General features: G+C 39.2%; 2 protein-coding genes across 3 annotated transcripts in view; both read left to right on the top strand.

Moving 5' to 3' along the window:
* PARP11 (poly(ADP-ribose) polymerase family member 11) overlaps nt 1–11,782 on the top strand; it is an 11,872-nt gene extending 90 nt beyond the window's left edge. Inside the window, exons 1-8 of one of the 2 annotated variants that reach the window (XM_088531320.1) lie at nt 1,020–1,214; nt 3,890–4,018; nt 4,112–4,232; nt 5,453–5,528; nt 7,341–7,413; nt 7,501–7,631; nt 10,695–10,846; nt 11,264–11,782. In XM_088531320.1, coding sequence (XP_088387446.1) covers nt 1,134–1,214; nt 3,890–4,018; nt 4,112–4,232; nt 5,453–5,528; nt 7,341–7,413; nt 7,501–7,631; nt 10,695–10,846; nt 11,264–11,577 — 1,077 coding nt within the window. In that variant the 5' untranslated portion in view covers nt 1,020–1,133 and the 3' untranslated portion in view covers nt 11,578–11,782. Of the gene's footprint in view, nt 1–1,019; nt 1,215–3,889; nt 4,019–4,111; nt 4,233–5,452; nt 5,529–7,340; nt 7,414–7,500; nt 7,632–10,694; nt 10,847–11,263 lie in introns of those variants that run through there. The other variant, XM_088531321.1, reaches the window with a different exon arrangement.
* Nucleotides 11,783–32,763: 20,981 nt separating this feature from the next.
* On the top strand, nt 32,764–71,602 carry CRACR2A (calcium release activated channel regulator 2A). Its single transcript, XM_010214029.2, has 17 exons — nt 32,764–32,944; nt 40,759–40,870; nt 42,188–42,353; nt 43,893–44,039; nt 47,771–47,861; nt 48,803–48,898; nt 52,327–52,514; nt 55,201–55,272; nt 56,622–56,667; nt 57,401–57,492; nt 58,385–58,715; nt 62,647–62,779; nt 64,977–65,058; nt 65,993–66,107; nt 67,385–67,486; nt 70,508–70,584; nt 71,495–71,602. The coding sequence occupies exons 1-17, from the start codon at nt 32,777–32,779 to the stop codon at nt 71,583–71,585; spliced, it is 2,109 nt and encodes a 702-aa protein (XP_010212331.2). The 5' UTR covers nt 32,764–32,776; the 3' UTR covers nt 71,586–71,602.
* Nucleotides 71,603–72,089: the final 487 nt, after the last annotated feature.

Genomic DNA, 72,089 nt, shown 5'->3' with positions numbered 1-72,089 from the left:
GGAAACGGCCGCTGCTGTCGCCTCGCTCCCCGCCGCCCGCCTCCTCCTCCTCGCCCGGCGCGCCGCGGGCCGCGGGCCGCTCTGCTGCACCCCCTGCAGGCGGGCGAGCGAGCGCGCCCACCGGCCGCCTCGCCGGCTGGGCCGGGGGGCGGTGGAGGCGGAGGCCGCCGCTGCTCCCTGAGAGGGAGGCCGAGGAGCCACCAGAGGGAGGACATGTCGCTACATGTAGCGCTCTTCCCCCCCCGCGCCCCGTCCCCGAGCTCTGACGGGCTCGGCTGTGGAAGCGGGTAGGGGAAGGGGCGAGGGCAGCAGAAGTGCAGAGGTAGTGGCCAGGGCATCGTCCTTGTGCGATCCGGCTCCTCAGGTCGCAGCTCGAGGCCTGTACCTGCGCTATGCTGTTACTATTTTTTTTTCTGTGCTACCCCTTTCTAGCTCTGTGTTTCTCATCTTGGAAAAGTCTCCACAGATGCTTTGCTACCTAAGGAAGAGCAGGAGTCTCGCTTAGGGCTGCTAGCAGACCAGCTGGGGACTATGCAGACTTGATTGTTGGCAAAAGATTCCTTTTTTACTTAAGTGTAATGGAACAAATGTCTGTGTGGACAACACAAGAAAGCAGAATAGCCCATCTGGAGGCACTGTAAAGCATATTTATTATGCAGACTTAAAACTCCCCAAGAAAGGAGCAAATGTGTTAGCACTACAGCCCGTCAGTCACAGCACCCTCACAACACACCAGGCGCTCCTTAGAAGAAACTTGCTGCTGTCAGAGTAATAGTTGTGGTTATTACTAAGTTCCTGATAACTTCTGGGCCAGAAGTAGCAGTGCTAGTAATGGAAACTGAAAGCAACTCTGTTAGCAGTAACATTGCAAATGAAATTCTCATTGCTGCATATTTCATTGTTGATATTCTGTTTATATAGAGAAAAAAAGGCAAAACTTTTCTTCTCACAGTGCATGTTGGACAAAAAATTATCTACTCATTATAAATGAGGTGGATTTAAAAAATCTATCAGTTTAATGATTTTTAAACCATTGGTTTTTAAATTCATCAGTAAATTGAGGAATTTTGTTTTAAACTTGTGGGATTTGGATTACCTTTCAGTGCAGCTCTCCTGTTTTCTTTTTAGTGTTTATGGTTTGCATCCTTCTTCCATACTTAGAAGTATCCAGGCATCTATGCGAGGTTTTGACTGGGATAATGTGTGGACTGGAGGTAACATTTTTGAAAGTTATGGGAATGGGCTTTTTTTTTTTTTTTTTCGTCCTTTCCCCCCAGAGCCTATGTTACTCCCCAAGGAGTGCAAGTGTGTACATAGGTGCAGATGAGCAGTTTCACTGCTTGTAGCTGTACTAAAACCATTAGTAATTGGAATGATCAGATTCAAGGCCTTGAACTAATATTAGATGGATCTGAGGTCTGGTTATTGTAGGGGGCAAATGAGAAAACTAAACTGTACCCCAGAAAAGTTTTCTTCTTTCCTCTTGGCTTTGTAGAAGTGTAGACAACAGTGACTCGGCATGTAGGTGAAAGCATCAATTCTCAATTTTAAAATTGAGGCAGCTATTCTAGTAGGTTTAAATAATAAAAGTAAGCTGCCAAGAGTGTAATGGACTGTAATGTTCCAGTGTGTAATGGAACTCTCATTAAACCAGGCTGTCCAGGAAGATATGGATGTGCTTCCATTTCGCCTAAAGTAGATGTGCCCTGAGGCTCTGCAATGTAGGGGTTTCCATGGAGGTCTATGACCGATTTCCCTGTTTTCTAAGCATGTAGATTTGTAGGAACTTTTCCTCTTTTGAAATAGTGCTTTATTTGAAATCTAGGTATTTCCTGAAGTAGTTTCTGTGATTTTTGAAAACACCATTAAAGTTTTGCTTGAGAAAAATATGGAGGAAGATAATGCTAGAAGAACATCAACTGCCCTTAATTCCTGCCTCAGTGGCACTGGCCCATTGCCTCATACTCCTTCATTTCCAAGGTGCCTTCTAAGGAAGTGACTAAAACATCGAGGCTGCTAGCTGGAGAATGTTTTGACTTATTTGTGCTGGAGTGTGGTGTTCCACTTTTTGAAAGCAAAAGATAATAAGTTGAGGAAAAAGGTTGAGAAGACTGCCAATATGGTTAGTCAGTTAGATGGGATAAACTAACTCTTTAAGGGATTAAGTAAACCTGCTTTCCTGAAATCTCCCTCCCCTCTTTTTTTTTTTTAAAAAAAAAAACTGATTTTGACAAGTTGGAAGATGTATGGAAGTAGAGTCAAATTCAGAATTTTCAGTGATTTATTGTTAAGTTGAAATCTTGTGAGGCTGTTGTGATTTTTTTGTTTCCATGGAACACAGCATACCATGTAAAAGGATTCCATAGTTTAGGCATCTATTATGAAGATGTTTCCTTTCATTTTTTTTGAACTTACCACTTAGAGCTTTTGTTAGATGACCTTTTCTTAGTTTGGAAGAATATGTAATCAGTTGTTCTCTGTTCAACTCTGTTCAATTCTCTGCTTACAAAGGCAAGCACAGAATCCTGCACTTGGGGAGGAATAACCCAGGCACCAGGACAGACTAGGGGTTGACCTGCTGGAAAACAGCTCTGTGGAGTGAGATTTCGGTGTCCAGGTTGACAAGTTAACCATGAGGCAGCAGTGTGCCCTTGTGGCCAAGAAGGCCAATGGGGTCCTGGCCTGCATTGGGAGGTGCGTCCTCAGCAGGTGGAGGGAGGGGATCCTGCCCCTCTGCTCATTTCTGGTGAGGCTGCACCTGGAGTATTGGGTGCAGTTCTGGACTACCCAGTACAAGAGGGATGAGTTGCTTCTAGATAGTAGAAGGTAGGTCCAGCGTGGAGTGACAAATATGATTAAGGGACTGGAGCATCTATTGTATGAGGAAAGACTAAGCGAACTGGGCTTGTTCAGCCTGGAGAAGAGAAGACTTGAGAGGGGAGCTTAACATGTACAAATATCTGAGAGGAGAATGTAAAGAGGATGGGGCCAAACTCTCCTCAGTGATGGCCAGTGACAGAACAACGGGTAATGGGTATAAATTGAAACACAGGAAGTTCCATCTCCATATGAGGAAGACCTTCTCTATTGTGAGGGTGCCAGAGTCCTGGAACAGGCTTCCCAGAGAGATTGTGGAGTCTTCTCTGTAGATTTTCCAAACATGCCTGGATGCCACCCTGTGCCATGTGCTCTAGGTGTCCCTGCTAGAGTAGGGGGAGGGAGGTTGGGCTAGATGATCTGTAGAGGTTCCTTCCAACCTCAGCTATTCTGTGATTCTGTAACTCTGCCATGATTTTTTTTTAACCTTCTCGTACATCCTTTCTTCAGTTCTCTTTCTTCCATCCTGGAGAATCTTATCTTTGGTAGTCATTCCTTGTGTGAAAGCCATTGAGCTTATATTTTTTCCTTTTTTTCTGGGCAGCCTTCTCTGTACCTTTCATAATTTCATTGTATTCTTGTGCAGTGTTGAGGAAAAATGCACTGTAGCCTTACACAGTGCCATAATGATGTTACTTGTTTCAGATTCTAATTTATTTTCTAGTAACTCCTGCCATCTCATCTGATTTGTTTACATCTGGTGAGTATGTAGTAGATGTTTTTGTCAAGCTATTGGATCTAATCCCAATATCTTATTCCTAAGTGGTATGTAATTCATACCCTATCGTATTTATGTCTGGGTTTGCTTATATGTCCATCATTGTCAATTTAGCACCTCTTTTTGATATGACAAGATCTATAGTTCTTAACCCAATGATATGTTTATTAACATTTGAGAAAGAGTTATCTTTGAAAATGTTTAACTAACTTTACAGTTAATTTTTTTTAAACCAGATAAAGAAAGTTTATTGATTTCCTACTTAAGAGAAAAAAATATACCCGTACATTGCAGGAAATGCTTCAAAGAGCATCAGAAGATTTCTTTCCAAAGATGGAAAGTGCAGTTGAAGAGATGGATACCTCAGACACCCAGTGGGGCTGGTTTTATTTGGCTGAGTGTGGTAAATGGCATATGTTTCAGGTAACTATATATGAAGTTATTTTAGTTGTGGTGATTTCAGTATGTAAAACCGCTGTTGAATTTGCCTAAATACGCTTTCGATTTGTTTTAAAGAGTGATTCAAACAATCATTGCTCAGTTAGCAGTGAAGATATTGAAAGGAGCTTCAGAACAAACCCACAAGGATCCGTTTCTTTTACTACTGCAAAATTTAACTACACGCTAGACTTTTCAGGTATGTCTCTTGTTATAAATTATTGGAAAGTGACGATGCATTAGTTTATTTGTTCATTCAGCAAGTCATTTTACTCATGTCTGGTGTAAAAGCTCATGATTGTATAGGTAATTCCGGTTCCATGATTGGAAGGTATTTGTGAGATTTTGGAGGCAGATGAATTGTTAATTTTTTATTTATATATATATATATATATATATATAATATATATAAATATATATAAAAATATATATATATTTTTACTAACGGGGTAGCATGTCTTGCATAGTAGCTTCTAGCATTTTACCTTGGCTTACCCGAGCTCCAGCTAGTATCTAGCATACATTCCTGGGACTGGGAAGTTTGAGCTTTAATATATAACAGCTTGTAGGCTTGAAAAAATACTCCATTCAAGGTCTCTGTAGGAAATAGTGATGTAGTAGAATCTTTCTGCAAAATGCTAGCATTAAAGCAATTTTGTCGTTCAGCAGGTGCTTTAAGCCAATTTTGTTATTGGAACAAAAAGAGATACTCAAAAGGCTTTTCTGGTAAAGTGTAAAGAGCTCACTCATGCGATAATTGTAAATTATAGACTGTTTTTGGATTCTAATGGCATTTATCATCTAACTTTATTTTATACAGAAATCTCTTCCGGGTCAATGAAAATAACAGTATTTCAAATAGAAAGGGGAGTGAGTAGAACTGTAATATACAGGGAGTAAGGTACTCCTAGAACAATAGGAAAAGTTTGGTGTTTGCTTTTGTTGAAATGTCTACTAAAAGACGTTTGTTTCGCATCTGTGATTAAAAACAAACCAAATATAAATGCTAAATAACAACTTTACAAATCTCATAGGTCATGACTTCTTGCATTAAGCATAGTAGATATGTATGTATAAGTGATGCAGTATTGTATTTTGGCATATTAGTTGCATTATAATCATTGGAATTTTGCCGTTGGTGGTGGGGATGAATGGTTCACCAGTAGTATTATAATAATCATCATCATATTTGTTTTATGTAGTATTTGCATTTTTTTTCCAACTGTTAGAAACAATGATGATACTGAGACCAGTATTTCAAAATGCTTATCCAATATATTGATTTGTTAATTGATGAAACAGCAATTCTTGTCAGGCAACTTTTGAAGTAGCAATCCTATGAAGAAAAATTATTTATATGTTTCATATACTGTAGATGAATTCCAGAAACTTTCATTCTAACTCTTGTTTTATGTTCAGCGATGAAGCAAACCAATCTAACTACACTTAAGCAACGTCCAATAAAGCGAGCTCCCTTTTCTATCAATGCTTTCAGGTAAGGAAGTAAAATGAATGATTTGAATTATCCTTATTTGAATTTTTATTCTTGATAATTTTCTCTGTTTTGATAATTTTCTCTAAAAAGATAGTAAATGCCAAAAATATCCATCATAAGGAGCAGCTGGTCTTGCTAGTCTAGTTGCTTTAGATTATAGTTTCTTGTGTTTTGATCAGTCATTAGATAGAGGTGTATGTTCAAACAATGGATTGGTCTATGCATTCGTAGTAGTGCAGATAACATTGTGTGGATTGTGAGATTTTTCTCAATTTATTCTGAATTGTGGTCTGGTTTTAATTTCAAAGCAAAATTTGGCATTTATAGTCATAGAATCATAGAATGCTTAAGGTTGGAAGGGACCTCTAGTCCAACCCCCCTGCACACGCAGGGTCACCTAGAGCACGTGGCACAAGGTGGCATCTAAGCGGGTTTGAAGATCTCCAGAGAAGGAGACCCCACAACCTCTCTGGGCAGCCTGTTCCAGTGCTCCGTCACCCTCACTGTTAAAACAATTTTTCTGTAAGTTCCTGTGAAGCTTTTGGTGTTTCAGTTTTTGGCCATTACCTCTAGCAGTGTTGGTAGCCATCACTGAAAAGAGGCTGGCCCCATCCTCTTAGCCCCCCTCCCCTGAGGTACTTATATACACTGCTCAGGTCCCTTCTCAGCCTTCTCTTCTCCAGGCTGAACAGGCCCAGCTCCCGCAGCCTCTCCTCATAGGGCAGATGTTCCAGGCCCCTGATCATCCTTGTGGCCCTGCACTGGACTCTCTCCAGTAGCTCCACATCCCTTTTGTACTGTGGAGCCCAGAACTGGACACAGTACTCCAGATGTGGCCTCATCGGGGCTGAGTAGAGGGGCAGGATCACCTCCCTCAACCTGCTGGAGACGCTCTTCTTAATGCGCCCCAGGATTCCATTGGCCTTCTTGGCCATGAGGGCACACTGCTGCCTCATGGTCAACTTGTCATCCACCATGACACCCAGGTCTCTCTCTGCAGAGCTGCTCTCCAGAAGGTCAGTCCTCAGCCTGTACTGGTGTCTGGGGTTATTCCTCCCCAGGTACAGAACCTAATGGATGTTGTAATGGATGTTGTAGCAATCTTTATGCTGATGTTCTGAAAACCTTTGGCTTCTGAAGTGTCAACTGTAACTTTTTCAAGGGTGCTTGCTGAAGAAGGCATATAATGTTGAAATTCCAGTTTTGTTATTTTGTTTATTGAAGAATTTCATTTGGTACAGTATCTGCCGCTTACATGCGATGGCATTGTTCTTCAGTTTCAAGAGATTGGTTTAGTCTCTTTTTTTTTACAACCTAAACCCTACTATGTATGCACATTTATGTATATGCTTAAAATATACGTTTTTGAGTAGAAAAACAAATATAACCGTAACTTTTAAGTATGCGCTTAAAATGAAGACTTACTTTCTAGAGTCTTAGGCCAGCTGTAATTCCTGTTACTTTGGAAAATTCAAGCTATATTTACATCCAGTGTTTCTAAATCAGTGTTGCTCTCAATACCTTTTTGACTACCATTTCTGATTTACCTTCCTATTTTTTATTCAATAGATGGTGTAATGAAACTGTTTGTTACCACTGTTTGTTTGCAATAAGCAAAGCCGAATTTGAATACAAAATAAGACATCTGGCCTTGCATGTTGTCTCTGTGAAAATTAAAACTCTATGTGGTTTTATTTTAGCTTTTTTTTTTCATAGCTCGTTGTACAGAACAGGCATTCCAAGGGCACGAGAAAATGCCTCATATTGTTGCAATTATTATTATCTTTATTTTATTTATTATTTTTTTTTAAGTTTCATCTGTGAAAATGAGGCTATCCCTATACCGTCACACTGGGAGAATGTAAATACTGAGGAGGCATATCAGGTAAGAGTTCGTATGTCAGCTGTCCAAAGTCATGTGGTAATGAAATAATGCATCTCAGTGAAATTATACTAACCTTTTTCTTTTCAGCTTATTCCTTTGCAAAAGAAAACAAATGAATATAATGAAGTTTCTAGTCTCTTTGGAAAAACAATGGATAGCCACCGAATTAAAAGAATTAAGAGAATACAAAATCTAGACTTGTGGGAGTTTTTTTGCAGGTGAGATTATTTTGAAAACCAATATTATTTTAGGACTGTTAACAGAACAAATATTGAAAGCATGCAGCAGAAATATGTCTAATTACTTACAAAAGATTAAAATACTTGTGTTACTTTTTTAAACAGTTTTGTCTTCATTTGCTTACTTGTCATTCCTCCGTATTCAAAACTGTATTTCAAATTATAATTTAAAGTCTCTGAAGCTTTTGCTTGTGCAGAACTAACACGTGCATTAATGCATTAGATGTGAATGTAGCACAGAGCAGACTGATGCGTTGAAATGTGCTGACCTTTATCATGTTCAAGTATTATTCTAATCCAACAAATTGCATAAAAATCAGTATTTAATATCATGCTAAATTAATTTGTGAAATATGCAATTGCTACCTGTAAAGGTGAATAAAATGACAGCAAAAGCTGACATACTGGCTACAGTATGTTAGCTCTAGGATTTCAGGGTAGAACCAAAATGAACTGGAATATATAATGAATGGAATGTATTCTGACTTTGCAGCCATTTTAGCTGTTCCAGTAATTTTTTAATTATTGTGCTGTATTTGGCACTGCTATCGTTCTCTTGTAGTAATGTCAATCTCCTGGAGAATTTGTCAAAGTTATTTTTAATTTTAACATTTTAATAAATATTTTTATTTGAACTAAAGCTTTTTATATTTTCGTGAAAAGGCTGAGAAGTCACTATTTTTTTTTTAGGTACAACATTACACTCTCCTGAATGAGAATGAGGTGGTAGACCTTTGTTTGTTTGTTTTCTACCCTTTTAAAAAATAGAAAGTCTTTGAGCATGAAGCTGACCAGCTAGTAAAGAATGTGTGAAAATGCAAGGAGATTGACTTATTAGCCTGGGATATCGGTTGATTGTGTTTAAAAAGAAGTCATTTTTTTCAGAATGCTCCCTGTCTGAATTTTCTGTTCTCACATGTGGTCAGTGTTCAGAATGTCTGTGTGATAGAGGCCCATGATATTTACAGTCAAGTAAAGAGGAAGAAAATAAGCTTCTTTTAATGAAACAATGTTAGGCTTGTATTAGTTAAATGCTAGTTTAAAAAGAAAAAAAAAAAGTCAGCAATATTTGAGGCTTGACAAATTTCTTAGCTTTATCAACTTTATGAAACACATAGTAGGACTGTGTCTAATTAGCACATAATCGTGCCATTTCTCCAAGCTTATTGTGCTGCCACAATAGCTTTTCTGCTTTCTAGTTTTTCTGCTTTTCCCGTTTTGTGCTGGGCTTAAACTGAAAGTGCGAAGGTTTCTGCTTCTTTCCAGTATCAATCTGTAGTAGTTGTAGATCATAAGCTCTGTCTCATGTCCAAAAAGAGAGCATAAGATACAATTTTAAAGATGTACTGTGTTATTAAAAATAATATGTTTTGATATAAGTCTCCTTAGTATTTCTTTATTATTTAAACTTATGGCAGTTGTTTACTTTGTTCTTTGGAAAGCTATGAAATTCATTATATATCCATATATGTTCATTATATACATCATGAATATGCTTGAAGAAGAGAGTTTCAGAGACTTAGCCTTCTGCTAATTCTAAATCTTATAGATATTTTTACATTTAAATATAAAGTCTTATTTGCTTGGCCGAATGTTTTAATGTCTATTGTTCTGTTGTATATCAGCTTTTAGTTCAAATTAAGTTTCTCTAGAGCTCTATTTTTCCCTTTTTAATGTATAACTTTTTTGAAACTAAGAATAGCAAGCAGACTTTAAACTAGATGATGTTTCCTGTTCTGAGTCCCCAGTATAGATTTATAATGAAAGCAAAAAAAAAAAAAACCCACACCTCACCATACAGAAAAAAAAACCCAAAAAACTCCCTGCTTCCCTGTATGGATCAAAAAAGCAACTTATTGGTTAGAAAAGCAACTGATCATTTGGAGAGCCTACCAGTTTTCCAGGTTCAACAGCAGATAGAAATCATGGTTTAAGAATCTTTGAGTGTATAAATTTTGTGCTATAACATTTTAAAAGTATGAAGTAAGGATGCAAATTAGTTTCACACATCATAAATACTAAAGTATAGCAATATGACTGCACCTACAAAACTGTTCTGAGTAGCTGTATCTGAATAAAGGTATGTGAAGAAAAATCTTTTTTTTTATTATTTCCTCTTCTGGAAATGTATTAATAAGCAAATTATGAGTAATAGCAAGTAAAAACATTGTTTTATAGACAATCAAGGGTTCCTGAGCATGTATAGCCAGTGGTTTAGACATATTTCAGAGTCCACTTCTTCATGGATCTTAGTAGAAGATGTAGCTGATGATAGAAACTCTCTTGAACAAAGATTGATGGAAATTATATCTATCCTTTATAGTAGGAGTGCCATGGTCTTCTGCCAGTGTGAGTGTAATATAGGCTCATGCGTGCATAATATATACATATATATGTATATATTACACAGCCTATATTATGCATCATATATATATGTGTATTTGTGCATATTCGTATATATGTATATACATATATATATTTTTGATCGTTGTTCAAAATGCTTGAATGATGTAATCCTCCCAAAGTGAGACCTATCTCATTTCAGAAGCATGTGAACCATTAATTCATAAAATGGTTATAAAATGATCTTGTAGACATAATTTTAGGAGAAATTTTAGGTTATTTTATTTTAATGCATTTTGTTATTTTACTTGAGTAATTATACGTTATAAGCTACTAACTGATTTTGTCCCACTGTAGGCTATCTAAGCAGATGCAGGAAACAAAAACAAAGCACACTGTGGAAAAAAAAATCTTATAAAAAATCTGTAGAAAATGACCATTCTGCAAATAATGTCACATGAACAAAGTTGGGAAGATCAATAAACTTAGGTTATGAGAATAGTCTACAGCATCCAGAAACTTGTGATGTCTAAACACTTATCTTAAGAATTCTGGTCCCTTTGAGAACTCTAATCTAGTCACTTGGGAAGGTGGAATTTATACTGTTTCAGGACTGCCCTCTCTCTAGTGTTTTTAGAATAGAAACTTAATTTGATTGTACAGATGTTTGTAATTCTATATATTCTTTCTTCCCTGTAGGAAAAAAGCACAACTAAAGAAGAAAAGAGGTGTCCCCACTATTAATGAGCAGATGTTATTTCACGGAACCAGTAATGAATTTGTAGAAGCAATATGTATTCATAACTTTGACTGGAGAATAAATGGTATGCATGCTGCTGTATATGGAAAAGGTAAATATTTTTCTTACATGCAATAATTCAGTAATCTTAACAGGTCAGCATTAAGTGTCCCCTGTAACAGTTATTCTCTCTGTGTATGTGGCGAGCTCTTTAATATAGCTCTGATTTTGAGGGCAAGTGTAATTAAGAAAGCTAGGATATTGTAAGCAATTTAATTTTAAAGCTAACTAGTAGGGCAGAATGGGGGAAAGCAGTAAGCAGTGATGGCTCACAAGACACCCTCCCTACAAAAATATTGGTCACACTGAAAATATATGGCTCATGTTTCTGTATTGATTTAGAAAATAATCATCGGATTGTTAATGAATATTTAATAATTGACCTCTTTGTTTTCATACCTCTATCAGTACACTGGTAGTAAAGCTATCATGCTAAGAATGTCATCAGATTTTTTTTTTTTCTTGAAAGGGACCTACTTTGCAAGAGATGCGTTATATTCTAGTCGTTTCTGCAAAGAAGACATAAAGCATGGAGATACTTTTCAAATTCATGGTGTGAATCTGCAACCTCATCTGCATAGACCAGATAAAGTAATGTTTCTTGCTCGTGTACTAACTGGTGACTATATCAATGGTGATTCAAAATACATGAGGCCTCCTTCAAGAGATGGAAGTTTTGTGAACTTGTATGACAGCTGTGTGGATAATACCTGGAACCCAAAGATCTTTGTTATCTTTGATGCCAACCAAATCTATCCTGAGTATTTAATAGAGTTCTGTTAAGTTTGAAAGGAGCTGAACTGAATATTTGTTTGTGTCTTTTTTGGTATTTTGTTTCTTTTGCAAAGATGATAATATAAAAACACGAAGAATGAAAGGACAGAGGTGAAGCAGGGGAAAAGTATATCTGGGGAGTGGAACTGTTAAGTATTTAAAACATGTTGTGTAACTCCTTTTAAAATATGTAAATAAACTTTACTGATACTGATACCTTTTTCAAATGTAGGGATTATAACATTTGAAATCGCTTAGTGAGCCTTAAATAAATTGGGTGTCTTTAAGTTTTCAAAGACAAGATTTATGATCTGATTTTTTTAAAGTATATTACAAGTATTTATTTGTATGGTAGACGATACAGTATGCATAAAAGTGAAATCTTTTATAAAGATGGTCTTTATAATTCAAAAAAAAACTACACAGGGGACTTGGCTGTGTGTGTGTCTGTGTGTGTGTGTGTGTACTGTGTAGTACATGCTGGTTTGCTTTTGGAGATCTTAGTGTGAAATCGATACCAACAAAGAACCCATGTGGTAAAAACAGGTGAAAGGTCCTAAAGTTCACCAAAACTGTTATATTTAACTTTACGTACTTGATTCTGCTTCAAATATACTTGCAAAATTACAGAACTTGTAGAAATTGAATTTTCTTTGTCAGAAATGATGCCCTAAAGTTGTTGTCGTTGTTGCTTGTTTAAGTGTATAACAGTTTAGCTCAGTATTGAGATATCAATTGTTAAATACACTTGACTTCTATTCCACAGATTTTTTTTTGATGTTGTTTTTATTGTGTATGTGCACGTGTGTGTGCATGCAGTTGGCTTCTGTATTTGTGCTGCTGTGCTTCTTGTTAGCGTTGAAGAACTCGGTTCTAGTGTACTTGCTGTTGCTGAAAACAATGTTTAGATTAACTTTAGTGGCAAAAATACAAAGTTTCAACCAACAATGAAAATTTCAGGAGACAGCATCCTTTCATTTCTAAGAACTTCAATAAAAAAAAGCTGTTAGTGGATCTTGTACAAATTGGACATCTGTTGCTTGTTTGTATTTAAGATTTTGTTCAAGCTTCTCGTTTTGGTTCTGTTCCTAAACTCTTTAGGGCAAGGAGGCATCTCCCTTTACCTTAGCACGGTAAGATGGTGATCTCTGATTCCAGCTGGACCATTCAGGTCCTGTTGTGGGCGTGAGTAGTGTTTGGATTCACTGGTGTGCCAGCTGTGAAGAAGGCCCATCGCTTCCTACATCTCATAAAACATTTAATAGCAATTCACGTGGGCAGGTTGTGTGTTATCACGTCCTCTTTATACAATATTACATAGAACATACACTGTATGAACAAACATGTGCTGTTAATAACTTGATTTGCTCTTTATTTGTATACCTTATTCTATCGAACATACACTGTGAAACTAGCAAATACATGTATTGATATTCCTTTGATGTATTCTTTTCTTTGTTCGCAAGTGAGAACTGGGCTTTGTAGTTAAGAAAACTGAAGTAACTTAGTGTCTTATGGACTCAAAATATCAGAAGTGGAACTAGGTGTGATGACTTTTTTCCCAATAGCTTGTGTGCCGGTGTCTTGTTTATTGCCTAAACTCAATTAAATTGAATGGTAGCATCTTAGTTTGTCAAGTCATGGCACAACTACAGGTTTGTTTGTTTTTAATGTAATGTCCTCTCTGCTTCTGTGGGATGATCTTTTGCTGATAAATCTTTATACTGAAGGTATCTACTTAATCTTTATAAAATACTGAAACCATCCACAGAAGAGGAAGAAATTAGCTCTTCAAGGTTTGAATAGCATTTAATATACTAGTTGGGTTGTCTCTTTTTAAATTTTTTTGTATTTGTCACCAAATTGGAATGACCCTTGTTATGAAATTTGTGGCCTTAGTGCATTTTGTAGACTGCTGTTCAGATACAGAAACAGAGGCTGATACATTACTGCCTACTTTACAGGAGCCTAGTTCAGTTATAGCAGAAATAGTATTTGATACAATGATTTCAGATGCATCTTTTTTGTTACGGTAAGGATATGTGAGGGCATTCACCTTCTTAAGGTTATCAGCTCAAGGACATTTTCAGTTCAAATAGGATAGTAAGTAAAGGGGAAAGCAATAAAAAAAACACAGGGAAGCAAACCTGTTAGATAAGTAATAAGGAAGAAAATGATAGAGAAGTTCTTTACGCATTAACTGTCAGGATTAGAAAACTACAGGACATAGCTCTGGAGAGGGCTTTGTAACTGAAAAAGGAGAAATAAGACTAACATGAAGATTTGGGATATTTGAGAGGGGCCTGTGGGGCTACCTGATAAAAGGAAGCTTATGAAAGGAAGTTCAAGGAAAGGGGAACAGGAAGGAATAAAGAATGAACATGAGGAAATAGGAGTCTAGACAAAAGGAGACAGTTCTGTAATAGCTGCTAGTCATTATTCTTATCCACCTAAGCCCTGTGCCTAATCATTGCAGTGTAGCCTATATTGATAAATCTTTTCTTAACTGTTTTTCAGTGTAATCTCACTTGTTACTGCATGCGTGAGTACCGCAAGCCTTGGGTTCCAGCGACTGGAGATATTGGAGTGAGTAAATTAAGAGCTGGCATCTGGAGTCAGGCCATGGACTATAGCAGCCCCTGTGTCTGTAGTATCAACAAGTGGAATAGGTGAGGGTCTTGTCATTGGCAAGTATTGCAGGGGGACTGGAGGATTTGTGTTTTTTTCCCCCTGGTGATTTCTTGTAAAATTTGCTAGCAAACTTCAAGATGGACTTGTCAAGTATTAGGAGGCCCAGGGTCCAAACATAGATACTAGGCAGGCTGAGAGTCTGTGTTGATATTGGAGGAATGTGGGAGTAGTGGGGGGCTGATAAGGCATGTGAGTGCATGCATCTGTTAGCTAGTGGGCAAGCTAGACAGGCTGGCTCATGAGCAGACCTGTATACTGCATAAGGGGCCTCAGGATCCAGGGGTAGCCAGCAGGCCAATGCTGATATTCAGGGTATCTGAATGTGTGTGGTCTTGTGGATCTAGCGCATGGGTGTTTTCACTGGCATCCTTGATGAGCTGGAGAAGAGGAATGGGACCTGCTATCTGTACTTATCTTATGTGAGTTCTGTTGGTGTTAGGTATGGTGGTTAAAAGACAGTGCCCTGTCTGCGGCAGACTGTGTAGCTGGTTGTTCTAGTGTTCTCTGTGTGCATATCTAGAATAAACAATTGCGCTATTGGATGAGCAAATAGGAAAGCAGCAGTCATATCCATCAGCCAAGGAGGAAGAGACCGCTGGACATACTGATCTTGGCACTAGTGATGGGGCAGGAGGAATCCTTAAGTCCCAGAATTTGCTGGAGAAAGCAGCTCTTATAACATCCTTTAATGCCAATTTTAATATTATTTAATTTCAGATAATATAACTGATGGTTATTAATCACTGCCCAAAACAACAGACTGCTAGATGAACTTAGATCTGATCTAATATAGCCATCTTCTTTTGACAAGACATCTCACTGCAAGAAGGATATGGAGGTGCTGGAACATGTCCAGAGAAGGGCAGTGAAGCCGGTGAAGGCGCTGGAGCACAGACCTTACAAGGAGCGGCTGAGGGAATTGGGGTTGTTTAGTCTGGAAGAGGCTCAAGGGAGACCTTATCGCTCTCTACAGCTACCTGAAAGGAGGCTGTCGTGAGGCAGGGGTCAGTCTCTCCTCCAGGACAAGAAGAAATTGACTCAATTTGCGTCAGGGGAGGTTCAGGTTAGGCATTAGGAAGAATGCCTACACGGACAGAGTGGTGAAGCCTTGGAACAGGCTGCCCAGGGAAGTGATGGAGCCACTGTCCCTGGCAGTGTTCAAGAAACATGCAGATGTGGCACTTAGGGACATGGTTTAACAGGCAGGGTGCTGTAGGACTTACAGTTGGACTTGATGCATTTGAAGGTCTTTTCCAACCATAATGATTCTATGATCTACTGTTTAGAGACACTAAAAAATGCTGGGGATGAGATGCAATACTTCAGTCTGCTTGTGTTTCTCCCTCTCCCCCCATGCTTCTCTTGCTTGTCCTTTCTCCACTGACAGAGCCCTAGAGAATTGGAGAATTCATGGGATACTTTAAAGGCATAAATTTTGGGAAGTCAAAAAACTCAGTTGTGTGTCATGTATTTCTCTTTAACAAAGAGAAATCCACTTGTGTTGTTTATCAATTCACTGATTTTACTTCTGTGTTTTACAGATTCGAACAGCTTATGTCAGCAAGCTACACTAGAGACTAAACTTCTTTTGCAGATAAATTGTATTGCATAGCAACTGGAGAGACTATGGCCAAAAAAAAAAGTCCATTTAGATTTTCAAGGGGATTTTTATTCCAAATATAGATCTGGAGTGTGGTATTCAGGCCTTTTCAAGCTACCTGAGTATAGGATAAGAAATAAGGGCATTTGTGACCTGTGATAGAAAGAAAGAAAATGATTTTACAACTGTAAATTGAGAGAAAACTGGGCCATGTGATGTGCTTTGCAATTCTGGCCCTTCATTTGTCCTAACTTGGGGATACAGCTGGAGAGGTCTTGCAACCCCCCTGCATTACACACTCATACATGGAATGAAAGCTCCTAGGATTATTTGCACCTAGTTTTCATCCTGACACCTAGGCAGGAGGCAGCCAAGGTTAACACAAAGACTGGAAGTTTGTAAGTTCTATGTGAATTCCTTAATTTTAAAGGACCTACTTGAATTCACAGAAGTAGGAAAATACTCAGTGTAGGGATATGAACAGGAAACTTTGTGCTGTAATGGAGAGAAGAAGGTGTATGTATGGGAGGAAAAAGTGATCTGATGTAATAGTTTACTCAAACTAAACTCTGCTTGTTCAGACTTCAGTCTGTTCCATGGAATGCTGTAAAATTGATTTTTTCCTTGTGTGCTTTGAGCTGGAAATTTGTTTGATACTGTTGTCACATTAGATAAGTCAGTAAGCCAGCTGGTCCTCGATGTTTGCCAATTTTTACCAGTGCTGTGTTTGCCTATGGAGTTCACACCTGAAGATTTCATTTCGGGCTGGTATATTTAGAGTCTTTCACAGAAGAACTCATGACTGGCCTGATCAAGAGCTTGTTTTGTGACTTTGCTACTTCACAGCTATTTTAAGCTATCTCCTCAGCTGTCAACTTTGTTAACTGGAAATATCATTAATTTCTGCTTTTATGTTTTGCCTACATGTTCTATGAGGATGTCTTTGAGGGCTTTTTGTTTATTTATTTCAATATTTTCCTTTTTTTAGAAAGGTAAAATTATTTGCAGCTAGTGAGGAATGAAAATGAGAAAGGAGAAATCTATCAGCATGCAGGGAAGCTGCTTGGTATGTGGGCTGAGAGTGCGCCTATCAGAAGGCTGATAATGGAAGCAACCTTGTGTATCCAATTTAAAATGAAGAGTAGCTAGACCAGTTTCCTGTTTCAGTGTAGAAACTAATTTATGCTAAATTTTACTTAAAAGGAATGAATTACTGGCTTTTGAGACCAAAAAGAACAGCCTTAAATATTTCTTCTTTTTACTAGGGTTCTTCACTGATACATTTTTTTCCCCCTTGGCTAAAAAAGCAATGCAGTATGTAAACAAATTACAGGTGGTGATTACCTCACTCATGTCCTGGTTTCATGAACAATACAAGACAACATAAGCCCTGCTCACCTCCCTCTTTCTCTTCCCCACCTTCTGCTTGTGTTCATGCTGTCATAAAGTAAACCAGATAAAAAATGTATGCCAAAAACTAATTTGGGGTGGGGCAAATGGTTTGGATTATTTAACCATGCAGTTCAGTTCCCTTTTCTGGTTTCAACGTTGCTGCATAAAAGACTGTTTGCAAAAAGGAGAATGGGAGTCAGGGACAAATGTTACAAGAATGAGGGACTTGTCTCTTTGGCAGTATCTCTAATTTATGGTCCCTCCTGCATGCCATGTTGTCAGCTGTAAAGGGGAGAATCCACCATCCCAAACTTCATGGGAAGGCCATCATGCTGAAGCGGTGAGAAAAGACTTAAAAGGCAACAGCTTTACTCATCTACAAATGAGTGTATTGTAGTTACACTACAATTGCTTAAAAGAAAGATCACCTGATTACCTAAAACATACTTTAAAATTTTACATTAATTGGAATAGCTTTGCATATGGCTTAAGATAGAGGAATGGGAGCAGTACTTTTGCTTGTGCTTCCTGATCCTAACACTGCACTGATGTAAAGTTACTGTGCCTCTCCTCCCCCATCTTTTGTCTTACAGGTTTATAACACATATGTAGTGTGGATTTTCTCTTGTTATATAGCTTACTACTGAGTCTGACTATTACCTATTGCTGCTCTTTGTAACACACTAATGCAATCTGTTAAGTGATGTGCACTTAAACACAGGATTATGTTACAATCCTGGTAGGGACTAGGCAGCTTTTTTCACATCTACATTTGAAGAAGGGAGAAAGAAGACCTGTCTTCAAAGGAGAAAGACTGTTGCAAATTAGGCTATGAAAGGATGATTGGATATACTGTGCAGTTATTTTATTAACCAGGGGAATTCTGGTAAAAAGGGCAGGCTAGCACAAATATTTCTTTCATACATGTATTAACACAGCTATAAAGGATGCTGCATCTCTGTCAAAGCACTCTCAACTATTGGCTAATGTCACCAATGTGCTGATTTGACCCCTTGTCCAGAGCGTTGTACCTGCCAGGTGCTCACATACCAGATGTCATTCTGACAAGACTTGTTCAAACTTCAGACTATTGCCCTGTGCTGCTGTTCCAGGGTGACATTAATGATACCAAGGACTACAAACTGGAGACCATCAAACAGGATTTCAGGGCTCTAGGGATAGTAGTCCCGGAGTCCAGGTAATATTCTCCTCAATCCTGCCAGCAAGGGGAAAGGATGGGAGGAGGAGGAGACGGATTATGTGGGTTAACAACTGGCTGCACCCTGGTGTTAGCAAAAAAGTTTTGTTTTCTCTGACTATGGAACACTGTTTGAAGACGAACAACACATAGCGAGACAGGGGAGCTGGCTCAGTAAGTGGAGCATGCATGTCTTTGGCAACAGGTTGGCCAGCATGGTAAGGAGGACTTTAAACTAGGAAAAGGTGGGGAGGGGAGAGTTAGCTCAAGCCAGGATGCATCGTAAGTGGGGTAGTGTGGGTGGCATGATGATGGCGGGTCCTCTTGCACCTGTCCTGGGAAACCTGCATGCTGAATTAACTCCCTGAAATGCCTGTATACCAGCGCCTGCAGCATGGGGAAAAACAAGAGCAGCAGCAGCAGCAACAACAACAAAAAAAAGCAGGATGAATTAGAGAACCGTGAGATTGGAGAGGCATGATCTCATTACAATTACAGAAACAGGGTGGGATAGCTCAAATGACTGGAATGCTGTTGTGGATGTCTATGCACTTTTTAGGAAAGACAGGCCAGGAAAGGGAGCTGGTGGAATTGCTCTTGATGTGAGAGAACAACTGGAATGTGTTGAGCTGTGCCTAGGGGGCATGAAGAATAAGTCAAGAGCTTTCAAGTAAGGATTAAAGGGCAGACTAGCATGGGTGACACTGATGGGTGTTTAGTACAGGCCTGCTGGTCAGGAAGAAGAAATCAATGAGGCCTTCTACAGCTGCAAGTAGCCTCACGATCGCAGGCCTTGGTTCTCACGGCAGACCTCAATCACCCTAATATCTGATTGAAAGACAGCACAACTAGGCACAAACAGTCCAGGAACTTCCTGCTGAGCACTGATGATCTCTTTTTGGCAGAGATGCTGAAGGAGCTAATAAGGAGAGGTGCACCACTGGATCTTTCACTAAGAAATACTGAAGGACTGGTTGGTGTTAGCCTTGGCTGCAGTGACTATGACATGGTTGAGAGTGGGATCATAGAATCATAGAATGCTTAGGATTGGAAGGGACCTCTAGAGATCATCTAGTCCAACCCCCCTGCATACGCAGGGACACCTAGAGCACGTGGCACAGGACTGCATCCAAGCGGGTTTTGAAGATCTCCAGAGAAGGAGACTCCACAGCCTCTCTGGGCAGCCTGTTCCAGTGCTCTGTCACCCTCACTGTTAAAAAAAATTTCCTTAAGTTCATGTGGAACTTTTGGTGCTTCAGTTTGTGGCCATTACCTCTAGTTCTGTCCGTGGCCACCACTGAAAAGAGGCCAGCACCATCCTCTTCACTCCCTCCCTTGAGGTACTTATAGACACTTGATTAGATCCCCTCTCAGCCTTCTCTTCTCCAGGCTGAACAGGCCCAGCTCCCACAGCCTCTCCTCATAGGGCAGATGTTCCAGGCCCCTGATCATCCTTGTAGCTCTGCGCTGGACTCTCTCCAGCAGCTCCACATCCCTCTTGTACTGTGGAGACCAGAACTGGACACAATATTCCAGATGCGGCCTCACCAGGGCTGAGTAGAGGGGCAGGATCACCCTTGACCTGCTGGAGATGCTCTTCTTAATGCACCCAGGATCCCATTGGCCTTCCTGGCCACAAGAGCACACTGCTGCCTCATGGTCAACTTGTCATCCAAAGACCATATTGATCTACTGGAGTGAGTCCAGCAGAGGGCTATGAAAAAGATTAGGGGACTGGAGCATCCCTCTTATGAGGAAAAGTTGAGAAAGCTAGGCCTATTTAGCCTGGATCTCCCCTGAGAGGGGATCTTACTATTGTATACAAATATCTAAAAGGAAGATGTCAAGATGGGGCCAGGCTATTTTCAGTGGTGCCTAGTGACAAGACTAAAAACGAGGGGCACAAACTGAAACATGGCTAGCTCTAATATAAGGAAAAACCTCTTCACTGTTAGGGTGACAGAATACTGAAACAGCTTACCCAGAGAGGTAGACAGATTTTAAAGGACATATTCGGGACGGTTTTTTCTTTACATTTTCTCCCCCTTTTTGGTCTTCCTGTTTTTATTTTATTTTATTTGCTCGTTTTACAGAATGTTTTGAGGTTGGAAAGGACTTCTGGAGATCATCTAGTCCAGCCCAGGATCACATTCAGGTGGGTTTTGAATGTCTTTGAGAACAGAGACTCCAGAAAAACAACTTGGCTACTTGTCCCAGTGTTCTGTACCCTCACAATAAAAGTTTTTCCTCATATTCTGATACTTATTTTTCAGTTTGTGTCCATTGTCTCCTATCATTGTCCACCCCTAAGGAAAATCAGTCCCCATCCTCTTTACATCTTTCTTTCAGATATTTTTATCAGATGCTCCCTTGGTCTTCTTTTTTTCCAGGCCTAATAGTCCATAGTCCTCATTCTCTCAGCCTTTCCTCATGGGAGAGATTCTCTGCTTCCTTAATCATCTTAGTTGCCTTCCACTGGACTTGCTCCTGTAGCCACATCTCTCTTGTCCCAAGTAACCCAAAGCAGCCCGCAGTACTCCAAATTTGGCCTTATGAGGACTGAGTAGAGGGGAAGGATCACCTTATATTAGGGAAATAGCTCAAGTCCTTTAATGATGGCATATTTTAAGACAAATTTATGGTTCAGCAGACTTTGGAATCTTTAGTAAATTAGAGACATGGTATGGTACAGACTTGGAGAGTTCTATCTACTATATTGCTAATTCTGCATCTTTGCAGGTTTCCCTGCACTATAGCTTTGTTTTATTTTGATTTTACTTGAAAAGCTAGTCCATTTTAGTTTGAGGAATCTGCAATATGTGGTTATGAGATGTGATATGAAAAAAAATGAATATGAGGAGCTGATTGCAGGTCCCACTGGAAATGCTGTGGTTTTTAATGTTTCAGAAATGGTTTTGCTTAGCCCCAAGAGAAAGGGATCAAAGGAACACGATAAACATGAGGAACACACTAGGACTATGCTTTTTAAGGGGGATAAAAATGGTCAATGTAGATAGATAGTTAATTTGGTTTGCTTTGAAAGCCACAAGCAGATTTCTGAACTCTCTGTTCTGCAGTTGGGAGGTGCAGGGCAAATAAGTAATGCATATCTCAAAACAGAGATCATTAAGAAAACATAAAGCAAAAAGTGTCTTCATTACTTAAAACATTTCCCAGGAAAATATAAACCACATCCTGATCATTTTAACAATACCCACATACCCAGTTAAGAGCAGATTTCAACATTTGAAAAAGGTTTAAAGTTACAAAATAGTTATTCTTAGGATTGAATTTTTTTGGTGCTACATGACAATCTCAGAATGGCCACTGTCTAGTCCAGTGTCCTGTGTGATAGTAGTTAGTAGCAGATGTTTAGAGTGTGAGAAGCACAGAGAGGAGAAAGTGATCTTTCCTTTCACGAAGTATGTCAACTGCAAATAGCTTTTGCACTTAACCAATCTTGACTTTGCATTTGATATTTAATAGCTTTTGAGGGAGCTTTCTTTCATGAATTTGTCTAATCACTTCACCATATGTATTACCAGTGAATTCCATGATTTGTCTGTTGTGAGAAGCTTCCTATTAACAGCACGTTGCCAGATGATTTCCCTTCTGTCCACAAGCTTTTGTGAGAACCAGCCAGAGTGATTGGTCCTGTTTTTATAACAGGGAGAAATATTCTGTGTGTATGTGCGTGTGCATGTGTGTGTGTGGAACCAACAACAGTCATTTTTGATTTGACTTCTCAGTGTTTCCTAGTGATGTTCCGAGTCACTTATTTGCTAGTGCAAAGGTTCCTAATTTATTAGCTTTGGTTCATACAGAAGCTGTTTCATAGTCTTGATACTCTTTTCTGTGTCCCTTCCAGTTCTGCCAAACTTTTTGGATAGGCATACCCACTTTATCACATACTTAGATTCATATTATATCTTCTGCAGCTCTTCACAGACCATTTAATTTCTTATTACTTACTACTAAGTGTGTATTATCAGGCAGTCCCCTTTCATTTTGAGTGTTCATTCACAGCTTTATTTTCCTATCTTTTCATTACTTCTTAAATCACAAGAAGACATCCCTCATGACTGCTTAGGTCTTCAAAGACCTTTTAAGGAGGAACGTTTTCAAACTTTATGAAAATCTAAACATATCTTGCCTATCCAATTCCTTTTGTTCATGTGACACTGATTCTTTGAGATATAACTTCTTACTGCAAAGCCACTTTGACTCCCTCTGTTCTAACATGTTGATTTATGTATCTCCTGTTTTTGTGTGTTTTGTTGTTGTTGTTGTTCTTGTTTTTTGATTTGGTCAGTTTGACATTTTTACAGGTTAGTATTTGCCATATCCATCTCTTTTTGCACTGTACTGATTTAATCAAAAGTTCAACCTTTTATTATTTAATTTTTTTAGAACATTTGGGTGAATACTATCTCTCTGTGGTATATTGCCATTTGTTATATTGTGGTCTATGGCTTCCTCTAGCAATGTTTTGGTCCAAAGTCTGTTCTTCATGCTTAATAAAGAAAAGGAAGTTATTTGATCTTCCAAACTGAGCATATATTCATCTAACTGTTCCATCTTTGGCAATAACATTGCTTTATCTCTGTTGACTACTTGCCCCACAGATTCTGGCAGCAGGTTTGAGCTTCTGGTTTGTTTGACAATGTTTAGTGTTAATTGCAATGTTCCTAAACTGCTTTTCGAAATCTTAATTATCTGTTCTGATTTCAATTGCTGATTTCTGTTTTTTCCCTCAATTTTTCTTATTTTAAACAACTTCTATATTTTAAAGATCTTTTTACTTTTAATAGCTTTCTTTTTACTTCTAATTAATCATGTATAACTGTGTGAGAGAGATGGCTTTGGAGGCAGTCTTTTTCATAGCCTTTTGTGACTATATATATGCATACAATGAACAGGTAATATAATACCTTTAATCATAATTTATGTAATATGTCATATGCCTATAAACATCTTTGTGCCACTTGCCATTGTATTACTATTCCAGTTGTCCCTTTTAATTTCCTTCTAAGCATTTCTCAGTTCATGAAGAAATGAGTTCAAGCACAACTGAGTGAATTACTCTAGCAAGTATGCTGAATTGTAATGTATCATGAAGCCCATGCCTTAAGACCTCTTCTGCAATTATGACAGCTATGGTGATAAAAACTAAATCAAGCTTTTTTTTTCCTCCTCTGGGGTGAGGGGGGAGAGGAGTGATGCGGGCATTTACACATGCTAACACGGCACTTTTTTCAAAATGAACTTTGGGGTACTTGAAATATCTGAATCAATTGGAGGTGAAATCAATTTTTTCATTTGTTGTCAACTTCTGTGTATGGGCAGCTAAACGTGCCTGTTGAGAATGTGGACCATTTCCATCAGCTGTACCTTAAGGTCCTGTTGTGAACAAGATGTGCCACGTTCCTTCAACCCTCTCTGCCCTGTGTAATTCATGTTACGTGGAGAGGAAAAGTTCACATGCTTCCCCCGGCAATTCATCCTGCACTTATTCCTGTCTGGGAGGCAGTGCCTGGCGGAATTCCCCCAGCTCTCCATCCTGCCCCAGCTGCCGTTCCAGATAGGCCCTTCCAAGTCAGAGGTGGGCAGGACCCCGCACTGCGACTGCTCCTGGGGTAGCTGGCGTGAGCAGCACCCTGCTCCAGCGCTGCTCGGTGCTGCCGGGGAGGTGGCGGTGAGCGTGAGGAGGCCGGCTCGCCGCAGTCCCGCCCCTCAGTGCGTGATGCCACCCGCGCCCCAGCAAAGTTTAGGAAGTTGTTTCAACCTTCCTCCGCTCTTGCTGCCATACTAGCTGAGGCACATGCAGGGGAGGCTGGCCACAGCGACCAGCCGGCAGGGCTTGTGTTGTTTCTTCGCCAAGGGAACCTGCAGGAGGTAAGTTGGGACCAGAACAGTTAAGGGAGGAGAGAGGAGAAGACACTGCTAAGCCAGATCTTTCTAGGTGAACTGCTGGCGGAAATGTGCTTGCAGCATCTGCTTTGCTCTTCCGTGCAGACCCAGGGTGTCTCAACAACACCCTGCTCTTTCTCTGCGCTCTGCTTGTTGCAGGTTTGCTCCCCATGCAGGGCTGTCTGCAAGAGGACATCTCCTTGCAGGCTCGGTGCATCCTGGCAGGGCTTAGCAGATACCAGCACCTCACAAGTTAGATCTATTATCACAGCTTTTTTTGTGCCCAGTTGCTGAGTGGCGCCTCTGACCCTGCCTTTGGCAGCTGGTTTTACAGCTGCATGGGAAATGTCTTCCGGGGGGAGCTTACAAAAGCTTGGAGGGGAGGCCAAGTGCCCTAGCTGGTGGCCCAGCGAGTGGCTGTGGTGCTGGCTGTGTTGCAGCTGTAGTGAGGTAGCATTTCATAAGCCTCTGTGAGTAGCTGCTGACCCTTCCTGTTAAGCAAACTGTTCCGCTGGAAGGCAGCAGGTTAGAGCCATGCTGGCCACAGAACAGCAGGCTACTCCTGGACCCCACTATGCCCTGCTTCCCTTCTCTGAATACTTACAGAAGCACTGGAGTAAAATGGGGTGAGAAGCTTGCATTCAGAAAGTTACGTAAGTATGCTGGAGTATGAAATTTTGCCATTTCTTTTGCATAAAGAACATTATAAAGGTGGTGCCCGAGAGTGCTATAACTGCTATTCTTTGTAGTGTTTCTACTGCAGTTCTCAGGTGGTGCCACACAGAGGCCAAATGAGATTCCAGGCAGGAACTCACTTCTGTCCTGTTAGTTTTAAAGCTGTCTAGATGTTTTTCAGTGTACACTACCCGCAAATAGAAAATGTGACTGACTGAAGTTGTGGATGGGGACTGCCTTTAGGTGGGTGACAGACCCACAGACTTCTTATTGGGGCTGAAAGCAGTGCTGTTACTGATAGTTACCAAGACGATGCTTGTATTTCCTTATGCTAATTTGGGGTCAATCTTACACTGCTTGCAACCAGTGTGGTATGATTTACTTTTCTGTCTTTTTTTTGACACTGAACATTTTTATGACTCCAGATGACAGCTGTAACGGAACTTTTTGCTGCCAAGACATTAGTATATTTCTTAATATATGCAAGCAGCTTAACAAATGTTAACATGCAGGTAACAAAACTGGGGTGCTGCTACAACTGGGATATGGTCAGATCTCTCTGTAATTCAGCATTTTTAATCTTTAGTGATTCTTTCATCCAAAATAGACATTCCAACTAATTTAATATACTTTTCTACTTTCTTTTTGCAACTTCGTGTTTTTCAACATCAGTTGTCAAGTTACTCTCGCTTTTCCTTTTTTTAGCTGGATTGTGTGAATTCTGGTATACTGATAAAAGTTTAATAGTTGTCTGTGGGGACACACATATCTCGTCCCAAACTTCTCACTGGGGACTTCAGTGTTGTCCATCTTGAGAAGGTAGCTGTTAGAGACAAAAGAGTGAAAATCAGATGTCAGTCTTTTGACTAAAAGGACGAGATGTATTTCTAGCAACTGATTAACTATCAAAAGGGATTTAGGGCAATAACAGTTAATTATCTTCTAATCTGGAGGATTAGACTTCTAATATATGTGGTTTAAATTCATTGTGGATGAAATGAAGAAGATGAAATCTTTGGTTCTGTTTGAGGCACCTCTCCCCTCCTTTCCTCCTATGATGTGGTGGACTGAAAAGAACTGTAAAATTCTAGACAACATTACTATGCAAAGCTTTCTGGTGGTTTCCCCAGCCCACAGGATTAATATGGTGCTTATTGCAGAGGTCTCTCTTTTTGTCGCCCTGCTTTCATTCACTAACTGTTCTCAAGATTTTGCAGATGAGTAAATGGTGGCCATTTGGAGGGATAACGAATATGCTGCTCCACCCAGACCCCTTCTCCATTGTTTACTTGTTTGCATAATAAGTATGTAAAAATGTAAAAAAAAAACATATAATGAGGGAGTTAGGGTTTTAAAATCTTTTTTTTTTTTCTCTTATCAAAAAGGCAGATTTAATCATATTAAGTTAAACCTGAAGTAACAATATGATAGATTCCACCATTCATGACTCATCCATGCAGAAGCAGCAACATACCCAGGTGCAGAAACTGATTGAAACTCAGTTGAAGGCTTCGGAGCTCTCTCTAGACATAGATCTGTACAGATCAGGCCTAGAGTTTCCAAGCTATGCAGCAAGCGTTTTATGTCAGACCAACAGTTCGATGATCTGTTGCCTATCATGTATCCTCTCATAGAGACTTGCTGAAAGTAACTCTTCTTCCCCAGTTTTTCCAAAGTCAAACAAAGGAACTAGGCAAAAATACTCGACATCATTGACAAAATCATAATTTCCTTGTAGGAAATTTCCTTTTCACTGTGCCACACAAAGCACAGTGAGAGAAGACAGGCACACTAAGAATGAGGCCTTAAGGCAGAAATGAGTTGGTTACATATACTAACTCAGATTATTCTTTCTTTTGGGGTAATTTCACTATTTCCTTAAAGAATTGGTCTGCTTTCTGAAATTAACTCACTATCTTCCCTATTTTTTTGTTCTCCTTTTGACTTTCATTTTATAGGCAGGTGCTCCCTTACAGGAAGCAATTAGTTAACTCATATTACCTTTTTAAATTGCATAGGTTTTTCTTTCTGTGTGACTGTTTTATTCCTCTTTTGTATGTTTCACCTTTCTTTCTTGATTTACAAAATTAAACAATTGCATTTTCTTATAGTATTAAATATAAATTATAGTAGTAAGGCTGATAAATCTTCTCAGAAATAGGTCTGTAAATTAACTAGAGAATTAAAAATGCTCTCTACTATATATCTCTTAGCATCTTGATTATTGGCTCTGTCTAAGGGAGGGGCAAGCAGATTATCCAGCGTTGCTGACCTGTGATATTTTGGAGCATGTGTGTACTGATCATCCTCAAAAGCTTTTGAACCATTTTAATGAATGAAAGTATGGCTTGATATTTTATTTATTTATTTATTTATTTATTCAGATCGCTCAGCAGGGCTCAGATCCTGAAGTGTTTTTTACACTGAACCCCAATGGGAGTTGCAGTGCCAAAATGCCTTTGGAAAAAAAAAAGTTTCTAAGTATGCTGAAGAAAGGTTCAGACATGAGTACAGTTGGGAGTGAAAGCATATTATTGCTCTTTGGTGAATATTACTGCTTTGTGCCCTTGGAACATATATGGTTTCCTAAAGTATGATAAAATTGAGCAGTAGCAGGAAGCTCTCCTATTCAGGTATCCAAAGGCTAATTTCAAACCAATCCTGTGCCCAGAAATCATCTCTCTTTTGGCCTCTTCCTAAACCCACATGTGTAACTGTTCTGTGGCTTTCCACATACTTCCTGCTACAGGGAATGCAGATGCTCCTGTCAGCTGCTCCTGAGCAGTTACTACTCAGCTCTGAGACTTCTACAAGTCACTGAGGTACCTTGCTGTTCTCCTATGCTACTCTTTTGCAAGCCTTCTAATGCTGCTTAAAGCCTAATGATGCTTTTCCCAGATCCTTTATTCCATATATAAACATTTTTTTTCTTCATACTTCAGTTTTGCTTGAATAAAGTGTAGATGGCATATAGCTTTCAGCTTTGCTGGGGTCAGTGATATGTGCAGACAACCATAAACACTTGGTTGCATTGGGGCACATGTAATAAGAGGAAGGCTTAGGCTTAGTGCCGGTAACTGAGCGCCAGAGTGAAAGAGCTAATTCAGTCCCTGTCCATTTTTGCTCCATTATGCAGAGTAGTTGCAAAAAAAGATAAGAAATTACCGGCAGCTAACACTGTTAGTTACAATCAGTCTCTCTGAAGAAAGAACAGGTTTACAGAACCTGTGGTACCACATAAAGACCTTACAGAATGAGCCTCAGTTTTCAAGGGTCGACAGTAGAACAAACAAGAATGAGAGTGTGTTAATGACATTTAAGCATGTCATTTCAGCTTTGTTTAATGGATTCTGGGGTCTTGTGGCAATATATCATGCAGGAATAATGATACATATGAATTTTCCATCCCTTTCCATACCAGTGTCATTTTCTTTCTTGAAGGACCTGCTACATTTTTTAAAGGGGGAGAGATCTGGACTAATCAATCTATATCCAGGCAGGTAAGTAAATGATCTGATTTCAGAGAATCCTGAGAACTAATCTGCTTTCAGTAACTTGGGAAAGGGGATAATGAATAAAAACAAAACGAAAATTGTATCACCCCTTTAGCCGTGAGAATATTTCTTTTTTTTTAAGTGGATTCAGATAGAATCATATAAATTTGTTGAGGTTGTAAGAGACTTCTGGAGATTTTCTAGTCCGCCCCCTTGCTCAAAGCATTGTCAACTAGAGCAGGTTGCTGAGGACCATATACAGTTGGATTTTTGAATATCTCCAAGAACATGGAACTTATATATTCCACTTATATAGAACTCACTGGAACTTATCTGGGCAACTTGTTCTGGTGTTTGACCACACTCACGATAGAAAAGTTTTTTCTTTTGTATTCAGCTGGCTTTCAGAGATATTGGGCACCTGAATCACCTCTGAATATCAATTAGAGATAAAATAAAAAGTTTTTTTAAAAAGTCCTGAGAAAACCCAAAAGACTGCATCAGATTGTAAACTGAATCATTGGATGCTACTGGCGTCTTCATATCTTTTTTTTTTTCTCTCTGGTGAGTGATAATTCATAATATTTTCTCTCTTTTTTTTACATATGGGTGTGAAAAGTCTTAAAATTAAACTTTAGGACAGAAGTGTCTACTGTGGTGCAGAAGCTAAAAAATTCTTTAGTGAAGTGCAGTGACTTGGAAATTGGAATACAAATAAAAGAGCAATCACAGTACAATCACAGTAGAGAAAAATAAGGTTGTTACAATGCATAACTTCTGAAATCTATGGATCAGTACTGCTGTGTAACTCTGAAGTTTGGTGGCTTATGGCACACCAGACTGGAAAATCATGATGGATCAAAATCTCAGTTGAAATATTAGCAGTGACCTGCATTTTGAAACCAGTCCAAAAATGTCTTATGATTAATTAGCTATAAGAAACCTCATGAAGTTCATATCCTTGTTTAGTGTTATTTGGAACTATGCTGGTTTATATCAGCTCATCATATGACCTATTTTTACATGGTGTAATGTTTGTAGCTAAAAGAATGGAAATTAGAGGTATTAACATAGTTTTGAAATTGTAAGCAGTTGTTTTTTCTTTAGCAGATGGGTAAGTGGATGGAAGTAGTTTTATTATTTAGAACCAGCCTTGGAATAATAACACTGCTGCTCCAGTAACATTGCAGATTGCAATTTTAATCATTCATGTTATTACCAGTGTTTGCAAGGTAACAGAACATTTTAGGAATAGAGACAAACTTTACCAGCTGTGGAATCTGGTCTAATGATTAAGAATATTAATGCATACCCTAATTTAATTTCCTGCTATATTAAGATTGTAGGTGATTTCTGCTTGCTGTATAGCAAGTTTTATTGTGTGTATTAAAGGTGGGGCAACTTTTAAGAAGGTGAGGCTCCTATGATGCATGCAATTTTATTTTGTGGTATAAAAGTATTTAGAAAGCACATTTTCTGAATCATACCTGTCCTGTTTGCTAAGTGTAAATAACTTTATCAAACAGTACATAGTGCTTCTTTGTTCCACGATCTTTTAATCTGTCTTCCTACTTCTCTTCTTTCACATACAACTGGCTATTGAATAGTCATTTTTTTATTTTGCTTAAGGAAGTCTTAGAAACTGTGGTATATTTAAGCCTGATTTAACATTAGTGTCATCGAAAATTCAAAGCTGATGGTCTGATTTTAATTACTGCTTACACTGAATTCAGTCAAGAAATAACTTACTGAAGTAAAATTTTAGCTGTGTAAAAGTAAAATGAAAGAAGAATCTGGTCCAGGCAATGCTACTGTAGTTTAAGTATGGCTTGCTAGTACAGAGTAAACATTCATCCAGCTGATATGCTGTTTGTGAAAACGGCTAATATTGGAAAGCTTAAGAAACAGAGCAATGACAAAGTCATCTTTCTCTTAGTTTAACTTCCCAGCTGATGATTGTTTACAGACTTTCTGAGATAAACTCTTTCTCTTCTGAAAGTTTCTATCAGTTTAAGCAGCTGTAATAGCCAAATGTCCCCTGTTATGTTAGATGCATTTTCCTGTAACAGAAGAGAATGGGGCTTCAGATGTCTCCTTGTACTCATGTGTGCCACAGGACTTTAAATTAGGAAATCTCAGTGCTGTTTCAGAGTCCTAAGTCCACCTTTACAAGTGATGGAGCACACCTATGACTACTCTTTTCTTGGGCACCCAAAGTTTTGCTATGATTTCACTAAATCTGGTTTTCTCCAGACTCCAACCTGTGCCAAATTCTACTGCCTCTCTATCACTAGCTCCATGTAGCAAGCTCTCTATTCTATTTAGCCTTTCTTTCAGAAAGTCTAATAAGGAAAACTTGAAATTCTCCATAGATTCACCACCTTGCCGTACTTTGCATTTTTTTTTCCTCTTTTGTTTTCTCTCTCCTTTTCAGATTATTTAAGGTAACCACAAAAAGGTTACAAAATATATTACATATACGGGACATATGTTACATGTCCTGTTATATAACCTTACCCTGCTTGGTGGAAAATCTTTCTCCTCTCTAACTCACAGCCTTTCAGTGCAATACTGTTTATACAACAAATGTGGTGAAACACACAGTTGACCTAACTGAAATTTATGGCATTTAATAGCCACGTTCATTTACAGGGCCTGCTTTGGTATATCGGCACAGTTGGTCTGAGAAGCTTATGGTGACTTTTTAGTTGTAGAGTTCAGCGAGCACCACTGGAGGGATCACAGGCTCATGAAATGAATGTCATGCAATGCTAGTATGTTTAATATATACTCAGGAGCAATACCTTTCTTCAAATTGTTGATATCTGTATTTATAAAGTACCCCTGACTGTACTATGTGAAAACTGGATTAAGGCCCATTACAAGAGGCAGTTTCCTAAAATGGAAAGGCATTTAATATAGATATTGATTGTCTTCTCTCAAAGTGGTATTGCTGTTTTATTATTATTATTATTGTCTGTCATGTCAATGGACTGTCTTGCCAGTGGAGTTCAGAGGTTGGAGAACTGGGCAGAAAGGAACCTTATAAGGTTCAACAAGGAAAAGTGCAGGGTCCTGCACCTGGGGGAATAACCCAGGCACCAGGACAGACTAGGGGTTGACCTGCTGGAAAGCAGCTCCGCAAAGAGGGATTTGAGAGTGGACAACAAGTTACCCATGAGGCAGCAGTGTGCCCTTGTACCCAGTAAGGCCTATGGGATCATGGCCTGCATCAGGAGGAGTGTTGCCAGCAGGTCGAGGGAGGGGATCCTGTCCCGCTACTCAGCTCGGGTGAGGCCACATCTGGAGTATTGTGTGCAGTGCTGGGACTCCCCAGTACAAGAGGGATGTGGAGCTTCTAGAGAGGGTCCAGCGAAATGCAACAAAGATGATTAAGGGACTAGGGCATCTTTCTCAAGTGGAAAGAATAAGCAAGCTAGGCCTGAGGAAGAGAAGATCGAGAGGGGATCTTATCAACATGTAAAAATACCTGAGGGGAGAATGTGAAGATGGGTCTGAACTCTTCTCGGTGGTGACCAGCAACAGAACTGGGGGTAATGTTTATAAATTAAAACACAGGATTTTTAATCTGCATATGAGAAAGAACTTTATTGTGAGGGTGAGAGAGCCCTGGAACAGGCTTCCCAGAGAGGTTGTGGAATCTGCTCCTTCGGAGAGCGTCAAAACCTGCCTGGATGCAATCCTGTGCTACGTGCTCTAGGTGTCCCTGCTTGAGGAGGGGGGGTCGGCCTAGATGATCTCTAGAGGTCCCTTCCAACCTCAGCCATTCTGTGTTTCTGTATTAAGATGATCAGAGTCATAGGATGCCACTTGTCGTGACTTATTTTATTTTATTTTTTGCCATAGTCACTGTGTAATTGTTTTTTTCACATTAATGGATGATCTATATTTCTGTTTTAAGTTGGCTGATTTTGCTTTGAGCTTCCTTTTCAGAGTTAGTTTTGTCTTTTCCTTTCCCCATACTCCTGCTCCTGATGCACCATCTCATTTGCAGTGTCCTTACTGCAGCCTGTTAAAGGTAAACATATTCAGAAAGTTTTTTTTTTTTTCCTTCTTTGAGGCTTTAGTACATAGTTGAAGAGATGGTTGCTAAGAATCTGTAGGGTGCATCATTGAGAAGGTCTGAATTGCTCTTTTTCTTATCTTCCATGCACAGGTTTCAGGTCAGAATTTGTGACTAAATGGGGTAGTTGTGTTCCAAAACATTCTTGATACCAGACTGTAACGATGGATGGAACGCAAGGAGACAATGCCAGTCCGGTGTCCCCAGAAGATGCAGAGAAGAGCAGGACTGGAGAACAAGACCCAGGACTGACTATGTTGGGAAAAGCGTACGAGTTCTTTCAGATTTGTGATGTGGAAGGCAAAGGCTTCATTACTCGTCAGGACATGCAGGTAAAGCAAAATTGGCTATGTAAAACAGTACAATGAGAGAAGTTCCTAATGCCTTCAGGAAGTTAAGACCAATTAATTTAGAGTTAAAAAGCATAATACCATCCTCAATAACTTTAAGGATATATGTAGAATATAGCATAATCGCATTGTTTTACATAATTTGTGTTTTTTTTTCCCACATACAAAGCAAAAATTAAAAGAAAAATCAAAGTAACTGCAGGTCAAATGAATGCTCCAGGATTTTAATTCCATTCTTGTTGAGATAGTGGAAATGCCAACAAATGAGTTACTTTGTGATTTGCCCAAATGTCATGAATGTATTCAGTCCCTGCATTTTATCCTATTTTTTTTTCATCTAAAACAAGTAAACAAAGTCATGGAATAGGTACAAAGGAATAGTATTTTAATATTCACAAAAATCCTTCCAAGTTATTCTTAAAATAATTATAACATTTTATGGCCTAAATTGAAATTTTCTGAAGTTGGTGGTGGTAAAAAAGAAACCACACAACAAAAATCTTTTGAATTAACTTTGTAATTACTGAGACACAGTAGGACAGCTCTCATGACTGGAACATGGCCATGGATGGCTTTACAGTTTTTAGGAAGGGCAGGCCAGGAAGACCATGTGGTGGAGCTGCTCTTTACATGAAAGCGCAACTAGAATATATGGAGCTCAGCATAGGGGAGGACAAAGCATGAGTCGAGAGCCTGTAGGCGAGGATTAAAGGAGAGGCCAACAGGGGCGATACTGTGATGGATGTTTACTACAGGCTTCCTGACCAGGGAGAGAAGGTGGATGAAGCCTTCTACAGGCAACTGCAAGAAGCCTCACAATCACAGGCTCTGTGGGGGACCTCAACCACCCTGATGTCTGCTGGCATGGCCACACAGCTAAGGAACAGACAGTCCAGGAGGATCCTGCAGAATATTGCAGATAACTTCTTAATGCAACTGGTAGTGCCTCTCCAGCAAGGAGAGAAGCACTTCTAGTCCTGATACTAACAAACAGAGATGATCTGGTTGGAAATGTGAGGGTTAGGGGCAGTCTTGGCTGCAGTGATAATGAGATGTTGTAATTCACGATCATGTGAGGAGGAAGCTGGGCAAGAAGTAGGATTGCAAGCCAGGGCTTCAAGAGAGCTAACTTTGACCTCTTCAGAGAGTTCCTTGGAGGAATCCCCTGGGCCAGGATGCTAGAAGGAAAGGAGGTCCAGGAGAGCTGGGAAATATTCAAGCAACACTTTCTCCAAGCTCAGGATCAGTGCATTCGTACAAGAAGGAAGTTGAAAAAGGGGGACAGGAGACCTGTGTGGATGGGCAAGGAGCTGTTGGTAAAACTTAATGAGAAAAAGAGTGCATACGTAATGTGGAAGAAGGATCAGACCACATGGGAATAATATAGGAACATTGTCAGAGTGCAGGGTTGCAGTGAGGAAGGCCAAGACCCATTTGGAATTAGAGTTAGCAAGAGATGTCAGGGACAACAGGAAGGGCTCCTAGAAATACATCAGCAGCAAGAGGAAGATGAGGGAAAATGTTAGTCCACTGCTGAATGGGGAGGGTGCCTTGGTGGCAGAGGATGCAGAGAAGGCCGAGTTACTAAATGCCTTCTTTGCCTCAGTCTTTACTGCTAAGGCTAGTCCCCATGAACTACAGATCCCGATCACAAGAGAGAAAACTGAGAGGGAGGAAGACTTTCCGCTGGTCAAGGAGGATTAGGTATTTAGGCAAAGTGGACACCCATAAGTCTATGAGTCTGAATGGGGCCCACTCACTCAGAGATGCTGAGAGAACTGGCAGGTGGTATTGTTCAGTCACTCTCCATCATCTTTGAGAGGTCATGGAGAGCAGAGGAGATGCCAGAAGACTGGAAGAAAGCCAAAATCACTCCAGCCTTCAAAAAGGGCAATAGGAAGGACCTGGGAAACTACAGGCTGGTCAGCCTCACCTCTATCCCTGGAAAGGTGATGGAACAGCTCATCCTGGAGGCCATCTGCATGCATGTGAAGGGAAAGGTGATCAGGAGCTGTCAGCATGGATTCACCAATGGGAAGTCATGTTTGACAAACCTGCTAGCCTTCTACAATGGGATGACTGGCAGAATGGATGAGAGGAGGGCAGTGGATGTTGTCTACCTACACTTTAGCAAAGCTTTTGACCATCTCTCATAACATCCTTGTAGGAAAGTTCAGAAAGTGTGGGCTGGATGAGTGGACAGTGAAGTGGATTGAGGACTGGCTGGATGGCAGAGCCCAGAGGGTGGTGATAAATGGGGCCGGGTCTTGTTGGAGGCCTGTGGCCAGTGGTGTCCTCCAGGGGTCAGTACTGAGCCCAGTACTGTTCAACTTGTTCATCAGTGACTTGGCTGATGGGACAGAGGGCACCCTCAGCAAGTTTGCAGATGATAGTAAACTGAGTGGAGTGGCTGACACTCCCAATGACTGTGCTGCCATTCAGAGGAACCTAGACAGGTTGGAGAGGTGGTCAGAGAGCTGCTCTTCTGTGCCTGGAATATTGTGTGCAGTTCTGGACTCCCCAGTGTAAGAGGGATGTGAAACTGCTAGAGAGGGTCCAGCCTAGAGCAAAGAAGATGATTAAGACACTGGAGCATTTATCATATGAGGAAAGACTAAGCGAGCTGGGCCTATTTAGCCTGGAGAAGAGAAGGTTGAGAGGGGATCTTATCAACATATACAAATACATGTGGGGAGAATGTAAAGAGGATGGGGCCAAACTCTTCTCAGTGATGATCAGTGACAGGACAAGGGGTAATGGATATAAATTAAAAGATAGGAAGTTTCATCTCCATGTGAGGAAGAACTTTACTGTGAGGGCGACAGAGCCCTGGAACAGGCTGCCCAGGGAGGTTGTGGAGTCTCCTTCTCTGGAGATCTTCCAAACTCGCCTGGATGCTGCCCTGTGCCATGTGCTCTAGGTGTCCCTGCTTGAGCAGGGGGGTTGGACTAGGTGATCTCTAGAGGTCTCTTCCAGCCTCAACCATTCTGCGATTCTGTAACTGAAAACAGGATGGACTGCATGGGATGTCAGTCCACAGGTAGATGCCCCTGAATAGGGGGTTTGGACTATTTAATCTCCAGAAATCCCTTCCAACCTCAACCTGTGTGATTTTGTGATTTTGTGAAAAACATAATGCATTTTTTTTCCTGTGAAAGATACAAAGAGTTTGCTTTTGCATCCTGCTGTTCGTTAGTCCAGTACTACTTGCCGCTAATGAGGCAATACTTCAAATATGGGATGTTAACATTAAAATTTTTAATCCTTATATGTATGCTTGATGGGAGTCCTGATTTTCAGTAGAGTGCAGAATAACTAAAATGGAACTAACTTTATCAGAGCAGACCTTGAAAGCGAAGTTTTTTGAAATGACTAAATTAGTCGTATATTAAAAGGGCCTGATTGTACAATGCTGTGATTTTGAGATTGCTTGTTTGTAATTTTAATACTGCCTTTTTTGCATCTTAATTCCATTCCAATATTTTATGTCAAATATACTGAATTTTCCAACAAAACACTTTTCAGCAAAGTTTTCAAGAAAGTAAATTCTACCCGAGATTTGAAAGTACAGCTTTGCATTTCAGCCTTGAAGTTACCATGAATAATAAGGAATAGTTTTTATTTTAATGAAAAAAGCACAGTAAGGTTTGGTTCTGACTTGTCTGTTTGGCCTCAGTGTTTTTATTTAGCAGATTAAAAGCTTGGTCTTGTCAATTAAGTAAGACTAGATGTCATGAAATCACAGCGAACAATAGGTAGGAATGCTGATAAATTCTCATTAAGTACCAGTTTTATCTTTGGATAGGTTTTTCTTTTTGAAAAAGAAACCTCATTTTGAAGGGAACTATGTATCTTACAGTAAGTTCAAAATGGTCAAATAAAAACTCAAAAGATCAAGAATAACATTTGTTTTCCATAACAAAAGCTTCTTTCTTTTTCAGTAATAAAAATATTGGTTGAGAAGACTTTCACTTATGATAGTAACAATGCTAAGAGTGGCCACAGACTTATACTCATCAGGTCCAGCAATCAATCCTGAAAGAATTTACAGGAGCAAAATGTTGCTGTATTCTTCAAATCTCCTATTCTTCATAGAATCATAGAATCATAGAATGCTTAGGGTTGGAAGGGACCTCTAGAGATCATCTAGTCCAACCCCCCTGCACACGCAGGGACACCTAAAGCACGTGGCACAGGACTGCATCCAAGCGGGTTTTGAAGATCTCCAGAGAAGGAGACTCCACAACCTCTCTGGGCAGCCTGTTCCAGTGCTCTGTCACCCTCACTGTTAAGAAATTTTTCCTTAAGTTCCTATGGAATTTTTGATGTTTCAGTTTCCGGCCATTTCCTCTAGTCTTGTCAGTGGCCACCACTGAAAAGAGACCATCCCCGTCCTCTGCACTCCCTCCCTTGAGGTATTTATATACACTGATTAGATCCCCTCTCAGCCTTCTCTTCTCCAGGCTGAACAGGCCCAGCTCACTCAGCCTCTCCTCATAGGGCAGATGTTCCAGGCCCCTGATCATCCTTGTAGCCCTGCGCTGGACTCTCTCCAGCAGCTCCACATCCCTCTTGTACTGTGGAGCCCAGAACTGGACACAGTACTCCAGATGCGGCCTCACCAGGGCTGAGTAGAGGGGCAGGATCACCTCCCTCGACCTGCTAGAGATGCTCTTCTTAATGCAGCCCAGGATCCCATTGGCCTTCTTGGCCACGAGGGCACACTGCTGCCTCATGGTCAACTTGTCGTCCACCATGACACCCAGGTCTTTCTCCGCAGAGCTGCTCTCCACAAGCTCGGTCCCCAGTCTGTACTGGTGTCTGGGGTTATTCCTCCCCAGGTGCAGGACCTTGCACTTGGCCTTGTTGAATTGCATGAGGTTTTTCACCGCCCAGTTGTCCAGCCTGTCCAGGTCCCTCTGGATGGCAGCACAGCCCTCTGGGGTATCGGCTACTCCTCCCAGTTTGGTATCATCAGCAAACTTGCTGAGGGAGCACTCTGTGCCTTCATCCAGGTCATTGATGAATAAATTGAACAGGACTGGACCAAGGACTGACCCCTGGGGGACCCCACTAGCCACAGGCCTCCAACTAGACTCTGCACCGCTGATCACCACTCTCTGGGCCCTGCCATCCAGCCAGTTCCTAATCCATCTCACTGTCCACTCATCTATCCCACACTTCCGGAGCTTGCCCAGGAGGATGTTGTGAGGGACGGTGTCAAAAGCCTTGGTGAAGTCGAGATAGACGACATCCACCGCTCTCCCCTCGTCTATCCAGCCGGTCATTTCATCATAGAAGGCTATCAGGTTAGTCAGGCAAGATTTTCCCTTGGTGAATCCATGCTGACTACTCTTGAGCACCTTCTTGTCCTCCATGTGCCTGGAGACAACGGCCAGTATGAGCCGTTCCATCACTTTTCCGGGGACGGAGGTGAGGCTGACTGGCCTGTAGTTGCCTGGGTCCTCCTTCTTGCCTTTTTTGAAGACTGGCGTGACATTGGCCTTCTTCCAGTCTTCCGGCACCTCCCCCGTTCTCCAGGATCTTTCAAAGATGATGGAGAGCGGCTTAGCTATGGCATCTGCCAGCTCCCGCAGCACTCTGGGGTGCATCCCATCAGGGCCCATGGATTTGTGGGTATCGAGGTTCCTTAGGTGCTCTCTGACCCAATCTTCCTCTACCCAGGGCAAGTCTTCCTCTCCACCAGCTTCTTCTCTTGCCTCTAGGGCCTGGGGCTCTAAAGGGCTGCCCTTGGTAAACACCGAAGCAAAGAAGGCATTGAGCAACTCTGCTTTTTCTGTGTTATTTGTAACCAAGGTGCCCATCCCGTCCTCCAGCGGACCCACGTTTTCCCTGATCTTCCTTTTGCTGTTAATGTATTTGAAGATTTTTTTTTTGTTATTTTTAACGTCCCTTGCCAGCTTGCCTTCCAGACGTGCCTTAGCTTTCCTTGTCGCATCTCTGCACTCCCTGACTACGTTCCTGTATTTCTCCCAGGGGGCCTGTCCTTTTTTCCACATTCTGTATACCGCTGCCTTCTGCTTGAGCATTGCCACAAGCTCCCGGCTCATCCACGCAGGTCGCCTGCCCCCTCTGCCTCCCTTCCTACACACAGGGATGCACTGTTGCTGGACGTGGAGAAAGTGCCGCTTGAAAACTAACCAGCTCTCTTGGGCCCCCCTGCCTTCTAGAGCACTAGCCCATGGGATTCTACCGAGGAGGTCTCTGAAGAGGCTAAAGTTGGCCCTCCTGAAGTCCATCGTCGCAAGGCTACTTACAGCCCTTCCTCCTCCTCGTTGAATCCTGAACTCCACCAACTCATGGTCACTGCAGCCGAGGCTACCCCCCACCTTCACATCTCCTACTAGGCCCTCCCTATTTGATAGCACGAGGTCCAGTAGTCCACCTCTCCTCGTCGGCTCCTCCACAACCTGCGTCAAAAAGTTATCGTCGACGCTCTGCAGGAACCTCCAGGACTGCTTATGCCTGGCTGTGTTGTCCTCCCAGTTGATGTCGGGGTAGTTGAAGTCCCCCATGAGAACCAGGGCCTGTGACCGTGAGGCAACATCCAGCTGCCTATAGAAGGCCTCATCAACCTCCTCGTCTTGGTCAGGTGGCCGGTAGCAGACACCCACCACAGTGTCTCCCACATTAGCCTGCCCTCTAATCCTTACCCACAAGCTCTCAACTCGCTCATCCTCCACTCCCAGGTTGAGCTCCATGCATTCCAGTTGCTCTCTCACATAAAGAGCAACTCCACCACCTCGCCTTCCCAGCCTGTCCTTCCTAAAGAGCACATAGCCTTCCATGGCAGCGCTCCAGTCGTGCGAGCTATCCCACCACGTCTCTGTGATTCCGATGAGATCATGACGCTGGGACCGCACACAGATCTCCAGTTCATCCTGCTTATTCCCCATGCTTCGCGCATTGGTATATTTATTCAAGATGTGAATATATGTGGTGTTATATGTAGTGTTTTGCATTGCAAACTTACTATGATTTGTTTCAGAATTTGAACCCTGCAGTAGAATGTGGAGCTATAATTGGAGAGGCATGTATTTATGTGGAAGGGCAGCTTCATGTTGTCCTGGCTGCTACTTCCTGCCTCTGTTTCACTCAGTCCATCCTGGTACTGCTGTACCAGTATGAGCTACACGGTGAACTAAATACCATAACAAATCCTGGCAAAAAATATAATTATTTTAATTTCAATCTGTTCTTCAGTCTGGTTTGCAGCAGAACTCACAAGTATTTGTACTGGAACAGCAGGTGCGTGCTGGAACAGCAGATTTTTGCATGTGTGTGTGGCACATGGTAACAGGAGAGGAGATGCAGTATAGTTGCCCGCACCAGCACTCGAAGAAGCACTCATCCAGCAATTTTGAAATATCTTTTAGTAGGAGGAGAAATTCTGTTTTTCTAAGGGTAAAATGACTGATGTCTGAATACCTCTGTCATCATTGCCATATAGGCTATAAGAAGTTTACAAGAGAAATGAAAAAAAAAAATTCACCTACGTGATTAAAATCTAAAAATTTGGAAGAGATGTGTCTGCTTAAATGAGAAACTGCTGATAACTCAGGTGTGTCTTTGATCACTTGATTTATACTAAATGCATAAAACGTTTCCTTAATGTCTTGGAAGCAGAGAGCAATTGATGTTGATGTTGTTTCACTCTTTATGATGTCTTTAAATGCTCTGGGAAGCCAAAGCACCTGTCCTTTTGTATTATGGAGATTATTGCCTTATTCCATGGATCATAAGTTGTCAAGTTGTATCACGTTTTGTCATTCCAGAGATTGCATCCTGAGCTACCGCTTAGCCTGGAAGAACTTGAAAAAGTTTTTGTTACACTGGATGCTGATGGCAATGGCTCACTTACCCCAAAGGAATTCACCACAGGATTCAGTGAGTTTGCAAAGCATGTCTCCTAGATAGAGCTTTATTAAATTTCTTTACTCTTACATCAATAACAAAGCATTGTATCTTAAGGTTACAGGTAAGATGCACATGGGGATCCAGACTTTTCTCTAGATATAGCATAAAACATAAAAATAAGTGGCCAGATTATATCTATAGGAATTCATTCCGATCAGAGGGCTGCAGGGTCTCTCCTGTATAACAGAGCAAGTTATGGCACAATATAAGACACATGATGTGGCAATGTGAATCAAGGCTGTTTTGACCTGTTGAACAGACATATAAGGAAATTTCCCTTTGGGTGAAATGTCAGATCTTTTATTTGGTATTTTGTAAGGCCTGATATAATTTAAAAAATCTAAGCAAGACAAAAAAAATAAAGAGATTATAACATGAAATACTTTTTGACAGGGCTAATAAAACAAGATTGATATAAAATGGTATTGCTAATACTGCATATATGGTTGTAAGAATGGTTTCTACAACACATTAGTATTTCAAGGGATGCTACTTTATTTCAAAACAAACAAGATGAGGCAATCGTTAGTACGATATGGTGGGAGCCTAAATATAAGGAAGTGCTTTGTGATTGCTTGCTTTGCAAGAGTGTTCTTACCATCAGGTTCTCTGTTTTTGTGAAAGGATTGTTTTCTCTAAAACCGTGAGGCTTCAGATAAGATGACAGTGCAGTGTTAGTGATACTGTTTGCTCAAAAGGTTGATTGTTTACCCAGAATCATTTTTATGCTTAAAATTTAGCTCAATGGACTCTATTACAAATATTAGATTTGAGTATTTTCTCTATAAAAGTTTCTTCTGTGTGGAAATTTTAAGCCCTGCAAACAGGAGGAAATTCTCTCTCTCTCTTTTTTAACAAATCACAATAATCAGACATTTTAGTTCTGTCATGTCCCACTTCTTCCATTTTAGAGACAATTCAAGCAAAAAAGCTTGTTAAAGAGTACACTCTAATCCCAGTTAAATTTGCCCTTATTTTAAAATGAAATTATGTTTACTGCTTTGCTTTTCATAAATAAATTATGTATATTTCATAGATAAGTGAAGGTTTTTTGTTTTTTTTTTTTGTAAGTTACTAAGCCCTGAAAAATTCCCCAATTGTTCTTCCCACATCTTTTTTAGGGAAAAAATCTTTTTTCCTGTAAGCAATGAGGAAAGGAAATTCCTCACAAATTGCATTTACTGTAAAATTTGATCTTGAGTATTTTGCTGTTAAATTATATTGCTTCTTTTAGTGGCTTCTGATAGTGCTTAACAACTTGTAACCTACATAATATCTAATTCTTAGGCGAGTTTCTTTTGGGGCAGATGGATTTAAAAAAAGAGATGTGGCAATCAGAAGGTGAAACAGCCTGCCTACAGAAATGGGAAGAGAGTATGAGTGATGATGAGGATGAAGAACACCAATTCACAAATCTGATGGAACGTCTTGGAGCTAAAAAGATTTTGGAAGAGTGAGTCTTCCAAATTGCATGAACTTTTATGTTTCATCTCTATGGTTTGATTTTAGTGAAATCCAAGATAAGAGATAGGAACCAAGGCCCTTTAGTAATATTCATTCCTTAAAAATGAATTTTCTTGGTTGGGAAAGATGATAAAATGCCCTTCAGCCAAAACTTTCAAGAGCAATGCTGTTGCACTCCAGAAATGTGAAAAGTATGCCTGTGCTATGTGCAAGCAGTAACACCAAAGTACTGAATATCATAGGTTTTGAACATAGATAATTACTAGTACATTATTTCAAAATCCACACATGCCACTGATTTGAACCAAATAATGCATGGCAACCACATTTTTGGCAAGAACTGTGTTTAAAGTTTAGCAGTTATGCATAAATAGGAATTACTTTTGTTCCACCTTTTCTCTCCTGCTCACATGATTATATATTGTGAGTGCTATGATAGTGCTCAGCTCTTCCAGGACCAGGACGACTCAGTGTACTAGGTGCTGTATAAACACAGAATCCAAAAAATATACACTGTTCTAAGAGCTTTCCATGTGTTGTTCTGACATTCACTGGTTAGTCACCATGAATGTTTTAAATCAAGGGAAGCATAGGGGCAAAAACGGGTCTGGGCAGATGATAGAAATGTCTAAGAAAGTCGTCAGTGATCCTCATAATGAAACAGACATGCTCAACAACACTTCTGGAAGATTATCATTATGAAAGGATTTTTATCACCTACTCTTTCTATCCTCATCCTCATTTTGTTCTTTAAGCGTAGCATTCACTGTTGGCTACGTTAGCCTATGGAGAATGGGAAGAGTCAGGACAAAACAAACGAAGGAGATTTTGGCATTGTTTTATAAGCCATTACCATTCACAGTAGAAAAAACTTTTTATATTTTCCCAGTGCCTGCATAGGTTAGAAGCAGAAATTCTGATTTTGGATCGGTAAATTAAGGTTTTAAAAATGTCATGTTTTGATTTAGCAGTCCTACGGTGGAATTAGAGTGTGTTGAAAATGAAAGAAGACACTAGAGGGGCAATTTCTGAACATGTCTATGTAACTTAGTAGAGTTAATCCTTTTCATTTCTCATGACAAAGTGTTTTTGACTAACTTGCTGTCTGCCCCTTGCCCACTTGAACCGGTGAGAACTTCCTTGCTTCTGACAGGAGTGATGAGACTGTACAGTGCATCTCATTTGTCTCCTTGTTTCTCCATGCCCCCTGGGATGAAATATATGACAGTCACCAAAAATGCAGCTCCCTAGAAGCATGGCCAGACCTTATAATGAGGTTTTTGGAATAAAAGCAAAGAGAAAGGAAGTTCTTCCTATCAGTTACCACCCACATCATCCTTTTCAAATCTGAACCTGTAGACGTAGCGCTTGTTTTAATTAAGCCTTGAGTTCTGATTTGTGATACTCTGAAGCTTTCGTTGTGTTACTTGGATGCTTCAGGCATACTGTAGAAGGAGAAATATACTGAGAAACAAATACGGAAAAATGATCTCTCTCTTAACAAATCCTTTCTAATCTCTTCTTTCAGTGAGAATGATGTGAAGCAGCTTTGGTTGCAGCTGAAAAAAGACGAACCTCACTTACTTTCCGATTTTGAAGAGTTCCTGGCCAGAATTATTTCCCAATTCCATGAAGCAGATAATGAGAAGAATGAGTTGGAATGTGCTCTAAAAAAGTTAGTACTGTTAGTACTTCTCTTTGTTGGGATGTCTGTGTAGTGTTTCAGCTATCTTATACATTATGCACTTTTGAAATAAACAAGCCTTCTCGATGGAGAATTGAGGGCCATTATCACAAGTGTTACTCTAACATAAAATTTTATCAGTCGTAAATAGTACCAGTGTAATTATTAATAATGGCTGAAATTATCTTCTCTTTTTCTGTTACCAGGTTGTATTGACTGAAATTCTTTGCAGATGTCCACTATTTTGTTGTCATTTTAAGACAATATTAAGCAAGAATGTCAAGAATATGAAAATTATATAAAATAAATTGATAATCCATGCAGTTATCCATTAGAAAAAGTAGTGATTCTCAATATAAATAGAATGCAACATGATGCTTACCACTGAAGTTCCATTTTGTTTTTGTTAAAAAATGTCACTTTTGAATTTCAGATAGTTATAGATCTGGAACCTTTTGCTTTTTCAGGGTGATACTTAATTATTTTTATTCTCACAGTGAGAGTGCCTTTCCTGGGAAAAATGTGAGTAAAGAATGTACACTTATATTTGAGAAAGAGTAAAATATATGCTTTTGTAACTGGTCTTATGTCACTTCTGAGAATTTTTAGTACTCTTGTAGTATATGGTATCAAACTGCAAACATACTGAATAATGTATACATACTTACATTAACCTTTTTCTCTGCTCTGGTAAAATATAGTACCATAATGTTTAGAATCACAGAGGCAGCCTTCAGACTTGTTTGATACATTGCACCCAAGTTTGAACAATCTGCTGTGGTAACATTGTGCTGCAGCTGTGTATTGGTATTATTTGAAGATGTTGTATTTGAGTGTATTGAGCAATAATGAAAAAAAAAATGAACATTTACTTCATTTGTTCAGTGCTTTCTTAGCTATACTGAGAAACTGTCATGGCTTTTGAAGAAAGGTCATTTTTCACCTCCATCCCTGGAAAGGTGTTGGAGCAGCTCATCCTAGAGACCATCTATAGGAAAATAAGGTGATCAGGAGTAGTCAACACGGGTTCACCAAGGGAAAGTCATGTTTGACAAACCCGATAGTCTTCTACGACGAGGTGACCGGCTGGATGGATGATGGGAGAGCCGTGGATGTTGTCTACCTACACTTCAGCAAGGCTTTCAACACAGTCTCCCATAACATCCTCATAGGAAAGTTCAGAAAGTGTGGCCTGAACAAGTGGGTAGTGAGGTGGATTTGGGACTGGCTGGATGGCAGAGCCCAGAGGGTGGTGATAAATGGAGCCAAGTCTTGTTGGAGGCCTGTGGCCAGTTGGAGGCCTGACCCCAGTCCCACAGGGGTCAGTACTGAGCCCAGTACTGTTCAACTTGTTCATCAGTGACTTGGCTGATGGGACAGAGGGCACCCTCAGCAAGTTTGCAGATGATAGTAAACTGAGTGGAGTGGCTGACACTCCCAATGGCTGTGCTGCCATTCAGAGGAACCTAGACAGATTGGAGAGTTGGGCAGAGAGGAACCTCATGAGGTTCCACAAAGACCAAGGGCAGGGCCCTGCACCTGGGGAAGAATAACTCCACACACCAGTACAGATTAGGGGTGAACCTGCTGGAAAGCAGCTCCGCAGAGAGGGATTTGAGAGTCCTGGTTGTCAACAAGTTACTGATGAGGCAGTAATGTGCCCTTGTGTCCAAGAAGGCCAATGGGATCATGGCCTGCATCAGGAGGAGTGTTGCCAGCAGGTTGAGGGAGGGGATCCTGTTCCTCTGCTCAGCTCTGGCTAGGCTGCACCTGGAGTATTGGGTGCAGTTCTGGCCTCCCCAGTACAAGAAAGACATTGAGCTTCTAGAGAGAGTGCAGCGACAAAGATGATTAAGGGACTGGAGCATCTATCGTGTGAGGAAGTACTGAGTGAGCTGGGCCTATTTAGTCTAGAGACAAGAAGACTGAGAGGAGATCTCATCAACGTGTACAAGTACCTTAGGGGCGAATGTAGGGCCAAACTCTTCTCTGTGGTGACCAGTAACAAGACAAGAGGTAACGAGTGCAAGTTGAAACATAGGAAGTTTAATCTCTATATAAGGAAGAACTTCTTTACTGAGAGGTGACAGAGCCCTGGAACAGGCTGCCCAGGGAGGTTCTGGAGTCTCCTTCTCCAGAGATCTTCCAAACCCGCCTGGATGCCACCCTGTGCCACATGCTCTAGGTGTCCCTGCTTGACCAGGAGGGTTGGACTAGGTGATTTCTAGAGGTCCCTCCCAACCTCAACCATTCTGTGATTCTGTGAAACCGCCTGGTTCCCTATCAGTGTCATAATTTCCATCTTAAGTCTTTCTACCTAATTGCAAGCCTTCAAAGATGGGTAGCCAGTTGGAAAGAACTGAGTAATGGTTAAGTCTCTGTCCTGAGCTTTAGATTATTAACAACCATGTTAATAATGTGGTCAACACAAAAGCTGTGATCAACGCGCTGTGATCAACGCACTGTGATCCATGTTAACATTATCTGACTTTTCCAGCTTACCTAAAAGCTCTACCTTCAAAATATACGGGATTTTTATGGCCCTATAGTGAAAGCAGATTTTAGCTAATTTCATCTTTCAGTTGTTCCCGATAACTCCTTGTTATTGCTGATGTTCGTCCTGAGAAAATGCGCACTCTATTCTAACCTGTGGCTAAAAATTGCAAGCTGGCATGTCATTTGTTAAGATGTTTTGAAGGGTGAAAGAAAAACCTTTTTCTAATGTTTCTTACTCCTTTTATCTTGAGAGAATTTTTGAAGCTTCTTTCTGATTTGCTCTGCTTTAAATGAAAAGAGAAACAGGTCTTTATGAAGTGAAGCTTTGAATTTGTAGAACACTAGGTACAAAAAAAATAGTAGGTCCCCAAATTACAAAATGAGCAGATTTTTCTCCCATAGCTTCCCTGTCTTGCTCTTATTAATGTGAATGCCTTAGGAGCTTGTATACTTTATTTGTAAGAGATGTATGCTACAAATTGCTCAAGGAGTAGCTGTAGCAAAGAGGGCTATGGGGAACTATGCAGTAGTGCAATAGAAAGACCCTGTTAATCTCTCTTAAAAATCTTTATATACTGTCCACTAAGCTTGATGCAATGTGATTTTTATTTTTCAGTTCCTGCATTAATGAAAGTGAAATAAAATTAAGGCAGAACAAAGCAGAACAAAACAGCTTTCTCATTTCCTTGCAAAGGATAAAAGCTACCCATGATCATAATTTAATCCTCCATGCCTCAAACTGTGATTATACTCATTAAGTATAAAAAAAAAAAGTAGGCTTTGTCCTTCCTTTCTCCTACACTCACACCTACTTGTGCACTTCATACTTATTTCTGCCCTCCAACTGGGCTTTTAAAATTTATTTTACCAAGCCTGCTAGGAAGCAAGGCAGATTTCAGAAAGGACTTTCAGCCTTTTAGTTGGAGAATTTAGGCTCTGGTATTATTGCTAGTGTCACATGGAAGCTCTGTGTTCCTTGAAACACTGGTTCAGCAGTCATGAAAACGGCATAATGAACAGCTGCTCTATATGAAAACATCAAATGTGAAGATTTGTTAGAATTTGAGCCATTGAAGCCTTATTCTCATGGAAAAAAAAAATCTCTGACCTTCCTGCTTATAAATTATTCTATTCTTATGCTTGTGCTCATTGCCTGGAGTCCTGTGTTGAAACTTAGCTATAACTGTGAGGCATGACCCATTCAGTATGCTTTTATCTCTTACTAGAAAAATTGCTGCCTATGATGAAGAAATTCAGCATCTCTATGAGGAAATGGATGAGCAAATCAAAAAAGAGAAAGAGCAGTTTATCTTGAAAGTGAGTGCTGGTTTTTTTTTTTTTTTTAGGCATGATTTCAGCTCCCACTTCCAATGGTTTTATACTTATTCTGAGGGTAAAATGAAAGCCTCCCAAATGTGTTTCATAACAGAATAAGAGAAAGCATGATTTGCCTCACTGCTGTTTTTGAACTATTCCAGCGCTCTGCAACTTCAAACTGAGTGACTTGAAGGAGTATAGCTGCACTGTCCTTAATGACTGGTACACAACAGAGACCAGTATTTGATTGGATGTCAGCCAAACTACTGCATCATTGATGCTGCGATTGGTCCAGCCTTTCGGCATGACCAGGAATAATGATCTTTGGGATTGTTCGCAACACAATTAATCCTATCGTGTTTTGTAATTTTCTGTTATGTTCTGAAGGAAGGTGATAATTATCTCACTGAAGAGGAGTAATAGATAACTGACCTTGTCCAGCTGAGTTTGAGTATCCCAGTGCTTGATTTTTTTTTCTGATGGTTTAGTTCTCTGAACCAGCTCACTTTTGGATCACCTTAGCAAGAATATCAATGGCAAAGAAGAGAAGGTTGTGTGTGGCTGGAGATAAGATGCTGTATTGATTTAATGGCTAAGAATTTTAAGATCCTATATCTCATTGACAAAGGCTCAAAGTGCCAAAGACAAGAGGCTGTTAAAGCCTCTTAGATGTTGTGCCTACAGTTTGTAAAGGCTCCAGACTTACTCGTGCAATCAGCATTTGCTCTAGCAACTACAGGCATTGAGGCTGATGGAACTACACCATTTCAAACAAGTTTAGAGTCTAGTATCATGAGGGATTGTGTCTCTGGATTGATTTAGTAGCTGGTTATGTGCACTCTTTGAAACTTGCCTATTATTTTCATTCCTGAATGCTTTAGCCTTCTCCTGCTGACAAACTGTTCTGTCTGTTAACTAATTTCCTCTTGGGATTTTTGCAGGACACAGAACGATTTCAGTGCTACAGCCGGGAGCTGGAATGCAAGCTCTTGTTGAAAGAACAAGAATTGGAACAACTGGTTCAAAAACAGCAAAGGGTATTGACCAGCATCCTACTGCATTATTAAAAGATCATTTCTATTTGTCCATGTGATTTTCTTTAGCTACCATTTTGGGTAACAGAAATGCAAGTGCCTCAAAAAGTTTTCTGAGTTCCTTCTGCTTTTGTGCTCATCACTGTGGATACTTGATTGCATTTAAAAAATGGAATTATGCTAGATCATTTATCTATATGCTTTGAAAAAACGTTACCCTCTATTTATAGAGGCAGTCTTCCTTTTATATGATATATTGAAAAAAAACAAAAGGTATTCTCCAAAGAGTAGTAGGTTGGGTTTATACAAAGTGAACAGAATTCCACTGCTGGAGACAGCCCAAGAGTAGAGAATGATTAGGGTCGTAGAGTGTGAACCTTTGTTCAAAGCTTGTACTAGCTGCAGTTTGGCTAGTTTGGGACTAGCTATGTCCTATGAACTTTAAATATGCTTTCTAAACAAACCTAGTGTGACGCATCTCTCTATGATAGCAGTTCTATAGCAGTGCATCATCTCGGATGGCCCTGGCATGCCTACTGATTGACAGATTTTTAAGATAGACTACAATCAAGCCTCATCTTTTTGCCATTAGCTCATTAGAGTGATATCAGCCATCATATCAGAGTCATATCATCTCACATCAGATATCAGAGTTCCCATATCCATGCCTAATAAGTTTTATTTCTTACAAAGTTTGGCCTAATTGGAGAAACAGAATATTTCTGTGTGTGTAAACTTGCCAGAAAGTCTTCAAGTGCTATGCAGGGAATAATAGAGATGTGGAAGAGAAGTAGCACATGAATTCAAATGAAGTATAGGGATGAAATGGAGTGCTGTAGAACTAACTCTCCCTGTGGAATTTAACAAAATATATATAAAAGGTTTTTTTTGGCAGCAGTGGTGGGGACCAACACTCCTGGGAAGCAGGTTAAGAGGTATAAGAGGGAAAGATTAAAGGAAGGAAGTCATGTGCCTACTTTTTGTGCAGTTTTTAGATCATCTTCTGATAAGTGATAAAATCTGATAAATCAATCCAGGTGCTGCTGAAAGTGGTAAGAACTCCAGAGCTGCACAATCATAAGGGGGAAGTCAAAACCATGTCTTCATGCCTGATATTTATAATTATGCACATTTGGGTGATGTGGATATGAGCCTGGTTTAAGAGTATTGAAAAAATCTTTCTAGTGTCAATTATCTTTGTTCAATACTACTAGAAATCAGAACAGTCATATGCTTTTATGGAGTTTGCCACATTCGACTCCTGAAGGAGCCACATTGCAGCACGAGAACAAATGAATCTGTTCTCTGAAGAGGTATGCGTGGGAGCACAAATCAGAGCTTTTAGTGTGATAAACTAACTGCAAAACAATAAGAAACAATCCATCATGATTTAGTAATGATTATATTTTATCTTCTCCAACCTTTAGCTTCATAATTATGTTCAAAAATCCATTGTCAATCAGATACAAACAAAACTAGTTCTCTAAAACCCTTCATCTGTGATTTTCTGATATATTTGTGTTCTAAATATGGTGTAGAAAACACAAAAACTCTTTGAATTCTTACATGATTTTTAAGCCTGGTCATTTTTTTTAAACCTTTCAAGTTTTTAGTTGGCCATAATTTTCTATAACTCTGATTTCTGCCTGAAACTTGCTGCTCCTAAGTTTTTTTTTACTAAGACAATTTGTGTGGAAATAAATTATCTGATGAAAACCATGGCTTAAAAAAAAAAAGAAAAAGACTTTAATACAATGAATGAGAAAAAAACTGCTGCTATGAGAAGGCTAGCTTGGATACCATCTTTTTAGAGTGTCCTAGAAGTTTTGGATGTGTGCTGCTTGCAAATAGAAGGTCTCAGCTGCAGACTCTTGCCTCGTCTGTGGTACCTGTGCTCAGTACCTCCTATTACTGTATAAAAATATGTAAAACATTGGACTGATCATTGCAGATTAATCATTAACCTTAATATTTAAGTTTATGAACTTACCGATAAAAATTTACCTTGCTTATTATCATTGTTGCTAGGATCTTTAGTCCTCATGTCACTGCATACCTTTCTATTATATGGTGATGTATTTTTCATCACATAGTGATTAATAAAGTCTTTTTCTTACGATAGTATTGCCAGTTCAGATTGTGAATGGGATTACAAGGCATGTTAACAGAATGATAGAAATGGTCATCTTTGAACAGAAGAGTGAATTTACTGAAGAGGTGCTAAAGTATCTCTTGTATTTGTCTGCTGTAGTCCCATAGAAGACACAGACCCTTTAAGACTAAAATGAGGCAGGTTCATAAAAAGATCCTTGGGCTTTATTTCTCATTTCTGACCCATGGTTAGGTCCTTACCTTCTGCATAGAGTTGTGAAGGCACTTGTAATTTAGCTTTACTTTCATGAGTGGTAAAGGGAAGTAATTTTGAAACTCACAACTTGATGTGTATGGACTAGAAGTGGTGTATTTTGGTTGAGAAGTGGGCTCAGACCACATTCAGATTTAGTTAATATGTTTTCAAACTAGTTAAAGCAATCAACAAATGCAGTATTTGGCACCAGTTTTCTGAAAGACTGGCTCTCCTTGATGCTTGTGGACTTCAAATGGAGCTGTGAAACCTTGCCTACAGTGTGGTGAAATAGTAGTGTTGTCAGTTCATTTTTGCTTCTCCCAAAATCATTCTTCTGATGAGAAAGTCTAGGTACCTGAAGCATCTAGTCTTTTTCCTTAATTAGAATGGATTCTTTAATTCTGTCAAATACATATATGCACACTATATATATATCTTTGTAATATGTATTTGACATCTCTTAAAATACATGCTAAAAATACAATATGAAAAGCTTTTATACCTTCAGATCAGCAATGCTTTCTTTTAAATGAGATGGCCTGATTTTCAGTTCATGTAACATTTTCTCTCTGATCTTAACTTGTTCTTTTAGCATAGAGAAATGGGTTAAACATGCAGAAACTATTGTCCTCTCTTTCTGAGGGCATGTGTATTTTCCCTTTGCGTATACTTTGGAAAGTGACTATAAATGCAATAGCTCTAATTCACACTTTCTGGTAGAATTTAGCCACAACTTTGAGTCCTTCTGTGTTGACGTTGTCATGGTGGGAAATAGTCTAAAATAGCAGTTGTGGATATCAACTAAGTATGCCTAATTATCCCTGTAAATACCTCTTTGTGATTTAGCTTTTGGAACTGGTTTAAATTGTGTCACACAAAGGGTGTAATGCTTTGGTTTAGAGTGGCATAACTATGTCTGTATTCAAAGCGGTGGAAAAGTGCTATTATATCTTATCATCATATGGCAACTTTGATAGAAATAGAGTCCCCATTCAACTAACTCTGGTTCTTAAATGGAAAAACCTGAAAGCCAAGATGCTTCAGTGAATGATAATACTTTGTATGGTCTTTTCTTACATCCCAGTTAGAGCAACAATGTACAGAACTTCTCAGTGACAAGCAAGAAACCAAAGTAGAGAACACCAAGCTGAAGCTGACAAACCAGGAGCTGCTGAAAGACTTGGAGAAAACTTCTCATGAACTCAGTCTGGCTCAACAACAGTTACTGATGCTTCAGGAGGAATCAACAAGGCTACATGAGGAAAAGGAAATGTAAGCCTCAAATTTCTGTAGTGTTAGGGCATTTGCTTGGCTTATCAGGGAACCTCCTCAAGGGATTCAGTGTTTGCATCATATTTTGCTGTGGAAGGAGTGATGAAGGGGGTGAGGTCATGCACACCATTCGTATGAGAGAAGTAGTAATAAGGGACAGTGGTTTAAGAAGATTCAATGGAAAGATACACTGTTATTTACTGCATAGAGGGCAGAGTTATATAAAATTGTCAAGGAGACCCTCTTGTTGAGTCATGAAGTTCAGAATGCACCCCCTTGCTTTCCAGACTCATTCTCAGAGGAGTCTGGGTGCAGCTGGATCCAATCTTAGTCCCAGACTTATTCAGTGGTTTCTTTCTAAGGGATTATTTGCACAATTAATCCTGGATACAATTTAGTAAGCTTTACAAAGTTTTACCATACTATTGATCACTTACAAAGGGTCTGTAGTTGATAAGGGATCACTCTACCTCAAGCAGTATCCTTGAGAGGCATCTTTGTGCAAGGAAAGATCCTGGCATGCAGTCCTCTGCCATGCAGGAGAGGTCAGTGGGCTCTGGGGCTGTCCCTCTGTTTATGGGATAAGATGATTGACTTGTAGTCGTTTTTGCATTCCCGCTGAATTTTGCCTGGTGCAGGCTTGGTTAGTCCTAGGTTGTTGTGCTGTTGTCTGCCTCCCAAGAGACCATCAGACTGTCTCCCAGCATAACGTAGCCCTTGTGACTGTTATTGATGGTTATTGTCTGCACAGGGGAAGATATCAGGGACACAGCCACTGCAATAAGATGCAAACATTGTGATTGCCACTGGTGGTTAGCGCTTGAATAAGAGCTATGTGTGAAAAGTCAGGTTTCAAGACTGGAGCCTGGGCAAGGATCACACCCTCAAATATAACCACCAAAGCCGAGTGCATTTCTGGTGGCTTCTACCCAAATAATTTGCTGTGTTTTCTATAGTCTGTCTGGTTTCTGCAGAATCTTTTGCTACTTCCTCAAAATGTTAATGTTCTCTTCCACACAATATTTGTTGGGGGTATTTTGGATTAAAATCAGTTAAATTGCATAAAGAAAAATGCTTTATTTTTTTTTTAAATATCAGTAAGAGTCCCTGCAGAAGCTTCTGCTGTGGAACATGATGTCTTGTACTCTTCAAGGTTAAGTCTGTCTAAGAGTTACTTCTCATAATGTACTGTGGCTATGAGATAGCTGTGATGTACTTCTTCATCAAAAGAAATGCTAGTGCATAATTTCTGGTCGAGGAGCCTGGAGAGCAAGATAAAAAGGCACTTTTACAGCTGAATCATAACTCCCACTCATATTCCTGAACCATCTTCTTTGGATTTCCAGTTTAAATATTTTGAAATTCAGTTTCTGTCTTTGAATTACAAAAATATTTTGCAGTAAGAAATATTTAGAGTTGATATTTTGAGGCATACAGATGTCTTTTAAGTGATGATCAATCTACTCTCTGGTCTTCTGCACAAGGCAAAAATCATGTTAGCAGGAAGATGTAATTTGCAGATATATTCACTGGAGTCTGTCTAATGGAAACTCATTTTCAAAAGATCTTCAAGTTATATAAAAACCTATTTCTGCCAGTGGAGAGCTATTGGATGTCAAACTGTGTTGCATATCTTGATGGAGTCAAGAAATTTCCGTGGTAAACTGCCTAATGTCAGAGCTGTGCCTATATAGCAAATTAATTAGCAAATTGCAGTATAGATCACAATATTGGATCAAATGTCATATTCTTTTTAGCTATTACTAATTTACTCTTTCTTGAGGGCATCAATAAAAATAAATAGTTGTTAAAGATCTGGCACCATGTTTTGAACACTATTTTTAGTTTCACTTATTTGACTTGTAGTTTTGAAGCAGACAGCAGAAATACTCCTCTTTACAGTGGTTTATTTCCATGTTGAAGATCTCTCTTTTCCAGATTCAGACCAAAGACTGCAAGACGATATGGTTTTAAAGATGGCCTTCAAAGGGAAATCCAGTGACTGAATAACACTCATGCAGTTCAAAACATTGGGCTCAGTAGTGTTTGATGGAATTAGAGCTCAGCCCTACTCATCTGCAGTGTTGTTCAAACATCAGTATTAGTCTGATAAGACCTGAGCTGCTGAAGCAGCTATAATGTGCAGACTGTACACAGGAAGTACTTCGGGCTTCACTGAAAGGCAGAAAGCATATAGATCCAAGCACTAAGCTCTGTTAAGTCAAAACAAATGGTGTAAATGTAGGATATAGATCTGAGAAAATGGATCCAGTGTTTAAGGTTGCAAAACTGTTTAGGATAGGAATGAAGACATATGAACCTGAAATATGGTCCCAGACAAACTAATTTTACATAAAGCATCTCATAGTGGCCGTGAGTAGGGAGAACTTCAGTTGCACATGTTCTCTGGCTTGAATGCAGTTCTCTGAATGAAGAAATCCTAATCCTTCTAATTCTTAAAAAAAAAGGGCTTCTACAACTTCCTCTGCTAACTCAAACTGCTCTGGTCCCATGGGCTTTCTGCTCAATAAGCTTTTTTATAAATTGACAGCCATTCATGTAGAATGAAGGTTACAGGGTTAGAGAAGTCGAAGACTGAAATTTGGGTACTCCTAGGAGGATACATTTTAGCAACGTTGGTACCATGGTTAGTATAGTTTTATTGATTTATTGCCTTTTGTTACAGGGAGGTGTACAAAGTGACAGAAACCTTACAGAGGGAGAAATCAGGACTTATGAAGCAGCTTGATTTCTTAAGGTAAGGTGAACCTTACTTTTAAGAATTTCTTACATCACTACTATTGAAGCTGTACATCAATAGATTAAATGATGTTGGGATGATGATACAAAATCTAGTAAAAAGGATCTGTTAGTATGGACATTATGCCCTTATGTCATCTCCACCTTCACAGACCAATTCTTGCATACAGAAGAAGGCAGTAAAGGTGAGTTATTTGGGTACTGTGGATAGCTTCTGTTCCAGAAGTCAAGTGTAAAACAACAACTGTGAGCTGTACAAAGCTGGCTCAGTGGCAGAAACCTGGCTACAGGATCACTGAAGCTTGCTAAAAGGTTCTGTTATTTCTAAAGTAATGAAAGCACAGCCAAAACAAAGACTGCCAGGGATTTTATTTGTAAAATTATATCAGAATCTGGCCAGCTAATTTTCTCTATAACATTTTGGGACTGATAGGCTTAAAATTTGTCATTCTTGGTAACTGTAATTCTTTTCAATGTGCAACAATGTTAATTTTTGTTTGTTCTGTAGTAAGTTTGCTTGGGCTGTAGACTGTTGTTGCCTGTAGGCCTTCAACTTCCTGCATTTACAGGCCTTATTAAAAAGTTACCTAAAAACTGCCATGCTAAAGTTTGAAGATAGGTTCGTACTTTGCAGTGTATTTCTCAAATGAGTCTGGATAAACCACTCCATCATGCAATCTCCCCCGCTGCTGGTAACGGGGACACAGCTAGGAGAAGCTGACAGCAGCAGTGCTTGGTTTTGTTCATCAAGGTTGTAGTGGCTCCTCAATCTCTTTTACGGTCAGGTCAGCAACAGAGGATGACACTAAGTGATGCATTGAACAGATGCGTTGTCAGATCTGATCAGAGCTGTTCCATTCTACTTAATGAATGGAAGATGGATGCTTCCTAGAAAGACTTTTCTATGATGGCAAGGACTGTAGACCTTAGAAGGACATAAATACTTCCAGAGCTGTCACTAGGCAGCTGGACAGGCTGTTCATTATACCCTCTCTCCATTAAGATGAAACTACTGTGAAAAAGCTTTAAACCTTCTGATTTAGAGTAAACGAAGGCATGTTGAGCAGAATAGGTTTCTGTTTGTTAAGGCATTTCTTTTAATAAACTGCAGACTGGAGGCCAGATGCCAGCTGGTTTTGATTAGCATACCCCCACTGAAGCTTTGTCTCAGATAGGAGAATGCAAAAGAAGCCTGTTTGAGGATGTATATACGCCAGATTAAAAGCATTGATATTGCCTTCTTCCATTGTCAATTTTTTAGTCTATCTCCTCATGTGGAATAGAAAAGACAGGGAGTTCTAAGTTCCTGGTGCCACTATTTCGTTTATTTGTGTTTTGTCCTTGCAGGGAGAGGAACAAACATCTCAGAGATGAACGTGACATATTCTTACTGGTAAATAGCCATCACTTCCATTCCCAGTATTGAGCAAACACTGATCAGAACATCCTCAAAAGACGGAGCCTAAAGTGCTTGAGGAGTTATATTTTTAGAATTAAAAAGTTATAGCTATCTGAAGGGAGATGAACCTTAATAATAACCAGAAAAAGAAGACGAGGATGCAGTCATGAGGGAGTGAGATAATCTACAACAAATAAATAAATAAAATTCAACTTTGTTAATCAGTCAAAAGTAACCAGTCTCCGTTTACATAGAAGTATAATGTCTGAGTACCTGAATAAGTGTTTTGGAAAATACTGTTTTTGGTTAAGCCTGTTTGTTTTGGCTAAGAAGCGATCCTTTTAATATTTGGTCCAGCAGCAGAAAATGGCCTCCAAAAAAGATCCAGTACTACCATGGCTTAAGGAGACTAAGGCCTCCTATTCCTACAAGAAGATGCTAGTGTAAATCACCACAGATCATTTAATTTATTTTCCTAACATTATGCTGATTTATGCTGTTCATGGTGGTTCACTTAGTTTGCAAAGTTTAATTCTTGCAGGATTTGGGGTTTTCAATGTTCCAATTGTCTATTAATAAGGATTTTGAAACATTTATGCTTTTAACATTGTTTTTCTATAATGTTTTCTGTCATAGTCATTGTGTTATTTCAGCATTTGCAGTAAAGGCAATCATCCATAACGAACAACAGGAAAAAATTAGTGAAAAGAATTCTCTGTTTCTGCAGAATTGCAAAAAAGGTGTTCCAAAAGCCAGCTGGAAGCAAAGATCAGGGTCTGTCATTGGAAAATATATAGAGAGCAAGGTGTTGCCTAACAGGTAAGAGCTTATTTTTTCAAGTGTTCTCTATTTGCGTACTATAAGACTTATGCAAAGGAGATGTAGAATGCTTTAATTTACTACAATTTCTTTTTGATATCACTAAGCCTTGGGACTTATCAAAACTTGTATTTCTAAGGTGCCTGTAGCTGTAACATTAATATGTGTTTTAAGAACTTAGCAAATAAAGGTCCATAGTTTCATATAAAACAAGTGTTCTGTCTACAAAGGCAAAAGGCTCCCGCAGCTGTGGGTGAAGACATTCTAGAAGCTATAAAAGTTCTTCATTACCTAATACTGAGGTGGTACCATCCTCTTAGTAATCTCTTCTGAAAGAGCACACCTCCTCACCTCTTATCTCGGAAGAGAGCAGTCAGGCAGTAAGGTGTGAAAATGTGAGACTTGCAAGATATGGAGAGTTTAATTCTCAGCTGTGTGGTTGTAAAATTGAAATAACAGGGACAAGATGGAAATTGCAGTGACATACTAATGCATCTTTTGAGGTGAAAGGAACTGCAAAGAGAACTATGGTAGCAGTTGGAAACAGAGGCCAAGGCAATGTCCCTGCAGACACGGGAACATGAAATGCTTTATTGATATGGGACAGTTTTGTTGATATGGGACAGTCTTTTTTTTTTTTTTTTTAATTCTGATCCAGGTTTCTTTATAGATTATCAGCTTTCCCCATGGTGCTTATTCTCCTAAAGCACTCTATGTACATATACCTAGTACAATGAGCTGGCTTTTCAATAGGCACTTTTCTAAATCATCTCTGTTTAACGTCTTAAGTAGTAAAAACATAGGAGGTGAAATTCTATTACATTAGAATAAAATAATAGGAATCCAGGTCTCATATAGTTATGTGATGTACTTATTTTTTATCTCTGTCCAGCCCATCATTTGAAGAAGATGATGTCTTCAGTAACTCAGTAAAGAGAAGGGGGTCTGTTGGGCTGAATGGATTTCTCTCTGTAGAGCCTGATGCTGGAGTTACTGGAAGATCGTCTAAAGCATCACATCTCCAAAGATTAATATCAATTGAGGAAGATCATCTGCCTCAGCTTCTTGAGAGGCCAGTGGATACACAGCTGGACAAATGCACTGGAAAAGATGGGAATACTCCTTCTGAGAAGGAAATAGATAAGAGAAACATAGAACAATCTGTGGAACATACACCGTCATCTTCCAGAGAGCAACCAGTAGGGAAGGAATCACTGTCAAATGTAAGGGGACAAAGGACTTCAGAAAATGTGAAAACGTGTTGAAGGGGATACTTTAATGTGTTATTCTCAGAAACTAGAATCATTTTATTTTCTGTTTGAAAGCAAAATTCTAACAAATTAGGCCACTGATCTGCATGAACAGGGAGATGGAAATGTATTCCAGAAAAATTTTGAAAGCACAAGGAAGAGAAGGTCAGCCTAAGAAAATGGTAGCGGCAGACAATGTGTATATGGGCTTATGTCTTTTATGATTGTAAAAGCAAGAGTCATTAAAATAACTCATTTCTGGAAAGATTTTTTTGAGGATTAGACAGTAGATTCTAAATGACTATTTCATGTAGTTATGTCTTGTAATAGTGGGATATAATAGAAGATCCACTGAAAGGTAGCAATTGTCTGAGAAAATAAGTGTTTCTCTCCTTGAAATATTTAAGTGGATTTTTTTTTCCAAAAAGTGATATTTGTTATAATATGATAATTTTGAGTCAGCTTTGGTAGCTGGAAACCTAGGTAGATTTATTGGGGGGGAAAAACAAGGCAAAATATTCTACTTTTTAGTCAACATCAGAGAAGACTTTAACTGGCAAATTGAAATCCTAGATTTTTTTTAGCTGTAGCTTTTACATGAATGTTAACAATGAATTCCCCAAGCAGTAATGATCTATAAAAAAAAAAATCAGGAATGTACATTTCTTTGTAGTATAATTTTTTTGCACTGCTTCAGAACAAGCTGTGCTTGTGATCTAATTTTAGTATTGTTATTAAGTATTATCCATTGTTGTATTCTTGAAGTATACATTAAAAAGATTAAGGTATAGCAAAAAAAAAATAGGTATACTTGGTTGTAATTATATAGTTCTCTTAGAAGAAGCAAGCATATCTAAAAAATGATAGTAAAATTGTACCATGGTTGCATAATAAGTTCTAAGTGGTACATCTTAATATAAAAAGGTCTAATGCACAGCACAAGCTTTACATTTTTAAAAAGAATAGTTTGCTAAAGTCTTTTGACATAAATATGTACTGTAAAACAAAATGTTAGTGTTATATAACCACAAGGAACTTAGATCTGTTGTCAAAAATAGCAAGATGATTTGTAGTGTATAACTTACTCTGAATGTCTGCATTGCCCTCCACTTAATGTCAGACGGACCCTTCTCAGCAAATAGCTACAGAACTGAATTACTACTTTATTAATGGGAAGAGATCTTGACACCATAATCTCCTTGAAAACAAGTAATGATCAAGCTATTAGATTTAGAGATTTTGATTTAGAGAATGTGCTTATCATTATGACATTAGATAATAACTAGAAAATCTGTTATGTTTTCTTAGCCAGAAACTTGAAATGTTGACATAGCTTAGTTCCTTACTGAAATTTCTGCGTCCTGTGACTAGAGGAGCATTAATCTTTTTAGAGAAAAGGAGTTGTCTACTCGACAGGAGATTTGGAGGTGGTGGAGAAAAATACACTTTTTCCTCCTTCTGTGATGTGTTGTGGGCAAATGTGTCCATCGGGTTTATCTTCCGCTCAGTTGAATAACACTGTACAATCTCTGGGGCAGAAACTCTCTTTTGCCCTGCAGTAAGGAAATTGGCAATCTTAGGCTTTTCTAGACTTTCCAACTGTTGTTATAAGGGTGGATAATAGTAACAATGAATTTACTCTCTATGACTGCATATGCTTGACTCTTGTTGAAATCATTAGGCACTGTTTGCATTCTTTGAAAGATTTTAGTTTAATATGTACTTCTTATTTACTGTATTGTGCTTTCAAAGCATGATGTAATGGGATTTAGTGGCCGCAGAAGCCAGGTTAGGTCATCAAGTCGAGCTAGGACCAGCCTGCCCTGCCTGATGAGCTTAGTCTGGACCTTCCTTCAGATCCTCTTTATGTTTTTTTTTTTTTTTTTTCCCCCAAAAACAAGTGAAAACAAGGTGAGAGGGGAGAGAAGAAATCAGGAAAATGTTTCTTGTTTGCTTAATGAAAATGATTCATTTCAGTTTTAAACAACCATTAAGAAGGTAAAATTCCAAAAGTAATTGCATTCCATTTTCGTTTTCTAGGAAATGTCAACCCTAATGAGTTGGCGTAACCCTTAGTTTGGGTGATTTCTTAGATTACTTTTTTGCATTTCATTTGGGAAAACAAAAAATTAAAAAAGACACACGCACACTCCTTTCGGATAAGCTCTGTCCATATAAGGATGAACTATATGCTTCTCTGCATGATCCTTTTGGCCTACTGACCAGGTTGAATTTAGGTGTGCAGTGATCTTGTTCAGTCCAGTGCTACTGCATTGATTTCCTTCCTTGTCAGAGAGGGGAAGGCAGGGCTAGAAGGAGTGGTATGCAATTGATAAGTGTTCCCATGGCAATTCTACATAGAGGCCTCAACTGAAGCTGATGAAAATTTCTGAAAAAAAAATCCCTACTCTTCCTGCATTGTGAGTTATGAGGAGTCTGAGGGGCATATTTCGACCAGTCTTTTAGTCTTCCAGTCTAGAGGTGAGAACTCTATGGAGTTATAACAAGGGGCTGGTCCACAAAAGAGATGTGCACATATTTGGGCCCTCAAAACTTGCAGTAGTGAATGGTCTTCATATTAAGGAAGACAGCAGCTCTATCTGCCTTTTTCTTTTCTTTTCTTTTCTTTTCTTTTCTTTTCTTTTCTTTTCTTTTCTTTTCTTTTCTTTTCTTTTCTTTTCTTTTCTTTTCTTTTCTTTTCTTTTCTTTTCTTTTTTCTTTTCTTTTTTTTTCCTCCTTCAAGAGTAGTTCTGTGCTTTTTGCTCTTTCCTGTAACGCTGCAGTATATTTGTACAAAACATTTGCAAGGCCAGATATCTATGTCATGTTCAAGGAACTGTGAGGCAGAGAGTACAGTTGCCTACTTGATGTACATCAGTACTGATAGTACTGATGCCTACTTGAGCTCAACAGTCTCAGGGATCCTGTGCCGCAAATGCCTGATAGAGATTCCTTCCTTTCCTTCCCTCCCTTTTCCTCTTCTGTTCCTCGCTTTCCCCAAATAAAGGGGCATCCACATCATGCTGCCCTTTCTGTGGCTTTCAGGGCATAATTCGTTGCACACTTCCTTCCCCCTTTAACACACTACAACAGCTGAGGTACCCCACAACTGCTGTTGCTACTTTGTTCTTCCCGAAGCAAGCCATTCTAGATATGAAGAGAATGAATTTGGGAGTAATGGCCTGCTTGGCCATTGGCATCTATATTCTCTCCATTATCTACTTGCAGTAAACGAAACGCGGATAGGCTGGACAAATTGTTGTTCTTCCTACTTGAAAAAACAAATGGCAAAAACTTAGCTGAATATTAACAGCCTCGTTAACTGCACTTAACTTTCCATCTTCCCCATCCTTTTCCTCCTTCCCCTACTTGTCCCCTCTCTCCCTGACCTGTGATTTTAAATGAACATAGATGTGGGGTAGCACAGAAACTCCTAATGCTACAGTAGTAGAGGAGGGAGGAGAAACTGATGATAGATGGCATAAACCAAAGTTATGGTTTTGTTTCTGTTTTCTGGATAAAGATGTGCTGTTTCTACTATGTCTTTGATATAGGATGGAAACCACTGACCACAGCTATATGAATCTGGTTTTGATTTCCAGGGATGAAAACAAGTTGTTTTGATTAGGTTTATGCCTTCTCAATGCTGTTTCAGTCAAAGTTCATATTCAGTATACCTGCAGATGTCAGTACTCAACTTCAAATGATCTGGAATGCTGTATGGGAATCATCTGAAATCCTGAGTTATTTCAGGAAGCAGAATTCTGCTATATCAGCAGTAGAGAACATGATGTGATAAAATCTTGTTTTTTTTCCCAACTCAGCCTTAAAAACAAGGCAAATCGGAAGGCAATGGAATTTAGAGTGAGGGCAGTTGAAGACTAATGTTTACTCTTATTTGAAGGAGGAGAGAATAAACTCTGTCCCAGACCACTTGTTCAAGATTATTTTAGTTGGCAATTCAAGTGTTGGAAAGACTTCATTCTTAAGGCGATTCTGTGAAGATCGTTTTTTCCCAGGCACAGCTGCTACTGTGGGTAAGTTTAAGAAACATTACAAATATTATTATTCCTCCAGCAGTACTTAGTAGCTTCTAATGATATTGAGTCTGTCTTGTAAAACACAAACGCACAGATCCTTTACCCAAAAGTGGAGGAGGACATGCAAAGAGAACTCTGCTAAATCAGGAAGCAGATTATTGACGGAGAGCATTCAAGTTAGCCTTCATAGTGAAATCCTGTCATTGAAGTCAATCAGAAAACCCTATTGATTGCATTGAAGTGCAGTTTCCGTATAAATCTCTTTGTTCTGAAACTAATACCCTGTTCAGTAGACTGCATATACTGTACCATCTCATCTCCACCCCTCCAACGAATTTGATTTTGTTTTAAAAGAGAAAGTAGTCTATCTATCTGAATTATGTTTAAAAATTTAGCACATAAGAAGCAAGAAAGACGTATGCTAGTGTTCTCACAAACTAGCAGCTACATTGTACTTGTATTGCCCAAAGTTGTAAGCCAAGCTTTTAGAAGTTAGACTTGTAATTAAGGTTCAAAAAACAAACAGATTTTTGCAAGGCAGCTGAATTACTGTAAATAATCAGATGGATGTTATTTAGTTTGTATGCTTGATCTCTAGCAGATGTGAAATAAAACTTATTTGTTCATAATAAAAGGTGTTGAAATTAGTGTATATCTAAGAACACCCAGGTGTGGCCAGCTGCTGTAAGGTCCCCTGACATGCTCATCATTCCAGTCAAAAGACCTAAGAGAGTCAATTTACATGACATGATGCTTCACTGTAAGCTTAATAATTTCCTAGACTTGTAGTTCTTCATTGACTGAAGCTCCAATATAACGGGAACTGAGACGCCAAAGCCTACATTAAAAGAGCCTTCATCTGGTGCTACCTTCTGTGCATGTTAACTTGTTGAATGGTGGCAGGATTTCCATGTCTCTGACATCTTATAAATTGTGAGTTATTGCCTGGAGCTTCCAGAAGAAAAGCATAGGAATGAGTCTGATCTTTTGATTTTTAGCTGCCATCCAATAATGACAAGAAAGTATTTGTCATAACTTTGATTCAGCCTTCGCATCTATGGGCTCTACAAGCCCTATGGTTGGCAAGACATACAGTTCAAAAGCAATGTGAACAATGTGAATGGAGAAGAGAATATTCCTGAAATTTTTAGGAATAGAATAGCCCAAATTCCTTCCCTTGAGATACAGGCAGTGAATATATCATCCATCCATATTTCTTGATTACCCATTGAAAGAATTCAGGCTTGGATTCTTCTACATTAATGCCAGTGGTAAATTGCATGGATGTGGAAGAAGACCTTGAAGGAATGATAGATGAGATGAGACCCTGACATCTCTTCCAACCTGAATAATTCTATGATTCTGTGATTCTATGATACAGTATAGTGTAGTTCAATAGATTGCAAGAGGGGAGGGTGATTGATTACTGTTTAAGACTCATTTTTGTTATAAATATCCAGAAGATGCTTATATCATCCCTGATGGAGAGAATTGGGAGATGATTCATTTAAAAACGTTGATAAATTTATCTTTGCCTCACTTCTGTTTAGCTACGTAGAAGTTAAGGTACTAGCCTAGCTTATAGGCTGCTCATCTCCTTTATGCCCTAGCAGGGAGGAAGTTCTTCAGCTATTCAGTTCTTTCATTTTCAGCATTCATCTTCGGTTCTGCTGTTCCCTTAGTGTGATGCCTTGTGCTTTTTCTACTGGCTGTAGAAAGTGCCTACATGGTTGGTTCAGACAAAATGCTGAACTTTCAGATAGCTGAAGTTATAAAGCATCAATTTCAGACTGAATGGCTTAGACTGCCATAGGCTCTTGATGGTCTCTTCAGATGGGCTCTTGAATCGTGATCCCTGCTTTGAAAAGTTATTTATCTAATAGCTTTTTCAAAATTCAGTTACTCTGTTACCATTCAGTATTTTATTACTGAAGATCTTTTGGCAAGTAAAAAAGTCCTAATGTCTTAGAGACTAGAGAGAGAGAGAAAGAAAGAGAGAGGGAGAGATAGAGAAATAGAAATTTGCATCTTTCTGTTAGAGGCATAATTTTTGCCTCTTACAAAATGTAACGTCTACATGAAATGTCTATGTGAGATTGTTACTCTGGTGGAATCGTTGTCATTTGCTGGATTGGGATTTCAAAGTTCTAACTGAGTGTATAAGGAGACAACTTACCTTGTATTTCTGTTATAGGAGTGGATTACAGTGTGAAAACAGTCACAGTAGATAATAGCCATGTAACCCTGCAACTCTGGGACACTGCTGGCCAGGAACGGTGAGAAAAACTTTCTAAGGTTTTATATGCTTGAAAAATCTATTTAAAGATTAGCATCCTGTTTCTTAGGAGAGGAACAAAGATAAGAAAATTCTTAACAGAGCCAATTAAATCACAGTACATATAGAACCTTCTATGGCATCTATAATGTGCTAAAAAGCCCCTAGAAATCTAAACTTTAGTCAGAGCTCTTTGTGAGAGAGAAATTTCTGCTGTGATTTCTAAACTAAAAATGAAGGAGGATGAGAGAAGGTGAAATATGCAACAGATTTTTGGGAGTAATCCAAACAAAATATGACAAGGCAGATGAATTTTTTCCAAACATTCTTTCCAAAAATATTTTTTTTTGCAAAGAATTTATTTGCTGTTGCAGTCACTGGTAGTAAAAGCATCATCCTTCAGCGTTCTGCTGAATGTGAAAAGGGAGCTCCTGACACCGGAAGAACGGGATTGCTTGCCACAATTTATAATCTGCCTCTGCTTTAAAACAAGTTCTGCAGTGAAGATCATCTAGTTTATGGAATTATAGAATTAATATATAAGCAAAATAAAAACATATTTAACTCTTACAAAGATTAGAATGTTGTAACTGCAGAGCAACATTCTCCATTCTTTTTTACATGTGTGTTTTGCTGGCTTCCAATGTAACTGCATTTTAATAGTTGTATGAATAGCCTATGGATTTAAAGTGTAAGCAATTAAGTAGTGGCAAAATTTGGGGCCATTACTTAGGAAGATACATATTTATACCCGCCTATATAGCTGTGGCCTAAGCTGTGGGCCAAGAGAGGGATAAACGCACAAGATGTCTGCATTTGGCTCTTGAGGAGATCTGGCGGGTTCTAGCCCCTGACAGCTCCTGTCTAGCAGAGAGGAATTACATTGTCACATTACTGCTTGTCTTGGCTAGTTATAAACAGATTCTTCCTTGCAGGTACCGCAGTATTACCAAGCAGTTTTTCCGAAAAGCTGATGGTGTCATTGTGATGTATGATATAACAGCAAAAGACACATTCACAGCTGTGAAGCAGTGGCTTGTGAGCATTGAGGTAACGTGGCATAGCTTTAAGTCTAAACTACTGTGTCACTAGTCTCTACATTTTTCCAGATAAGGAATGTTAGCTGGTGCAAAGCAGAGAAGGCAGCATGTTTCTTGTGGTAGCAATTCTCAGTTTTTAAGGAGTAAATATCTCCAATGGCCACTGATTACTGAGTCAGTTCAAGTGCTCCTGGCTTTCCTTCTACCGAACATAAAATGGGAGCTGGGGGAGGAAGCCCAGTATGGAGTCATCTGATTTCTCATGAAGGTTATATAGCTGAGGACTCCGCTTGTTTCATTGCTAACGCTGGGAGGTGCTTTGAATCACAGATACCATTGGTAAGTAACAGTTTGGCAACCAAATATTTGGCTCACAGGAACCTGAATGAAGACAAGCCTGTAATATCCACATGCTGTGCTATAAAACTGGCTCAGGGCAGAGAACTCAGTTTTTCGGCGTAATTGATAGAGATCATCTTTTTAAACACTTTAAAAGAATCATGGTCTGAACACTAGGTGGCTTGGCAGGTTGAAATTAGGTCTGTCATTCAACTCTTTCCTAATGGGCATAGCTTTCCACCTCTGAGTATCTCCATCGAAATAAAAGTAGTATGATGCATGTGATGCAGATTGATTAAGATTAAAACAAATCATAAGCTAATTTATCATGGTAAAACCAAGAGGAGAATTCAAATTTTTGATGAAGAATAATGCTGTGATCAAAACCTTAGTATTTTATTCCAAGCTGGAATAGTTCACTCATCTTTATGGATGGAATCCATTTACTGCTTTGCCATCCATCCCACTTTATTGTGATGTTTTAGGTAGTAATAATTCTAACCATGTTCAGAATTAATTTATATTTGTTCCTATTATGTGTATTTTTTTCTCTCTACCTATCTTATGTAATTTATTTGGTATAGTTGTCCTATACGTCATTATTATTGTCCTGTCTATGTAATTAGAAAATCAGTGGCTATATGTGAACATTGTCAGAGCCTGTGGAGTATCATATTTTTGTTCTCTCTCTATTTTTAATATGAAACCTGAATGTCTGCTGTGCTGGACCATTAATTGTAAATTCTGAGCACTTTATCTCATGCTCCAGGAGAATCTGTCTTCTTCAGTCCAGCTTGAATGCCTGATATGTTCCTAAGAAAAGTGGCTCTTACCTGGCTCATATGTCTTAAATTTCATGTTGCGCCATGACATTTGTTTGTTTATTCTCTTGATGTGTATTTTTTTTAAAGAAAATGCCTCAGCTGATACTTACTCTTTGATTTGCAGGAGGCAGCTGGGGAGAATGTACCTGTCCTTTTATTGGGTAATAAAACAGATAATGAAAAGGAACGAGAAGTCCCCAATGGAATGGGAGAGCATTTAGCTATGGTACAGTACTCAGAATGGAACTCTTATAGAACTTGAAGGTGAAGGTTCTTGATTTGAGTCTGAATGTGTCTACCTTTTTAGAAAAACAAATTCTTTTTAATCAGACAAATATTTTAAAGGTGAGGAATCTTGCTATTCATCAGTCTATCTCTCAGTGGTGTAAACAGTGGTATTAGGTGGTTATGAAGTGGTCTAAAGACAAAAATTAAAAGTTGAGTGGTGCCAAAAATTCATTCTTCCCTCTCTCTTTTTCTCTCACTTTCTTTCTCTCTTCCTTTTTGCATTCTTTCACTCTCATTTCTCTTTTTATCTCTCCTTTTTTGTCTCTCTCTTTCTTCTTTGTATTGATTCTTGAGAGTGAGATAATTTCAGGACATTTTCTGCATCCCACCCCCTTTAAGGCCACAGTAGTGTGGGAGTAGAAAGTGTGTTTATTTTTAGCATCTTTTCATCATGTAGAGAGACAAAGTAAATAGAGCTAGTATTTGCCAGAGCACTGAAAATATCTATGGGCCATAGTTTAAGAGCCAAAGGACTGCATATAGCCTATTTACATTCCTGCATATGATGTTTATCATTTTTTTTTCTTCTGAATCTCTCTCTATAATGCATATAATACGAACAGCAGTGACTCCAAATTATTCATTTATTTAGAATAAGTCAACCTAGTGTTCATGAGAAGTGAGCTAAGGTGGGTAGAAGTGTAGTTGAATTAAAGTAGGTGTTGCATTTCTCACATGTACTTACTTGTCTGTCACTAGAAGGTATACTGCAACAAACGGAAGGTAAGTGAAGGGAAAGTAATTAGAAATGCAGTTAAACTGTTCTCAGTTTATAGGAAAGATTACTATTGAATACCTCAGTATAAATGGACCACCCCCGACCCGCCCTTTTTTTTTTTTATTCACACTGTCTTGTATACAAGCATACTTCCACATTCAGGTTTGTGACCATTATTTATTTTTTATCTGAGGGCAATATCATCTTTTTTATCCCTCAAAGGTTCTTCCTTTAAGAAGTCTGTCTGGTTTTCTTGTAAGCATTGAAATGCAGTGGAATTTCATGTCCTGGAGGATTCTTGCTAGGTAGGAGTAGGATGTGTAACACTGAATCCTTCTTTGAAAAAGCAACTGACTCATAAACCATAAATGGACTGAGTGGGTGTCTTACATGTCATTTAGCTCTCTTCAAAATTTGCACTGGCAAAACAAAATTTAATCATTCTGCCTGATTTGCAGATCTCACACCCCACTAGGCCATTAATTCTAACTTGTTATGCAAGAAAAAATATTTTAAATAAGTAAAATGAAAGATGAAAAAATAATGAAAATGAAAAAAAGATAATGCTGAAATGAATAAAATCTCTGCTTAAAATCTTTTAATGATGGTTTACCATCAAAGCAGTCTAAAAAGAAAAAAAAGAATGACGTGAATGATATTTGAATGTTTAATTGTGCTCACAGGACTTAAGGGAAGGAATACCTGGTGACCACTGGCTAGTTGAAAAGCAGCTCAGAAATAATTGAATTGTAACGATTTGCTTGTTGAGCTCATCATAACCTTTTATTTTAATGAAATCTTAATTCTTGTTAAATTCCTATGAAACTACTTACTAATGTCTCTACTGGAAAATGCAGTTGAGTTGCTTATTTTGTGAATAATCTCATGAATTACTTGTAAGTGGCCCAAAATACACTTGACTAGATGCTGAGCTGATAGTCACCTGCATAGTCATCCTATGCTAAAAGGACCCTGTACAGAAAAGGGAATCAGGTCACTCAGTCAGCCCAGAAGTCCAACAGTATTTGTGGACTGTTTCATGGATATTAGCTCACACAGGATGGGATTGATTTTAGTTAGTTCCTTTCCTGTGGTTAGCAAAATAAGTTCTTCCAGAGGATGCTTCAGCCCAGCTGTTGTAACTCTTGCTTTGCTTCAGTCTCAGATCTTAGAAGTTGGTGTACTTTAAGATTCAGGAAGAAACGCAGGGGCTCCCATTATTAAGGCACATATCATTAAGCTTGTGGGGCATGGCAGGCAGCACAGTTCTTTATTAAAATGAAGCAGAGCAGCCTGAAGACTGGTAGTTGCAGTGTGATACTCCAAGAAAAGAGGAATAGTATGAGGATGGTAATTCTGGAAAGTATCAGAAGGAAAAGAAGATCCTCCTGAAACTGGTTGGCAGTTGGGGGAATATAAGAATAAACATCATGATGGTAATGAGAATTTTGCAGTATTAACTTTGCAGGAAGAAAAAGCTCTGACAAAAAATGTTCACATGCAAAACAAAACTGACCCGATAGCAAGCATCTGAAACTCTATTGCTAAGAAATATTCAAGTTATGGATGTGTGCTGTGCCTGTCTGGAAGGTGTGATCATTTAATCATCATACTTGATTGCAAAGTTCCCAGGGATTACTAAACCAACGGTGCAGACTGTTTGGGGTTGGGAAGAAGATACACCAGAATGTCACAAGGACAAAAGAAAAAAAAAATGTTATTTTTCTTGAAAATGTTAACATTCCTTTTGACTGCTGGAAAGCATTGGTTTCAGACCGCTGAATACAGAGCATTTCTGCTGAACCTTTCCAAGATTAAAGAAAAAAAGGAAAAATAGATCACGAGATTTTTTTTTTTTACCTTCTCTGACACACGCTCAGTGAATTGCCTCATCATCACAAAGAAAGTTCACTAAATTCAGCACACTCTAAGACATGTTTACATTTGAGCTTTTGAGAGATCAATTTATCAGAGAGGAAAGCCACTATATAGAACAAATATCATCTGATAAATGCATATGGTTGCTCTTTTGGGGTTACGTTGGGTCTTACTTTATTTTATTACTATTTTCAGTCAACTACAAAATATAGTCTATCTTTTCATACAGCTGGTTGGATAGAAAGGCCTATTTCTGCTTGTTTTTCTTCATTTATATATTTCAGTGTATGTCTTGCTTTTTTTTAGAACTGGCATGAGAAGCTGTGCAAAACTAATTGAAACAGACTTTCTGTTTTATCCTAGGATTACAATTTAATTTTCTATGAATGCAGTGCATGTTCTGGGCACAATACCAAAAAGTCCATTCTTCACTTAGCGAGGTAAGAAGAAAAAATGTGCAAGCTATAAATATACCTGACTGATCCCTGTCATTGATGATAGAATTATTTCTGTTTGTTAAAATAGTTTCACAGGAACTTAAGGTGAGAATTATTTTATTCCTTTTAAATGGGTCTATATCAGGTTGCTGCAACTCTCAAGTCCACAGAGAGATTCATGGAAGATGGTGACACTCTGCATGGATCTAGAATGACCTGAACTGATGCTAGGAAAGGTGTGTAGGGAGGACCTAATTGTTCTTGCAGGAAGGCCTTGGAGATTTGGAGAAACATGTTTGGATATGGATGCCGATGAGTCCTTTCAGCAGAGCACTGGATGTGCATCCTTCTTTACTTTGCTCATGACAGCTCAAATTTAGCTGTCTGCTTTGGGTCTGGGAGAGAGGGAATGGAGGATTTTCAAAACTACATCAAGATAAGGGATAAAAATACCAGTAAATCTCTCTCCCTTGAAATCCTTTAACTGGTGAAAATACTGGTAATGAAAGGGCAGATCTTTAATGTTGTTGGTGACATTTTTGGAATATGTCAGAGAATTGACAAATGTCTAAATACCTAGATATGCATGGGGGGTGGAGGGATGAGGGAGTTGCTCAAGCCTCAGAAATAAGAAATGAAAGTCACTGTTTTTATTCTCTGAAATGCAGAATAATGCTAGTAATGATGCTAATAAACAACACCATCAACATTTTTCCAATTGAATGAAAATGTGTTTTGTGATGGAGTCACTATTATTTTGCTTTGGTTTTGCTATTTTATTAGATCACAAAATTCTGCCATTTTCTGTTAATCTCCGCACTATTCTATGGGTGTGGAGGAGATGGTTCTTTTTTGATCTCTTATGAATATTACTGATGTTTTCTCTTAACAATTTTTTATTCCTTTGCTTCAGGATTTTAATGGAACATGAAGATAAAGTGAAAGAGAAAGCCATTCAGCTTCAACCTGATACAAATAAGAAATCTTGCTGTATTAGGCCATAAAATGATGGGACATTTAAAAAAAACACACTACAGTACATCATCAGATTTTCCTTATCCTTCAAATGTCACTTTTGCTATGTTCTGAATATAGGTGTAAGTAATCCTTAAAATTTTTGTATACTCTGATCTTCACTTGTTGGCAAGTAGTTGGTTGGTTAAAAGTAATACACCAAAAATTACTAAGAATACATCTTAAAATTTAATAAGAAATATACATGAAGGGATTGAAGATTTTTGTAAGTAGCATAAACATACATTGCTGCATATAGGTCCTTGATGAAAACCCCTTCCTTGCATTTGGATATGGTGGACTGGGTATGTCTAAGCAGGTTGGTGAAGTACCACAGAGTCTTGTCTAACCTATCACCAGATAAACTAATGCTAAGCTAATTTCCATGCTAAGAGGTGGTGCAATACAGAGATCTCAACTTAGTTTCCAGAAGAAGTGGTCACATAGGTGCACTGCTATACTGTCTAGTTTGCATCACACTCAGAAAAAAATCA

This window comes from Tinamus guttatus, unplaced genomic scaffold, assembly GCF_059628265.1.
Source record: "Tinamus guttatus ecotype Peru unplaced genomic scaffold, ASM5962826v1 Tinamus_guttatus_pri_ptg000408l, whole genome shotgun sequence".
Classification (NCBI taxonomy): Eukaryota; Metazoa; Chordata; class Aves; order Tinamiformes; family Tinamidae; genus Tinamus; species Tinamus guttatus.
Note: the sequence above shows the minus strand (reverse complement) of the source record. Positions and strands in the feature narration are given on the sequence as shown.

Coding starts and splice junctions, on each gene's coding strand:
- CRACR2A (XM_010214029.2), top strand. CDS start 32,777: ATGGATGGAACGCAAGGAGACAATGCCAGTCCGGTGTCCCCAGAAGAT. Junction 58,716..62,646: donor GGAAGGAATCACTGTCAAAT/GTAAGGGGACAA, acceptor TCTTATTTGAAG/GAGGAGAGAATAAACTCTGT. Junction 66,108..67,384: donor AGTGGCTTGTGAGCATTGAG/GTAACGTGGCAT, acceptor TTTGATTTGCAG/GAGGCAGCTGGGGAGAATGT.